At 49.4% G+C, this 70688-nt stretch overlaps 3 protein-coding genes across 4 annotated transcripts; 2 read left to right on the forward strand and 1 right to left on the reverse strand.

Moving 5' to 3' along the window:
- Window positions 1-2591: 2591 nt before the first annotated feature.
- On the forward strand, window positions 2592-15802 carry LOC116882881 (zinc finger protein 556-like). Its single transcript, XM_032883511.1, has 3 exons — window positions 2592-2683; window positions 14990-15116; window positions 15548-15802. The coding sequence occupies exons 1-3, from the start codon at window positions 2597-2599 to the stop codon at window positions 15733-15735; spliced, it is 402 nt and encodes a 133-aa protein (XP_032739402.1). The 5' UTR covers window positions 2592-2596; the 3' UTR covers window positions 15736-15802.
- Window positions 15803-16844: 1042 nt separating this feature from the next.
- LOC116882828 (zinc finger protein 555-like) lies at window positions 16845-18758 on the forward strand. Its single transcript, XM_032883459.1, has one exon. The coding sequence runs from the start codon at window positions 16845-16847 to the stop codon at window positions 17376-17378; it is 534 nt and encodes a 177-aa protein (XP_032739350.1). The 3' UTR covers window positions 17379-18758.
- Window positions 18759-29697: 10939 nt separating this feature from the next.
- Window positions 29698-49707, reverse strand: ZNF77 (zinc finger protein 77). Of its 2 annotated transcripts, XM_032883510.1 has the most exons (4): window positions 49588-49707; window positions 33552-33678; window positions 32352-32532; window positions 29699-31938 (listed from the first exon to the last, which is right to left on the reverse strand). In XM_032883510.1, exons 1-4 carry the CDS (start codon window positions 49588-49590, stop codon window positions 30243-30245), a joined length of 2007 nt encoding a protein of 668 aa, XP_032739401.1. In that variant the 5' UTR covers window positions 49591-49707; the 3' UTR covers window positions 29699-30242. The 2 variants fall into 2 exon arrangements, with proteins under 2 accessions (XP_032739400.1, XP_032739401.1); XM_032883509.1 differs by lacking the exon at window positions 49588-49707 and having other exon boundaries at window positions 29698-31938; window positions 33552-34330.
- Between the last annotated feature and the right edge of the window lie 20981 nt (window positions 49708-70688).

Raw genomic sequence — 70688 nt, forward strand, 5'->3', positions numbered from 1 at the left:
CTATTTGCAGCAAATAAGGAGGTCACAGGGAATAATTTCCAAATCTGTGACTCCCTGAGCAAGGGTGGATGGGTTCCTTTTGTTTAGGGTTCGGGTGGATTTTTTTTTTTAAGATTTTATTAATTTATTTGACAGAGATCACAAGTAGGCAGAGAGGCAGGCGGAGACAAAGAGAGGGGGAAGCAGGCTCTCCACGGAGCAGAGAGCCCGATGTGGGGCTCAATCCCAGGACCCTGGGATCATGACCTGAGCCGAAGGCAGAGGCTTTAACCCACTGAGCCACCCAAGTGCCCCACAGGTGGATTTTTTTTTTAAGATTTTATTTATTTATTTATTTGAGATAGAGCACACAAAGGGGTGGGTGGGAGGCATACAGGGAGAGGGAGAAGCAGGCTTTCCGCTGAGCAGGGAGCCCAGTGTGGGGCTCAGTCCCAGGAGCCTGGGATCACGACCTGAGCTGAAGGCAGATGCTAAACAAACTGAGCCACCCAGGCGCCCTGAGGGTGGATGTTTCAGTAGGAAAATCATACGTAGAAGCAGGCAGGGTGTGTTTGCATCCTAAGGCCACATGCCTATACATACATTGGATGTTATGTAAATGAGGCTGGTGCTCCTCGTCGGGTGGAGATTTTCATATTCTAACGAGGTGAAGGTAATTCTTGGGCACTGCAGAGGTCACACTCTGACCCGTCTGTGCCGGTGTGAGTGGTCTGGCTCAGACTGGTCTGGGCCCACTGGAGGTCTTACCAGGGCAGTCACTACCACTGGAGCAGTAGTTTTGGGTTTCATTTGTCTGAGTGAAGAAATACGCCAAAAAGAACGTAAGGAAGCTAGAGTTCAAGCTGGTGGGCAGTGGAGGTGTCAGGTCTTGGGGTCGCGTTGGTGATAGTATTTGTTTGCAGGGGTATATCTTAGCTTAAGAGAAGGTTTCTATCTGGAATAGCAAACATTAAACAGTAATGTTTCAAACAAGGGTCATAAAAACTGTAATTATCCTTCTCCGTTCTTTCAGTCCCACGTCATTCTGGTTCTGTTTGAATCTGGCTTTCCCGCTAGTCCCAGTAATGCTCACGCAGTTCAGTTCTGTGATCCTAAGGTTATCAGAAACCTGTCTTGTCAAAAGTCCTCTCCATGAATCTCCTTGAAAATGAGGTGCTTTTGCAAAATCAGAGCAAAACGATAGCTGTAAATGACAAAAGAGTCAAAAATGGCCATGGATCTGACCATGGGTCTGACCAGAATTCATTCTAGTGCAGCGGACACAGAGGTTTGGTTATTTCTGTAACACTAAACACTGAAGTAACTAGAATTGCAAGTGGTAACATACCAGGACATACCAGATTTCTAGGAGTTTCACATGCTTTCTACAACATTGATGTATCCACACAAATACAGCCTAAAGAAGGTTTAGTATTCCTTGTTTGACAGTTTCCCGTGTAATTTAATGTATCCAGCAAGCCTAGTTAGTTTAACATAACAAATTCTCTGGAATATTCTAGGGATCTTTCAGGGGATATCCCAAGTTTTCTTTCAGATCAAGAAGCTTCATTTAGAATTTGATTTGGGGAAGTTTGTCAGAAACATCAAAAGGAGTTTTAAAGCACTTGGTCAAATTAGGGCCATAGGTCACGCTGTGAAACAGCACTTCGGTTATGAAACAACGTAACAGTAAAAGATTAAAAAGGCAAACCCAGGGGTGCCTGGGCGGCTCCGTGGGTTAAAGCCTCTGCCTTTGGCTCAGGTCATGATCCCAGGGTCCTGGGATCGAGCCCCACATCGGGCTCTCTGCTCAGCAGGGAGCCTGCCTCTCTGCCTGCTTGTGATCTCTGTCTGTCAAATAGATTAAAAAAAAAAAGGATGGTGTGGTCCGATTTCCCATGAGAACATGAGACACCTCCAGTCACAAACCCCCTAAGCTGTGATGCTGGGCAGGTGCTCACCCACAGAGTGATGAATGAAATGACAAACACCCATGCTGGACTGGGACACTTTATGACATTTCCCCGAGAGCTGGCGTGGCCAAATGAAAAGTGCTGTTTGGAGCCCCAGCCTGTTCGACTGGACCCCAGGGTGCACCCCAGGAAGTGCACCTTCCAGATGGTGGGGACCAGAGTGCATGTTGTTACAGGTCACAAAGCCACGTTCTCAGGATACAGAACAAGTGAGTTCTTACGTGCACAGTAACAGCTTTAGCGAAGCCTTGGGTCTCTCAGAGCCACATGAACACCTTCCTGCTTGTGCCCAATAATTTTGTGGATTCGGCTTCCACCTGTTCCTTAGCAACAGCCTTTACCTCATGTGCATGTTAACGCAAAGCCACGTTTGTCTAAAAAGATACTGGTCTGGGGGGAACTATGAACTCGCGGGTCTGTCACGCTGGCTTGAACAGCAGGCTTGGATGCTGTGTTCTGCCGTATGGTTTCCTTTCTTATGACAGACAACACAACAACGTATGACCATCTCTGAGAGAAAAAGGACCACTAGAGTTGCTCAACTCACGGAACCAATTTCACTAATATTTTCTCCTGCTAATCTAAATTTAGAGAAGAAAAAAGAAGGGGCGGCCTCTCACCACTGCTTCCACAGGACTGTGCAGATGGACATACAAGACTCTAATGTAATTCCGACTTTTTGCCAACTCTTGTCAGACATCCCAGCCTCTTCCTACTGCAACAGCTTTGGGGTGAGAGCCGTGTCTAGCTGGTGAGGCCCCCTGGTGGGCTTGCCAAAGGTGCTGGGGAGGAAAATTTTTTCTGTACCCTTAAAGGTTCTTCTGGTCGGTCTTAGAATTACATTGACATGAGATCAATTAATAAGAGGAAATCAAACTTAATTTTATAACATTGGAACCCAGCATACAAGAGAAGTTCAGAGACAGGTAAAATGAGGTATCTACGCCATCCTGAGCATAGGAATGGGATGGGGACCTGGGGCTTCAAAGGGAGGAGGGCAGTTCACAGGCCCATAAGAAGAACAGATGTTTCTTAATCAGATATTTGCCCTGCCATACAGATGGGTCAATCAGATAAAATTTATCTCTGGTAATAACTCTTATTCCGGGAAAGACCCCCAACTTGGATTTTCCTAGGTAGTTAAGGGAGGGACAAGTTTCTCTTGAACCTGCAGGGTCTCAAGTGCCTTCCTTTCAAAATAGTCCACATGCCAAAGTAACATGTTTTGGGGAGATTTGACCTGAACCCCTTCAGGAGTAAAATATGTTGGGTAAATCTGGGACAGCAAAACAGGGGCCTTGACCTCTGGGATGTCATCTGTCATCTCTGTAACGTTGGGAATGGGAGAATAAATGGCGAGAATCTACAAATCTAAAATTCCATAGTCAGTTGAAGTTCATTCATTGCCACCCGGTTTTAACCTGGCAGATAGGCTACGTCGGAGTGGGGTCGGTGGTAGACTAATGACCCCAGGATTGAGCATATTTCTAACGATCAGTGAAGGCCCTCTGGGCCTTGCCGCAGCTGACACTATGCTGCATTTACTGTTCTCACTGGCCGAGGCAGGTGATACTGCCATTTGGCATCCCCATGGGTGATTAGAAGCATGACCCAATCCAATCTGTCTGTGGTGCCAGCTGTGATACTGTTAATTCGCATTTGTCACGGGGAGCCCTAGGGTTTCTGAAGAGTCCTGGTTCTGCAAAAGTCTGCAGGAGAACTGAAGTAGAATTTATCACCCCCAGTCCTGGAAGTGGTACACGGCGTGCTTGAGGGGCCGGGTGGCAGGTTACTTCAGGTGCAAGGCAGAGTATCACCGGGAGAGAGAATTTAGTTAGGTCACATGTCATGATACACTCTGACCACCTCTGCCTTTCCTTGGGTTGTGTGATCCGTTCACACTGTTAGCATCATTGTGGCTGTCTTGTGCCTTGGTTTTGTTTTTGTTTTTAAATATTTTATTTATTTTTTTAAAGATTTTGTTTATTTATTTGACACAGAGGAGAGATCACAATTAGGCAGAGAGGCACGCAGAGAGAGGGGGGAAGCCACAGAGAGCCCAATGTGGGGCTCGATCCCAGGACCCTGAGATCATGACCCGAGCCGAAGGCAGAGGCTTAACCCACTGAGCCACCCAGGCGCCCTTAAGGATTTTATTTATTTGTCAGAGAGAGGCGGAGAGAGAACACAAGCAGGGTGAGCAGCAGGCAGAGGAAGAAGCAGGCTTCCTTCAGGACTTGAACCCAGGACCCTGGGATTGTGACCTGAGCCGAAGGCAGACGCTTAACGGACTGAGCTACCCAGCTGTCCCTGTCTCGTGCCTTTGTTCCTATATTCCTCTACTACTTTGTTTTGCATTAATATTTTCCAGTAAAGCATTTCAATTTGTTTAATTACATTTTTAAGTATTTTTTTAAGATTTTTTTTATTCATTTGACAGAGATCACAAGTAGGCAGAGAGGCAGGCAGAGAGAGAGGAGGAAGCAGGCTCCCTGCTGAGCAGAGAGCCCAATGTGGGGCTCGATCCCAGGACCCTGAGACCATGACCTGAGCCAAAGGCAGAGGCTTTAACCCACTGAGCCACCCAGGTGCCCCATTTTTAAGTATTTTTTAAAAGATCTTTAAATTGGATGCTTTAGGGTTACAAAATACCCCTAATCAATTAGCTTCAGATTTATGATTGCTTAATCAAAAATTCTGCAGTACAGAAATTGTACCCCAATGTAGTTTTTTTAAGATTTTATTTATTTATTTGACAGAGAGAGATCACAAGTAGGCAGAGAGGCAAACAGAGAGAGAGAGAGAGGAGGAAGCAGGCTCCCTGCCGAGCAGAGAGCCCGATGCGGGACTCGATCCCAGGACCCTGAGATCATGACCTGAGCTGAAGGCAGATGCTTAACGACTGAGCCACCCAGGCGTCCCTCCAATGTAGTTTTATTCCCCCCCTTTATAAGGCATTATTTCCCTGTATATTACAAATTAATGTTGCAAAGCCAACAATGCATGCTTTAATTAATGCTTTATCATCTCGAATCACTTCCATCCCTCTTCCATTACAGTTTTACTCCTACCCATCTCCTTTGTGCTGTTATTTGGGAATTAGTTTACAAATATTTTACGCCCCAAGTTTTATATACCCAACAATGCATTTTAACACTATTTTACATCATTGCCTTTGGAATCAGTTAAGAAAATGAAGCAGAAAAATATGCATTTATGTCATTATCTTTGCCAATTTTCTTTACTTTTTTGTGTGGATTCAACTTTCCTTCTGGAAAAAATTGCAATCAGTTTTTTTTTTAATTAAAATTCCTGTTAACATACAGTGTAATATTAGTTTCAAGTGTATAATTTAGTGATTCATCACTTACAACACCCAGTGCTCATCACAAGTGTCTACTTAATACCCATCATCTGTTTCCCCCACCCCCCACCCTCCCCGTCTTCTGGTAACCATCAGTTTATTCTCTGCACTTAAGAGTCTGCTTCCTGGTTTGTTGCTCTTCCCCCCACCCCCTGTTCACCTGTTTGTTTTTTTCTTTAATTCCACATGAGTGAAATCATACGGTATTTGTTTTTCTTTGACTGATTTATTTTGCTTAGCATAATACACTCTAGCTCCATCCACGTCGTTGCAAATGGCGAGATTTGATTCTTTTTTATTCCTAAGCAATATTCCATTGTGTGTGTGTGTGTGTGTGTGTGTGTGTATCACAGCTTTTTTATCCATTCATCCGCTGATGGACATTTATGTCCTTTCCATAATTTGGATATTGTTGATGATGCTGCTATAAACACTGGAGTGCATGTATCCCTTCAAATCTGTATTTTTGTATCCATTGGGTAAATATCTAGTGGTGCAATTGCTAGGTCATAGGGTAGTTCTATTTTTTTGTTTTTTTTAATAAAAGATTTTATTTATTTGACAGAGAGAGAGATCACAAGTAGTCAGGGAGGCAGGCAGAGAGAGAGGAGGAAGCAGGCTCTCCGTGGAGGAGAGAGCCCGATGTGGGGCTCGATCCCAGGACTCTGGGATCATGAACTGAGCCGAAGGCAGAGGCTTTAACCCACTGAGCCACCCAGGCGCTCCAGGGTAGTTCTATTTTTAATTTTTTAAGGAACCTACATACTGTTTTCCAGAGTGGCTGCAGCAGCTTGCATTCCCACCAACAGTATAAGAGCGTTCCCCACTTCTCCACGTCCGTGCCCACACTTGTTTCCTGTGTTAATTTCACCCATTCTGACAGATGTAAGGTGACATCTCATTATCCTTTGGATTTGCATTTCCTGATGAGTGATGTTGAGCATGTCTTCATGTGTCTGTTAGGCATCTATCTGTATGTCTCTTTTTTGGAAAAATGTCTATTCATGTCTTCTGCCCATTTTTTTAAACTGGATTATTTATTTTCTGGGTGTTGAGTTTGGTAAGTTCTTTATATACTTGGGATACTAACCTTTTCTTCATCAGTTAAATCATTTGCAGGTATCTTCTCCCATTCCAGAGGTTGCCTGTTAGTTTTATTGATTGTTTCCTTTGCTGTGCAGAAGCATTTTATCTTAATGAACTTTCAATAGTTTATTTTTGCTTCCTCAGGAGACATATCTAGAAAAAAGTAGTTGTGGCTGAGGTCAGAGAGGTTGCTGGCTGTGTTCTCTAGGATTTTGATGTTTTCCTATCTCACATTTAGGTCTTTCATCCATTTTGACTTTCCAGTTTTTCCAACACCATTTTTTGAAGAGGCTTTTTTTTCTCCGTTGGATATTCTTTCTTGCTTTGTTGATGATTAGTTAATGAGATAGCTGTGGGTTCATTTCTGGATTTTCTTTTCTGTTCCATTGATCTATGTGTCTATTTTTTTGTAATACAGCTTAAAGTCTGGAATTATGATGCCTCCAGCTTTTCCTTTCATTTTCAGGATTGCTTTGGCTGTTTGGGGTCTTTTGTGGTTCCATACAGATTTTAGCAGTATTTGTTCTAGCTCTGTGAAAAATGCTGGTGACATTTAGATAGGAATTGAATTAAATGTGTAGATTGCTTTGGGTAGTATAGACATTTTAGTAATGTTTGTTCTAATTGATGTTCCATTTCTTTGTGTCATCTTCAATTTCTTTCATCACTGTTTTATAGTTTTCAGAGTACAGATCTTTTACCTCTTTGGTTAGGTTTATTTCTCAGTATCTTATGGTTTTTGTTGCAATTATAAATGGGATATACTCTTGATTTCTCTTTCTGATGCCTCAGTATTGGTGTATAGAAATGCAGTACCTTTCTGTACACTGATTTTGTTTCCTGTGATTTTACTGAATTTTGTGTATCAATTCTAGCAATATTTTGGTGGAGTTTTTTGGATTTTCTGTATAGAGTATCATGTCATCTGCAAATAGTGAAAATTTTACTTTTTTCTTGCCAATTTGGATGCCTTTTATTTCTTTTTGATGTCTGACTGCTGAGGCTAGAGCTTCCACTACTATGTTAAATTACACGGGTGAGAGTAGACATCCCCTGCCTTGTTCCCAACTGTAGAAGAAAAGCGGTGAGACTTTCCCCATTGAGGATGCTATTAGCTGTAGGTTTTTCATATATGGCTTTTATTATGTTGAGGTATCTTCCCTCTGACCCTACTTGGTTGAAGGATTTTATCTTGAATGAATGGTGTATTTTGTCAAGTGCTTTTCTTTTTTTTTTTTTAAGATTTTATTTTTATTTACTTATTTGACAGAGATCACAAGTAGGCAAGAGAGGCAGGCAAAGAGAGGGAGAAGCAGACTCCCCGCTGAGCAGAGAGCCCGATGCGGGGCTCGATCCCAGGACCCTGAGATCATGACCTGAGCCGAAGGCAGAGGCTTTAACCCACTGAGCCACCCAGGCGCCCCTCAAATGCTTTTTCTGCCTCTGTTGAGAGGATCATATTGTTCTTATTCTTTCTTTTATTAATGTCGTGTATCATGTTGACTGAGTTGTGAAAAGTGAACCACTCTTGCAGCCCAGGAACAAATCCCTCTTGATTTCAGTGAATGATTCTTTTAGTAGTGTTAAATTTGATTTGCTAGTATTTTGTTAAGAATTTTTGCATCCGACCCCCCCCAAGAAAAATGTTTGCAACCTTGTTCATCAGGGATATTGGCCTGTAGTTCTCTTTTTTAGTGGAATCTTTGTCTGGTTTTGGAATCAGGGTAATGCTGGCCTTGTAGAACATTTTCTTTCCATTTCTTTCTTTTTCATTTTTCTTTCTTTTTTTTGGGACCAATTTGGGAAGAATGGGTATTAACTCTTCTTTAAATGTTTGGTAGCATTCACCTGGGAGGCCATCTGGCCCTGGACTTTTCTTTGTTGAGAGATTTTTTTTGATTAGTGATTCAATTTCTTTGCTGGTTATGGGTCTTTTCAAGTTTTCTATTTCTTCCTGTTTCAGTTTTGGTAGTTTATATGTTTTTAGGAATTTACCCATTTCTTCCAGATTGTCCAATTTGGTGGCATATAATTTGTCATAATATTTTCATAATTGTTTGTATTTCTGTGTTGTTACTTCTTTTCTCTCATTTGTGATTTTATTTATTTGAGTCCTTTCTCTTTTTTTAAAGGTTTTATTTACTCATTTGACAGAGAGAGACACAGCGAGAGAGGGAGCACAAGCAGGCGGAGTGGCAGCGGGAGAGGGAGAAGCAGGCTTCCTGCTGAGCAGGGAGCCCAATGCAGGGCTTGATCCCAGAACCCTGGGATCATGACCTGAGTGGAAGGCAGATGCTTAATGACTGAGCCACCCAGGTGCTCCTCTCTTTTCTTTATAATATGCCTGACTAGGGGTTTATCAATTTTATTAGTTTTTTCAGAAAACCAGCTCCTGATTTCATTGAACCTTTCCACTGTTTTTGTTTTGTTTCTTGGGTTTTTTGTTTGTTTGTTTGTTTGTTTTTAGTTTCTGTATTATTTATTTCTGCTCTAATCTTTTTTATTTCCCTTTTTCTGCTAGCTTTAGGCTTCATTTGTAGTTCTTTTTCTAGCTCCTTTAGGTGTAAGATTAGGTTGTTTTTCTCTGAGATTTTTCTTGCTTCTTGAAGTAGGGCTATATCGCTACAGACTTTCCTCTTATGACCACTTTTGCTGCATCTCAATTTTGTTTCCATGGATTTTTAAAGTTTTTTCTTTAATTTCCTGGTTCACCCATTCATTCTTTAGTAGGATGTTCTTTAATCTCCATGTATTTGTGGTATTTCCAGTTTTTTTCTTGTGGTTGACATCTAGTTTCATAGTGTTGTGTTCGTAAAATATATGCCTGGCATGATCTCAGTCTTTTTGTAATTGTTGAGGCCTGATATGTGACCCAGTGTGTGACCTGCCTGATGAATATTGCATGTACACTCAAAAGGAATGCATATCCTGCTACTTTAGGTTGAAATGTTCTGAGCATATCTGTTAAGTCCATCTGGTCCACTCTGTCATTCAAAGCCATTGCTTCCTTATTGATTTTCTGCTTAGGTGATCTGTCCATTTCTGTAAAGGGGATGTTAAAGTTGCCCACTATTATTGTACTATTATCAGTGAGTTCTTTTAAGTTTGTTATTAATTGTTTTATATATTTAGGTCCTCCCAAGTTGAGAGCATAAATATTTACAATTGTTAGATCTTCTCATTGGGTACTCCCCTTTATTATGACATAGTGCCCTTCTTTATCTCTTGTTAAGTCTTTGCTTTAAAACCTAGTTTGTCTGATACAGGTATTGCTACTCTGGCTTTCTTTTGATGTTAGCATGACAAATTTTTTCTCCATCCTCTCACTTTCAATTTGTAGGTCTCTTTAGGTCTAAAATTATTCTCTTATTTGACAGAGACACAGTGATATAGGGGAATCAAGCAAGGGGAGTGAGAGAGGGAGTATCAGGCTCCCCACTGAGTAGGGAGCCCGATGTGGGGCTCGATCCCATTACCCCAGGATCATGACCTGAGCTGAAGGCAGACGCTTAATGACTGAGCCACCCAGGCACCCCAGGGTTTTTTTTTAACCATTCTGACACCCTGTCTGTGATTAGAACCATTAGTCCACTTACATTCAGCATAATTTTTGATAGATATACATTTAATGCCATTTAATTACTTGTTTTATCATTGTTTCTGGAGGACTTTATTTATTTTTTTCTAGTCTTTGTTACTTTGGGTCTGTTTTCCCCCCCCCAAATAAGTCCTCTTTAATATTTCTTGCAGGGCTCATTTAGTGGTCATGAACTCCTTTAGTTTTTGTTTTTCTGACAAATTCTTTCTCTCTCCTATTCTGAATGATAGCTTTGCTGCATAGGGTATTCTGGGCTGCATATTTTTCCCATTCAGCACATTGAATATATCTTGCCAGTCCCTTTTGGTTTCCCAAGTTTCTGTGGAGAGATAGCTGCTATCCTTATTTGTTTTCTCTTGTAAGTTAAGGACTTCCTTTCTCTTGCTGCTTTTAGGATTTTTTCTTTATCATTGTATTTTATAAACTTAAATACAATATGTCTTGGTGTTAGCCTACTTTTGTTGATTTTGATGGGAATTCTCTGTACATCCTGGATTTGGATGTCTGTTTCCTTACCCAGCTTAGGGAAGTTTTCAGCTATTATTTCTTCCCATAAATTCTTTTTCTTTTTCTCTCTCTTTTTTTGGGACTCCTATGATATGAATGTTATTTTGTTTGACGGAGTCACTGAGTTCCCTAAGTCTGCTTTCATGATCCATTATTCTTTCTTTATTGTGTACAGCTTCATTATTTTAAATAATTTTATCTTCTAGGGGCACATGGTTGGCTCAGTGGGTTAAAGCCTCTGCCTTCAGCTTGGGTCATGATCGCAGGATCCTGGGATCGAGCCCCACATTGGGCTCTCTCTGCTCAGCGGGAAGCCTGCTTCCCTCTCTCTCTCTGCCTGCCTCTCTGTCTACTCATGATCTCTGTCAAATAAATAGATAAAATCTTTAAAAAAATAAATAATTTTATCTTCTAGGTAAATTATTCATTCCTTAGTTTCTTCCATTTTTGTGGTCATTACATCCACTTGATTTCAAATCTCACATTGTTGGTTTTTTTTTTTTTTTTTAAGATTTTATTTATTTGACAGACACAGCGAGAGAGGGAACACAAGCAGGGGATTGGGAGAGGGAGAATCAGGCTTCCTGCTGAACAGGGAGCCTAATGCAAGACTCAATCCCAAGACTCTGGGATCATGACCTGAGCAGAAGGCAGACGCTCAATGACTGAGCCACCCAGGTGCCCCCAGCCTATTTTTAGCTCTTTTATATTGTGGTGTCTCCCTGATGTCTTCCATGCCTTTCTCAAGCCCAACATATCCTTATGATTGTTGTTTTAAATTCAGCATCAAGCGTATTACTTGTACATGTTTCAATTAGATCCTTACCATGACCTTATCTTGTTCTTTCTTTTGGGGTGAATTTCTCTGTGTTGGCATTTTGTCTAGGTGTCTTCTTCTGTGTATTAGGAAAGCCTCTTATGTTTCCTGCGTCTGAGAGTAATGGCTTTATGAAGAGTCATATAATGTTTAGGGGCTGGTGTTTCAGGAATTGTCTCTGGTATGTGCTGCATGCACTGACTGTTGTGTTTTGGCTGCTCTGTCCCTCAGTTCAGTCATTCACGGAGGCTCTCCTTGCCTGCAGTGGGGCAGTTTGGACCTTGGCCAGAGTTGGGTGAGATTCAACTAGGTATGCTCTGGTCTGCTTGTTAAATGAGACCTGATGCTATTTCCATGAGAACTGGAGCTTTGCAGGAACTATTGTCAGTAGACATAGTGTGTGCATTGGGTAGGGGCCTTATGCTGGTCTTTGGGGAGAGGGGCCCGCTGTGCTGTCCTTAGCTGCACTTGTCAGAAAAGCCATACCTGCAGAGCGCAGGGAGGCAGGACTTGATGTAAGCAGATTAAGTCAGTGTTGGTGCTGTGCCATTTACTGAAGCTGGTTTATGCTGAGGGGCAGAGTAGGAAAATGGCACCAGGCAGTTCCTTTGTCCCAAGAGGGGAGTCCATGCTTGTGCTCTAAGGAAGCCCTCAAAGAAGAGCAAAAAATTCCCCCCATGTATCCTAGGTGTTTTTCAGATTGCTGATTTTTTTTTTAAGATTTTATTCATTTATTTGACAGACAGAGATCACAAGCAGGCAGAGAGGCAGGCAGAGAGAAAGGAAGGGAAGCAGTCTCCCCTCCGAGCAGAGAGCCCAACCCACGGCTCGATCCCAGGACCCCAGGATCATAACCTGAGCTGAAGGCAGAGGCTTTAACCCACTGAGCCACCCAGCTGCCCCAGATTTCTCTTTTCAAACTGTGCCCATGTTGATTGTCTGCATGAAGTAGAGTAACATATTTTGGGCTCTACAACAGCTTTGTTGTCTGATTTTTAAAACTCCAAACTTCAGGGACATGGTGTGGAGGGGATCTGTGGTGGTCCTCTAGGAAAGAATCTCACTGTGCTGGGATTGATGCTGGTGTGATCCAGAAGGACAGTCATACCAGATCACAGGGGTGTGGGATTATGAGCAAGCAGGCTAAACAACCAGTTTCCAGCTTAGGGGCTCTCAGCGGGTGTCTCTGCTTCCATGCTAAGGGGCAGGGGAGGGAAATTGCACCTTCAGGCTCTTTTGTCCCTTGAGAAGCAACTCTGAGAACATCACCTCTCACAGAAGCACTTCAAGAAGAGTGAACAGGGGCGCCTGGGTGGCTCAGAGGGTTAAAGCCTCTGCCTTTGGCTCAGGTCATGATCTCCGGGTCCTGGGATCAAGTCCCGCATCCAGCCTTCAGGAGCCTGCTTCCTTCTCTCTCTCTCTCTCTCTCTGCTTGCCTCTCTGCCTACTTGTGATCTCTCTCTCTCTGTCAAATAAATAAATAAATTCAAAAAAAAAAAAAAAAGAAGAAGAAGAAGAAGCGTGAACAGTCTCCCCCTGTGCCCATTAGATGATCTTCAGATCACACTATCTACCCTGGCATGTTTGCATGCCTTCATTGCGGGAGTAGGGCAGTGCTCTTAGGGCTCTATCCCAGTCAAGCCTGCCAACTTCTTTAACCAGTATTTGAGCTGCACTGGTTGCAAAAACTCAGGAAAACCAGCCTGTCTCATTTTCCCAGCCACTGGCTTTGGGAAAGTTGTTCTCCTTTTGCATTCCCATGTGCTCCCGTCTCACCTTTCTCTGCAACCATGGCTCCCTTCCCTCTGTAGCACCTGCAATCTGTTTCCCCCAAACTATAGCTTCACATGTCCTACCTTCCTCAGTGTGGCCTCTTTTCTCCTTGTACTTGTGCACCTGGTTCTGTCAGCCTGCAAATGGATTTCTTGGGTATTCAGAATGATTTGATACTATCCGGCTGTGCTCTAGGGAGGAGCCAGACTGGAATCCTCCTACTATGTTGTCATCGAAGCTCTCCGCCTCAATTGCTATCAGTTTCAAGATTTTTCTTAGTGTTTTCTTATATTGTGCTTCTCCTGGAAAAAAAAAATTCTCAGATTTTGTTACCTGGGAATGTGTCATTTTGCCTTCACTTTCAAAAGTAGCTTTTGGGATGTAGATTCTTTATTGGCAGTTGCTCATGCTCTCAGCATTCCGAATACATTGTCCCGTTACCCCTGCCCTCTGCTGTCTCTGCGGAGAATCAGCTCTTGTCTTATTGTGGTTCCCTTTTAGGTGACAAGTTTTCCTCTTGCTGCTTTCAGTATTTCTCATCTCTGGCCTCCACAATTTTCACTACCATGTATCTGTTCTTGGACCTCTTTGTGGTTTTATTCTTTGAGGTCCATTGAGCATCTGGACGTGTAGCCGATTTTCAACAAATTTAGGATGTTTTTAATCATGATCTCTTGAGTATTTGTTGTGTTCCCTCCTCTCTCAATCCCATTCTGCCAGCACATGTGTGTTGGTACACCGGACAGTACCCTACATTTCTTCTATTTTCATTTTTGTTCTCTCTGTTCTTCAGATTGCATAACCAGTCTGTCTTCATGTTCCCTGATTCTGTATCTTGGCAGTTTCAATCTGCTGCTAGCCCCTGTAGTGAATTACTTTATATCCGAGGGAGTTGGTGGTGCTCAGTATAAGGGGTCTCCCAGACCAACCTCGGATATGAGGACTCACTACAAGGGTTCACAGAAATGTTTATTCCACAGACGGATTTATTTCAGAAAAACTGTCACACACAGTGCTCCGTTTACTATGGGGAAAGGGTCTGTATTAAAGTTAGTGAATAGAAAAGGAACATGAAGCAGAAACCAGGATCAAGCTCCAAGTCATCTCCTCTTGATGCAGTTGTACAGACAGTGCTTAATGTGTAATTTCTTTTTATTTTTAAAGATTTTATTTATCTGTTTGACAGACAGAGATCACAAGTAGGCAGAGAAGCAGGCAGAGAGAGAGGAGGAAGCAGGCTTCCTGCTGAGCAGAGAGCCCGATGTGGGGCTCGATCCCAGGATCCTGGGATCACGACCTGAGCCGAAGGCAGAGGCTTAACCCTCTGAGCCACCCAGGCGCCCCTTAATGTGTAATTTCTATAAAATATTTCTAGCCAGGGGAGCTCACCCAGGTCTCGGACTCTGGGGTTTTACTGAGGGTTAGTCATGGGCACTCCTGTGTGAGTGGTTTTGGCTTCTCAGCATCCAGCTCCTCTGGAAGTCTGATACTGTATGTCTCATGGCTCAAGGCCCCACCTATATACACAGACACTTGTCAGTGCATGTGTTCTGAGAGCTTGCAGATTTCCTCCCAGGAGCGGGTCAAGGGCTAGTCTTAAATAATATTCAGGGTTTGGACAACTGAGGTCTGTTACCCTTTTACTGCAGACTTTCCAACAGAAGTATTTACTTAATGTGCATGGCATATCTCCCTGGGCTCTGGTGATAGAAAGGAGTAAGATGAGAGCGGTCGTGATCAATGTTGTGTTACGTTGACTCCTTAGTGGTGCAGGTAAGCCTGTTGGAGTCTGAGCACATATTGTGGGTTGGATTTGAACTTCCTATGAACTGATTTTAGTTTCCCGGAGCTTTCGGACTCACCTTCCTCCTGCACGCATTTGTATGTTTCAGGACTTGGTGATCTTTGAGGATGTGGCTGTGGACTTCACCCTGGAGGAGTGGGCTTTGCTGGATTCTATGCAGAAGAACCTCTACAGAGATGTGATGCTGGAAACTTTCCAGAATCTGGTCTCAGTGGGTAAGAATGGCTGCAGGCCCTCACTTAGTCATTTAGTAAACAAGTATCTCTTGTCGGTGCCTTCCGACAATTTGAAATGTGGAAAAGGAATGCACTGGAAAGTAAAACAGACATGGTCACAGCCATCTCGGACCTGCAACACAGTAATGTCTCCATGACCGTGGGAATGTGTGCATTAAACTGAGATTTTATTTTTGTCTTGGTTCAGACTTGAAGCTTCCTTGGCTTATTGGTAGTGGGGGGCTGGCTTCATCTGTTGTTTTGGTTCACAGAGAAGTTTCTTGGAAAACTTGATAGTTAGTAAATTGCCCGCCCTTCTGGCCCACCCTGCCTGCCGCTGTGAAATGCTAAAAGCACTGAAGTCCTCAGAGTCTTTATTTCCTCATAAGTTCCTTCCTCCTTTAATATGTTCATTCACCTTTTTGTTTCAGATTATGAAACGCTGTTTAAAGCCAGTGGATTGGTTTCTCAACAGGATACGCTTGAGAAAAAAAAATCTATTGAACAGAAAATGGCAAAATTCACAAGAAATCATTCTTGTGCCCACATTTTAGAAAAAAATTGGGACGATGACAGCACTAAAGATCACAATGGAAACCATGCAAGACATCAGAGGTGAGTTGTGTTTATAAGGTAAAGCAGTATTAATCCTAGGACAGAGTTTTGGTATGTCATGAAATTTAAAAAACTAAAAACCAAGCTCCAAATCTATTTTGGAGAGAGAGGACAAGTGGAGTGGGAGAGGGACAGAGGGAGAGGACGAAGCATGACACAGGGCTCGATTCCAGGACCCTGAGATCATGACCTGAGCCGACAGCAGACGGTTAACTGACTGAGCCAACCAGGTTCCCCCAAATCTATTTCAAATTCTAGGAAGGTTTTTAAAAACTTGACCGAGACATCGAGTGTTTGAAGCATAACTCAGTTAGACACTCTTTTAGGAAGACCCCATACAAGATAAATAGTATGAACAGTGAACATGATAGAGGTTGCTTCTAGGGCATTTAGTTAACTTTAAGACGATCCACAGAGGGTAGAAAACTTCTGGATACTAAAATGCAGTTAGCCATCTGGTTCTAATACTTACTAGTTGCTAATAACAAATCATTAATAAACATAATATTGATAAAGTGTTTCTGACTTTTAACAGAAATCCTGCAACAGACAGATTCTGTGAAAGTAAAGAAAAAAATCAACACAGAGAAGCTTGCAGCCAGCTTCCTCATTTTAATTTCTGCAAGAATATTTCCACTGGAGTAAAACTCTATGAATGCACCAAGTGTGGGAAAGGTTTCATGCATCTTTCTTCCCTTAAAAGGCACGTCAGATCTCACTGTGGACAAAAACCACACCTGTGTCAGGAACACCAGCAGGCTTGCATTTGTGGCACACACCTGAGAACTCACACTGGAGAGAAGCCCTACGGATGTAAGTTATGTGGGAAAACCTTTCCTTATTTTACTCTCTCACACAACATATCAGGATGCACACTCCAGAGATAAACTATGAATGCAAGCAGTGTGGGAAAACCTTCCAAGAGTTCTCCAGTCTTACTAGACACGTGAAAACACACACTGGGGAACAGCCATATAAGTGTAAGGAATGTGGGAAAGCCTTCATTTATTCCTCAATCTTTCAAAGACACGTGGTAACACACACAGAGGGAGGCCCTATGAATGTAAGTTATGCAGAAAAGCCTTCCACCATTCTTACTCTCTCACTCAACATATGAAGATTCATACTTCAGAGAAAACCTATGAATGCAGGCAGTGTGGGAAAACCTTCCATGAGTTCTCCAGTTTTACTGGGCATGTGCGAACTCACACTGGAAAAAAGCCATACAAGTGTAAGGAATGTGGGAAAGTCTTTATTTATCCCTCCGTCTTTCAAAGGCACATGATAACACACACTGGGGAGAAGCCCTCTGAGTGTAAGTTATGTGGGAAAACTTTTCGACATCTGTTCTCCCTTGTTCAACATAAAAAGAGTCACACAGCAGAGAAAACTTATGAATGCAAGCAGTGCGGCATAGCCTTCCACGGGTTTGCCAGTCTTACTAGACATGCGAGAACCCACACTGGGGAGAAGCCACATAAGTGTAAGGAATGTGGGAAAGCCTTCATTTATCCTTCCACCTTTCAAAGACACATGATAACACACACTGGAGAGAAGCCCTATAAGTGCAGACAGTGTGGGAAAACCTTCAGTTATCCCCAGTCTTTCCAACGACATGAAAAGACACACACTGGAGAGAAGCCCTAGGAGTGTAAGGAATGTGGGAAAGTCTTCAGTTGGCCTGAAACCTTCCAAGTACATGTGAGGGTTCACACTGGGGAGAAGCTGTATAACTGTGAGTTCTGTGGGAAAGCTTTCAGTTCCCCCAAGTCCTTCCAGGGGCACATGAGAACCCACACTGGGGAGAAACCTTATGAGTGTAAACAGTGTGGAAAAGCCTTCAGTTGGCCTTCAACCTTTCGAGAACACGTAAGAAGCCACACTGAGGAGAAACTGTATAAATGTGAGAATTGTGGGAGAGCCTTCACTTCTTTCAGATCCTTCCAAGGCCATGTGCGGACTCACACTGGAGAGAAGCCTTATGAGTGTGCACAATGTGGGAAGGCCTTTAGTTGGTCCTCATCATTACAAAGGCACGTGAGGATGCACACTGGAGAGAAACCCCACAAATATAAACAATGTGGGAAAGCCTTTAAGTGGCCCTCATCCTTTCGAAACCACATGAGGATGCACACTGGGTAGCAGCCCCAGAAATGCACATAATATTGGAAGAATCTCTGTTAGGCCATGCTTTCTAGAGAAAGATTCGGTAACTGTAAGTAATGTTGGAATATCTTGCACTAATTCATGTATTATACTCTGGGAAGGAAATATAGAAGTTATAAACATGGTATTGTGTTTGTCATTACCTCATTTAACACTGGACCCCTAAATAGTGAGTTTCCGGTTCTTTCACAAATAAGTGCTCATGTAAGAACTCTTAAGTCCTCCTTCAGCGAGGGTGTGGAAGTTTGAAAAGTGTTTTGTTTTTTTGCCTGATTTTTCAATTAATACCATTTGCTTTCTTGGTAGTTTATTTGTGCTACAGTAGTGTGAAGTGTGCTTTTATGTGACACAGAGTTTAACTCTTACATAGTGTACTGTAGTGTAAGTGCGTGACAGTGAGCATCAGATTATAACGCAGCACCTGACAGCATTGCACTGCTGCGGCTTCTGTGTCAGAGACCTCCATGTGGACTCAACGTAGTTGGCTGTAGACTGCGGCTACCAGCAGAGCCACCCGGTACAGAAGCAGGCCACTCTCCACCAGTGAAGTTCCTACTAAAGAGTCAACCTGCAAAACCCGGGGCATCCCACCCTTGACCCCAAAATAGGCAGAACACCAGGTCTTCATTTACTCTCTTACAGCCTTGCTGAGTGGCCCCAGGTGTGCTGTGTACTTCCCAGGACTTGCGAGTAATAGACCTTGTCCTTCTGGGTTCCATGATGGCTATTGCTAAGGTGCGTCTTCCAATTATAATAAGAACCACGGGGAGTGGAGGTAGGAACATATTTCACGCTTCATTTCTTGATGGTTAAAAGGTTTAGGCCATGCGGTATGCACTTATGACTCAATGGCCGTCACAGAGCAGGGCTTTCCAGTGCTTTGCACATGGGTGTGGGTGTAGGAACATCCTGGTAGCCGAACTGCAGGCTGCATTCGTGACCAGCTCTGGCTGCAGTGGGCCACTCCACTGGCCTCTCTTGCATTCCAGCCGGGATCTTGATTGGCGGCTGTAATGTTAACACTATAAATGCTGACTTTACTACTAGGGGTCTGAGTAAATGTTCAGTGATTAAGAAAAGTGGGTTTAGCAGTCTTTGTTTATGCCTCTTGCACCAGGATGGATGGAGTAAATGGACATAAATGTTTAATGTTTACAAATATCATAAACAGTACCGCAGTCATCTGATACACACTGTTGTATTGCTGATTGTAATTCCCACCCAAAGCTGTTCATTTGGGGAGAGCACAGCTCAGGCACAGTGGCCTCTCCACCCACTCCTGACATCGGGCTCATGGGGTTGATGCCCTGCGGAGTTGTGCTCTGCTTCCTGGCAGCCTGAGCCGCCTTCCCTCCCCTTTTTCCTGGAGCAGACACTGTAGTAAGGTGATGGCGACATCTCCAGAAACATCTTCATCTCTGGGCCACATCAGGACAAAATGAATGAAAGGTTGTGCAAATCTGTTTTTGAAGACTTAACATTTCATCTTAAATGGGATGTGTCTGGGAAAGTGGTAGGAAAACATTTTTGTGTGGAAATGCTTTTATTCCTCTTCCATACAGCCCTTCCACAGGAAAGGTCTGGATGAGAGTGGGGGCTTGTGTCTTGCTTTCCCAACGTGGGCCCACGGGCCTATTCCTCTTATCCTTTCCCTGTGAGAAATCTTGGCAATGATTGTGACCATGTGCTGAGTCCTGTACTTTGGGAATGCTGTGGCTACAAGACAAAAGACCAGCCAGTCTTCCCAGTGGGACCCTGTTTGGGGCATCCTTATCCTTGGGCACCAGCAGTGTGTTTCTCCAGCGCCCGTCCTGAGATCTCTCCCAGCTCTGAAGTTCCCACCTCAAGAACAGATGTGTCCTCCTCCTGAGAAGCACCACTGGAGATGCACACCTGCTCCCATTAGGGAGCAGGTCTCTAAGGCTGGAAACAATGGCAGGATCCATGTCACAAGCCACAGCAATCCCCAGAGCCATACAGTCAGCTCAACACTTGCACAATCACATACAACAGTGTCAGAACTACCAAAGGTACATCATGTGCCCAGCCACCCAATGTCCCTCAGTCACCCACTACTGGTTCTCTTGCACAGCCCAGTCTGACCACTTTCTTTGTAAAACACCAAAGAGAAACATACGTGGGGAGAACATAAAAACTACTCATTCTCCAGTTTCAACTTAAATACTCTTTGAAACATTATTATTTTCTCATTATTTTAGTATTTCAAGTATTTCAAATTGTTACCACCTTTTTCAAACTCAGAGACGTGCATGGATGGATGTGGTAACTTTTTAACAGCACAGACCTTAACCTTATCATCAACCTTAAGAGCGTATGGTTCCCCTCAGCAGCAGTGCCTTTTCTTGGACAGTAACAGTAATTATCGTACTTTAATCCAGTGCACGAGAAGAGGCATCCCAAGGGGTATTTAAAGGTACTTGAGAGAAATGAAAAGGAAAATAAAACTTACCAAAACATACAGAGTATAGCAACAGCATTGCTAAGGGAGAATTTATAATCTACAGATACTTATATTAAAAAACAAGAAAAAACAAGACTTCAATTCAACAATCTGACTTCACAACCTAAGAAGTGGAGCAAGAAGAAGCAAATCAAAACCTAGGAGAAGGGAGGAAATAATAGAGATTAGAGCAGAGATAAATGAAAAGGAAAATAGAAAAATAATAGAGAAAATTAAAGAGAAAAAAATTAAAACTTGGTTCTTTCAGATCAACAAAACTGACAAACATTTAGGCGGACTAAGAAAGAGAAGACTCAAATTATTAAAATCAGAAAGGCAGTGAGGACATTGCTACTGAGGCTACAGAAGCAGAAAGGATTACAGAAGAACATGAAGAAATGTACAGCAACAAATTGGACAACTGAGATGGAAGAGGCAGATTCCTAGAAACACAAAACCTGCTGAGAGTCAGTCATGAAGCAACAGAAAATCCAAACAGCTATACTAATAAAGAAATTGAATCAGTGATCAAAACCCTCCCAAGGAAAAGTCCTGAACCTGATGGCTTCACTGGTGAATTGTACCAAACAATTTAAAGAAGAATATTAATACTTATCAAATTTTTCCCCGAAAAATTGAAGAGAAAAGAACACCTCTTAAGCTATGAGACCAGCATCATCCTGATAGAAAAGCCAAGGATTCTACAAGGAAACAAAACTACACACCAGTAGCCCATATGAATTTGTGTGTAAAACTCCCCAGCAAAATACTAGCAGATAGAATTCCGCAGCAAACTGAAAGGACTGCACACCCTGATGAAGTGGGATTTACTACTGAAAAGCAAGGATGGTTCAGCGTCAAAAACGAACCCACGCCATGCACATTAACAGAATGAAGGTAAAAAATCAAATTATTACCTTAAACTGATGCAGAAGCAGCACATGATGAAATCCAACACCCTTTTGTAACACTCCATCAGCTAAGTAGAAGGGAACGACCTCAATATTATAAAATCCATATATGAAAAACCCACAGAGAACATCACACTCCATGGTGAGACTGAAAGCCTTTTTTCTCTCAGATCAGGAATAAGAATGACTTTCACCACTCCCATTTAACATGGTACAGAAGTTATACCCAGAGTAATTAGGCAAAGAAAATAAATAAGCATCCAGCTTGGAAAGGAATAAAAATTATATCTGTACATCTTACAGAAAATTCTAAAGAGTCCACTTATGCACACAAAGCCTTTAAAAATAAATGAGTTTAACAAAGTATCAGGATAAAAAGGTAACACACAAATTTGTTTCATTTCTAAATACAATAAATAATAGGAAAAGAAAATTACAAAACCAATTCTAACTAAAATAGCATCAAAATGAATAAAATATTCAGGACTTAACCACTGAGGCAAAAGACTCATACAAGGTAAAACGACAAATCATTGCTGAAAGAAAAGATCTAATAATGGAAAGACATCATATGTTCATGGTTTAAATACAGTTGTGTGGTTTGTTTTTTTCTTTTCTTTTAGATTTTTATTTATTTGTCAGATCCTGTGAACAAGCAGGGGGAGCAACAGGCAGAGAGCGAAGAAGAAGCAGGCTCCCTGCTGAGCAGAGAGCCCGATGTGGGGCTAAATCCCAGGATCCTGGGATCATGATCTGAGCTGAAGGCAGACACTCAACTGACTAAGCCACCCAGGTGCCCCTGGTCAACTGATTTTGGTAAGTGTGCCAGGATTATTCAGTGGGGAAAGGACAGTCTTTCGATAAATGGTGCTGGGAAACTGGACATCCACATGGAAAAGAATGAAGTGGAATCCTCACCTAATAACATATTCAGACATTACTCAAGATGGATCAAGAACCTACACGTAAGCCCTGCAACAATAAAACTCTTAGAAGGAAACAGAAGAAAAGCTTCGTAACACTGGATGTGGCAGTGAGTTCTTAACAATAACAGCAAAGTCACAAGTAACAAAAGATAAAATAGGGGCACCCGGGTAGCTTAGACGGTTAAGCGTCTGCCTTTAGCTCAGGTCATGATCCCAGGGTCCTGAGATCGAGTCCCACATTGGGCTTCCTGCTCAGCGGGGAGCCTGCTGCTCCCCCTGCTTGTGCTCTCTGCCAAATAAATCTTTAAAAAAGAGAAAAAATAGACAAAATTGGGTTCATGAAAATTCTGTACATCTAAGACAGTATCAACATAGTAAAATGTCAACTCACAGAATGAGAGAAAATACCTGAAAAATCCACATATTTGATGAGACTAATACCCAGAATAAGAACATCTAAAATGCAACAACCCAAAAACCCAAACCTAATTAAACATTAACAAAGGACTTCAACAGACATTCTCTAGAGAATATACATACATGTCCAATAAGCACATTAAAAAACACATGACATCAGGGGCGCCTGGGTGGCTCAATGGGTTAAAACCTCTGCCTTCGGCTCGGGTCATGACCCCAGGGTCCTGGGATCGAGCCCCACATCGGGCTCTCTGCTCAGCAGGGAGCCTGCTTCCTCCTCTCTCTCTCTCTGCCTGCCTCTCTGCCTAATTGTGATCTCTGTCAAATAAATAAATAAAATCTTTTTTAAAATGACATCATTAATCATTAGGGAAATGCAAATTAAAACTACAATATGATACCACTTCAAACACCATGGGGTTGCTTCTAAAAGCAAACAAGAAACAAATGTTGATGAGGATGTGGAGAAACTGGAACCCTTATACACTGTTGATAAAATGGGAAAGCCACTGTGCAAAATACTATGGTAGTTGCTGAAAAATGTAAAAAATAATTACCATCTGATCCAGCAATTCCACTTCTGGGTATATACCCAACAGAACTAAGAGCAGAATCTTGAAGAGATGTTGGTACACTCATGTTCATATCAGCGTTATCCACAATACCTAAAATGCAAGCAACTCACATGTCCACTGATGGATGAGCAGATGAGTCAGATGGAGGCCATACATTTAATGGGCTATTTTTCAACCTTAAAAAGGAAGGAAATTGCAATGTGTAGTGAGACGGATGGCTCTTGAGGACATTATCCTAAATGAAATAAACCCATGAGACACAAATACCATATGATTCTACACGTATGACTAAGAGTGTCAAAATCATACAGACATGTAGTAAAAAAGTGGAGGCTGGGGTCTGGGGCAGGGGAGGGAAGGAGAGTGGGGAGTCAGTGTTTAGTGGGAACACTTTCAGTTTTACCTGATGAAGAGTTCTGCGGAAATGGATGGTAGTGATGGTTGCAAAACAGGTGAATGTATTTAATACTTGTGAACTTTACACTTTAAAGTATCATTTTATGTATATTTTACTGCAATACAAAGGGGGGAAGGTCAGCTGAAGGGCATAATAAAACTATAAATCCATGACCTGCTTTTACCTCATTTGTCAGGTTTTATGTCCACCCCCCTCATTTTTCACCAGACAATTCTGAAGAAACTGATACTACTATTTAATCCATGAATATTTTGGAATGTAATTTTTCAGCAAAACCCAAAGGCCATTATCATACCTAAAAATTAGCAGTTTTCCCTTAATATGTTCAAATAAACATGTACAGGAATTTCACTAATCATCTCCATAAGGATTTAAGATCTATACATTATCAATTTACTGAAGTTCTTTTATCTGATAAGGGTCTAGAATTCAGAATAAAAAAGCTTTCAATTCAAGCCAACCCTGTTCAAAAATGTTCAATCCAGTAGGTGATTTATGAAGTGCAAATCAAAACCATGAGCTATCACTTCATACCAACCATGATGGCTACTGTTTAGTAAGAAATGAAAAATAGATTTTGGCAAAGATGCAGAGAGACAGGAACCCTCACACACTGGTGGGAACATAAACGGTGCAGCCACTGTTGAAAACACAGTGGTTTCTCAGAGTTAATCACAAGAGTTACCATATAACCCAAAACTTCACTCCCGGGTGTGTACCTTTGTGAAAATAGAAACCTCCTTTAGCATAAAGTTGGGAAGCCAGCGGGGGCGGGGGGCGGCTCTCACACCCTATCACTTCCCAACGCTACACCAAACTCGGGGAGAGGGACCTTAAGTGCAGACACTCTCCCCCCAGCTGGAGGGAGGAGGTTTTCTTCCGCCCTAGCAACAGCCCAGCCAATGGGAGGCCATAACAGCTCAGCCAATGAAAAGCCACTACAGCGGAACTCCCTTCACTCTCACCAAATTTCCTGCACCTGCCTACGGTGCTTGTCCCTAATTGCAATTCTGTGCTATTTCCAAATAAACCCACTGTTTTGCTGGTAAAGTAGCTAGCACTTTTATATTTTAAGTTTCCATTATTTGGTGATCAGAATTGGGACCAGTAGACCCGAGAGACTCCGAGCCTGGTGAGCAAACAGGTACCAGAACTCACAGAGCCTACTAGGCTCACTGCTTTCTCTCCCAGCCTGGAGACTGGCAGTAAGTTTTCTTCTGGATTTTGAGCTCTGCTCTCCTTGTGTTTCACCTCTGGGGCTTTCTTCGGGACCTTCAGGTTTTACGGCCTTGTCCTTTCGCGGAGTACCTGCAGCCTATGGAGGTTCGTAACAATGTGATTTGTTGCTCGGAGATCCTAGACAAACTATCCTTGACCGCTGCGTTTTGTCACAGGTAAAGTAAGAGTTTCTCAGAAACTAGTGCAAGGGATAATGAGGCCCTGAGCCTCAGAATCTTCTATTATGCTTTGATGCCTTGAAGAGCTGCTTTATTTACAGGGTATTGATTAATTCTGGGAAGAACTTTTTTTAAAGATTTATTTATTTGAGAGAGTACGTTGCGGAAGGGGCAGAGGGAGAGGGAGAGACTCTAAAGCAGACTGTGCTGAGTGCAGAGCCTGACCTGGGGCTCCATCTCACAACCCTGAGATCACGACCTGAGCCAAAACCAAAAGTCCATCACCAAACTGTGCCACCTAAGTGCCCTTTCTAGGGAGAACTTTTGAGGGATCTATTTGAATCTTGATGGGCGACACACTGTGGATTCTATCAATATCAGTTGAAAATTTTGCTCAGAAAGGATGGTAGGGGATCTATCTCATAAGAACAAATGATCACGGGCACCTGGGTGGCTCAGTGGGTTGGGCCTCTGCCTTCTGCTCAGGTCATGATCTCAGAGTCCTGGGATTGAGCCCCAAGTCAGGCTCTCTGCTCCGCAGGGAGCCTGCCTCCCCTCTCTCTCTCTGCCTGCCTCTGCCTACTTGTTATCTCTCTCAAATAAATCAAATTAAAAAAAAAAAAAAGAACAAATGATCAGTGTCCCCATACTGTTAAAGTGTGTCAGATATGGAGCAAATCAAAGATGTTCAAGTGTCGTTTAACCCCCTTTCTTGGTGATTGTGATTACTACTGGCAAACCCTAGAATTCTTTCCTCTTTGAAAAAAAGAAATTGCAGTGTGATACTCTTCTAAGAAATGTCAGGTGCATACATGAATAGAGATGAAGTAAGTAAGGAGAAGGAGGTGAGAGAAAGCACAGGGGAGGGGCAGAGGAAGAGGGAGAAGTGGCCCTGGTTGGGGCTGGATCTCAGGACACCAGGATCATAACCTGAGCCAAAGGCAGACACTTAACTGACTGAGCCACCCAGGCGCCCGAAGAACTTAATAGTTCTTACCTAGACAGCCAGAAGAGTGCAGTGCAACTGAAACCTGGAATAGAGCGGCACCAGGCACATCAGCTAGAGGCAGGGAATATTTGCTGATTTTCAGAGATTGGACTCTCTTTTTTAGCCTCTTCCTGACTGGACCTTGACATGGTCATCACATGCCTTGACTCATCCCTGACAAGGAAGTGCCTCGTCTGAGGACAGGTGGGTGGAACTGGCTCTGCTTAATGACAGGGAGGCACAGCCCAGTAGTGAGCTCCAGGCCACTCCAGGCCAGACGGCTTCCACTGAGGCCATGTTTGCGATCTCACTGACTATGGGTGCGAGGACGTCTTGCTTACTCACGGCCGGCAGTGCGTTAAATGTTCTCCACAAAGGAACTTAGCATAGATGCACCCACTTGCTCCTCAGCAAACTCTTTAAAGCAGATACTGTTTTTATCTCCTTGTGTGAGCTACCTGGGGCCTACAGAGGCAGGTGATTTTTCAAAGGCCACTGAGCAAGAAAGGAACCAAGTCAGGATCATGATTCAAATTGAGCCTTTCTTTCCCAGACCCTATGTTCAGTGTCGGATGCAAGATACTGAGCGTCCCTCGTGGGCTACGCACTCAGCTCAAGGCAATCAGGGACAGTCCACATCGGTGTAGACACTGCAGGCACTTGCCCACATGTCCTCACGCTGTTTCCCACCCTCCCACTCCTGCATGCTCCCTTGGTGCTCCCAAGTCACCCCTTCTTTATAAGCACTGACTGTCCCTCTAGGACCTGAGTTTAATCACCTGCCTCCCTGGACCTTCCTATGTCCCTTGTTTGGCCACATATGACTGGCCAACCACTCAGGGACACAGAACAGGTATGGATTCAGAGCCTACGAAAATCATCACGCGGGCACCCCTGAACTTCGCTCTCAGATTCTGAGAACTGGAAGCGAAAGCAGCATTAAGTCACAAGGAAAACTCCCTCTGGGTACATGGAAAGGTGAACAATTTGTAAAACATTCGAAACAGGATTTCATGGTCCTGCTATGAAAAAGAGATTTCCACGGAAAATGTCACATATGGACTCTTTCCCACCAGTGGTGACGTCAAAACGTGGTGGCGACGCACACCTTCCACGCTCCCCAGCTCAGTGCAGCTGTATCGACCCTGTTAGTGAGCGAGACCCACACGATCACTGCTCATCCTGGTGAACTGAGGACGGTAGAGGAAAGCCCCTTCCGACAGGGGTCGGAAGAACTAGAAGTGCTCGTCCCTGTAAAGCCTGGACGGAATATTTGTCGCGCTCCACAGCGCCGCACCGCCGTGCGTTTCCCTCCCCCAGTCCCAGCAGGGCTGCGCGCGCTGCGCACGCGCCTGGGACCGGAAGCCGGACCAGCTGCGCCGGAAGTGCAACCAGGCTTGCCGCGTGCCCGGGGCGTCGCAGGGCCGTCTGATGGGAGACAGCCACCGACCTGGGTCAGCCGGGCGCAGGTCCCCAGGAACGCTCGTGTTCTGAAGGAAAGAGAAAGGCCCGGCCGGTCCTTCCTCCAGCGCGATTAACACAAGGCAGCTCCACCGAGTGAAGCATGACCACTTTCGCGTCCGCCGCGGGAAGGGGCTTCCTGTTCGGCGCCATTCGCAGCAGGAAGGAATGAGGCGGGGACGGTTCCATTCTAGTACGGACTTTTGGGAAAACGCCTCAGCGCTCTCTGGACAACACACACTGAGAAGCACCGTTTCCAGAAATTAGGAATTTCCTCAAGGCGGTTATGCCTGGAGCACCGAGTCGTAAAGTCATTCCCACAAGGAAGACTCCGGTCACCACAAATGTGGTTTGCTCAGTTGCGGACAAGTACGGAAGATGCACGTGTCTGGCTCCCCCTCCCACGCTCTTGAGCTGCGAGACCGGGACTCCTGGTGGTGTCCGAGACATTACAAAGGCTTCATTAAGGGTTTCACCACTGGAGTAAATAATCTTTTCAAAATACTTACTTGAGAGAGAGAGAGCACATGAAGGGCGGGAGGAGCAGAGGGAAAGGAAGTGATTTTTCAGAGACTCCGTGCTCTGCGTAGAGCCCAACTCAGGGCTTGATCCTACAACCGGAGATCACGACCCTAGCTGAAACCAAGAATCGGAACTGAACAGACTGCAACACCCAGGTGCCCCAGGAGTAAGTAATTTTATTTTATTTTAAAGATTTTATTTACTTGACAGACCAAGATCACAAGTAGGCAGAGAAAGAGGGGGAAGCAGGCTCCGCGCTGAGCAGAGAGCCCCATGCGGGGCTCGATCCCAGGACCCTGCAATCATGACCCCAGCCGAAGGCAGAGGCTTTAACCCACTGAGCCCCCTCCGTCACCCCAGGAGTAAGTCATTGTAACGAGACAGTGATAGCAGCTGCGTGGGTATTGTAGAAACACACACCAAAAGGAAAATGTCAACTGTACTTGTCCTATTCACCCAGAATAGGTATTTAAAAAAAAAAAAAAAATGGACACAATCAGAAGAAAAAGTTAATCCTGTAGAACGGGATATTTTAAAAGAACTCAGTTGTGAGGGGCGGCTGGGCAGCTGAGTCGGTTAAGCCTCTGCCTTCGGCTCAGGTCATGATCTCGGGGTCCTGGGATCGAGCCCCACATCGGGCTCCCTGCTCGTGCTCACTCTCTTTCTTGCTCAAATAAATAAAATCTTAAAAAATAATAGAGGACATAAAACATCCTATCATTTGCAAGTACGCAACAGATTTGAAAACCTCAGTAATGTGGTTTCCATGAAGCAATGCAGAGAAACACATTTTACAAAGCAAAGAAAAAGCCATTGTTTTGAATTACATGTTAAAAAAAAAACAAACAAAAAAACCTGGGAAATTACATGTATCAACAGAAAGGAATTAAGCATACTGGATTTATCTCTTAGATAGCAGTCAGCCAGTTAGCTATAGGTGAGAATTGCCACAAACTGCCATACACTCACAAGTGCTTATTCCAATTACAGAAACATCCAGAAGGAAGAAATACAGGGCTACTGGAGCCTCTCTACAGTGCAACAAGGGAAGGAGGTTTCCCGCATCTGAGGCTGCAGCATTAATCCCGTCAGGGGGAGGCAGGACACAGATCTATCCTGAGAGGGACATGATGCTTACCACAGAAATCATGTGGTAGAAAAAGTATGGGAGAGGAGAGGTGCCAGGATGAGAGAGATCCCTATACACGATGGCCTGAAAGAGGTGGCCTCATGGACACAAGGAGCCACAGGGCAGCGCAAGGAACCATGTGGACCTGAAAACCGAGCTGGTCCATCACAGGAGAGCTCGTGGAAAAGTCTCTGGAGTGTGCTACCGGACAAAAACTGATGTCAAACTTGTGTCAGGTTGCAGGCTGCTCCACACGACAGATCAGTAATTAGGAAGATGCGCCGTGACCCAAGCCCATGTGGGTCCCCACACATCTCTGTCTCCTGCCAGAAAAGCATAGCTTCTTCAAGCAGTTTCTTTCTTCACGGCCTTCATCTCAGAACCACAGAGAGAAGGACTCTGGGACACATGGTCTCCCACCTCACCACGCTCACAACGAAATTCAGTAGAAGCAGCCAGACGCCAGCTTTCATCTTACGCCACAGGGTTTCTCTTCTTAATGCATCATGACTGATGAACAACCAAGATGAAGTGTGATCGGCAGAGGCCAAAATAGGAGCACAACTGGAGGAGACTGTCCTCTTTCAGCATCCCTGCACGCTGACTCATTTCTGTGGGGCGCAGAGGTGTGGTATACAGCGGCAATAAGCAAACGTGAAGATACATCATTCAATCATGAAGATTGGAAGAAGAGTAGAGACAGAGTCGGAATTTCCAGTATCCACAAGAGAGGACGAGCTATAAATACACATCACTGTCACCCCTGGGGCCCAAAGACATTGTCACGGAAATGAGAAATTTTATATAACTATACAATTTTCACGTGTGAAGTAACAAAATATATCTCATACAAAGGGCACAGAGAGGAATATTTTATCTCAGGGGTTCCTCTTGGCAACATGCAGTGGAAATAAATATGACGGGGATCCCTGTTAGGGACGAGGCACTTACAAGGCACAACCATGTTTATAACAAACAGAGACTGCTCTCCAGCCCTGAGTTCTTATGCACAAAATATACGAGGAACTATACCTAAAGGTTTCCCACCAGTCTTTACATTCATAAGACTTCCTGCCAGTGTGTCTGATTGGATTTACAAGATTTTAAGGACAGATGAAGGCTTTCCCACAGTCCTTCCATTCAGAGTTTCTCCCCAGTGTGAGTCCTCACATGGGCTCGCAGGTTTGTCGGGTACCTGAAGGCCTTCCCGCACTGCTGACACTCGTAGGGTCTCTCCCCAGTGTGCGTCCTCACGTGGGCTCGCAGGTTGGCCGGATACCTGAAGGCCTTCCCACACTGCTGACACTCATACGGTCTCTCCCCAGTGTGCGTCCTCACGTGGACCCGCAAGTTTGCGGGGCACCTGTAGGCCTTCCCGCACTCCTTACATTCATAGGGTCTCTCCCCAGTGTGCGTCCTCACGTGTGCCCGCAGGTTCACGGGATACCAGAAGGCCTTCCCACACTCCTTACATTCATAGGGTTTCACCCCGCTGTGCTTTCTCACGTGCACCTGAAGAGAGGAGTGACAGCTGAAGGCCTTCCCACAGTGCGGACACTCGTAGGCTCTCTCCTCAGTGTGTGTCTTCACGTGGGCTCTCAGGTTGGCTGGGTACCAGAAGGCTTTGCCACACTGCTGACATTCATAGGGTTTCTCTTCACTGTGTGTTCTCACGTGTTTTTGTAAGGACGAGGACCAACGGAAGGCCTTCCCGCATTGTGCACACTCGTAACGTTTCTCCAAACTGTGCGCCCGCACGTGTCCTTGAAGGGAGGAGTGACGAGTGAAGGCCTTCCCGCACTGCTGACACTCGAAGGGCCTCTCCCCGGTGTGTGTCCTCACATGTTCCTGCAGCGATGTGGAGCTGCTGTACGCTTTCCCACACTCCTTACACTCGTAGGGTTTCACGCCACTGTGCATCCTCACGTGTCTTTGGAAATATCGAGGATGTCTGAAGGCCTTCCCACACTGCTGACATTCGTAGGGTCTCTCTTCACTGTGAGTTCTGACATGTTCTCGAAGGGATAAGGAACAAGTGTAGGCTTTCCCACATAACGAACATTCATAGGGTTTCAGCCCACTGTGCGTTCTCACGTGTCTCCTGAAGTATTTGGGACAACTGAAGGCTTTCCCACATTGCTGACAGAGATACGGTCTCTCTCCAGTGTGTGTCATCACGTGTCCTTGCAAGGACGCGGGATACTTGAACGTCTTCCCACACTGCTTACATTCATAGGGTTTCTCTCCACTGTGCGTTCTCACATGTTCTCGAAAATATGAGAGGCAACTGTAGGCTTTCCCACACTCCACACATTCATAGGGTCTCTCCCCAGTGTGAGTTCTCACGTGACGTGTAAGGTAGGACTGATACATGAAGGCCTTCCCGCACACGTCACACGCATGGACTCTCTGTCCACAGTGACCCTCCACGTGACCCCGAAAGGACGACATGCAAGTGAAAGTTTTCCCACATTTCTTGCACTCCAAAGATTTTTTACTACCGCGACTCTTCAAGTCTTTCGTCGAAGCTCCCCCAGTGTCCTGAGGTTCATAAGGTTTCTCTACAAGGCCTGTGTCCACGTGAGGGCTGGGGCTCCAGACACAGCTGCAGGCCGGCCCGCATTCCTCACGGGCACTAGGTTTGTGTCCAGGGTGGGATCTTTGTGGATTCTCAGGGAAAGAACCATCTGTGAAGGCTTCTCTACACTTGGCGCAGTGACAGGACTTGTCTCCAGTAGGATGATGCGCACGCACGGTAAGACTTGTCATCTGCCTTCTGATTTCTCCACATCGATTATCTTCGCTGCTTTCACAGACCCGCTCCACCAAACGACTTCTGTTCAAAATGGGAAGGCACACTGTTACGGAATAATGATTTTAACTGATCTCTTTATTAACGATCTATTGATATTAATGATTACTTGATACATAATGGCCACTTCCAAGGAATGGGCATGTTTGTGTCACCGTCTACACTGCTATGATGTAGAAGAAGCCAAATGCTCAGAATAAGGGCCCAGTGACAGCCGTAACTGTCAAACTTTCTTACATGTGGGTTTTCCTGATAAATGTCTGGAGCTGAATTATATATCTGCTGATCAATACTACATCACATTTAGGAAGAACTTGTGTAATTCCAACTACACAACTGTTGAGCTAGGTTTATAACTCCATGCCTTCTTTAATTTCAAGTTATTCTAACAATTTGCCAAGATTCCTCTTTCTCCTATGGGAGAGAGAGGCACTCACCTCAAACACCTCTCCTGGGATTGGGTCTGATCTCCAATGTGATGAAACACCCAGTTTTCTCCAAAAAGAGCCCAGGAATCATTTCTTGTAAATGTTACTATTTTATCTTCACTGGATAGTTCATTCTCCAAAATATTCAGCTGAATCCCTGATCCACAAGGGTTAACTTGAGTGCAACAATCTGCAAGAATTGGAAGCACAATTTAACTTCTTGGGAATGACCTGATGTTTAAAGGTAAGAAAATTCAGAAAACAGACCATTTGGGGATTTCTCTTCATATACTGATCCCAAATGTAAATGAAGTTCATCAGGAAGAATGAACATGTGACCACAGAAAAACTCTAAGGACCTTAGTGCTTTGGGACTTTGGCAATAAGAGGAAAAGCGTATGAAAAGGCAGCCTGTTTATGCGGAAATGCTTTAAAATCAGTGGTGACTAATGAGGAGATAGTATTATCGGAACTGGGCAAAATCCTCACATCCACACCCTACTTCTATAAGAACACAGAAAGGCTTGCCACGTGGGCAAGGATGGATGAAATGTCCGACACGGAGAGCAGGTGAATGACAAAATCAACCTTCTCAAAACAGGGACGGAGTCACGTTTCTAACGGACATGCGCGAATGCCATTCCCTTCTCCCTTCTCCAGAACCTGGTCCGACTGAGGGCTGCTGGACCGTTCTGAAGGCACTGAGGCCATCGGGGGAGCCTGCACTGCCCCAGCTGCCATTGGGGACTGGGAGGTTGGACAGTGGCTGTGGCTACCGCCCAGCTCCCCACAACAGCCCAGCAGGAGGGAGGATTTGAAGGGCCACAAGCAGTCTGGAAGATGGGCTGTTAATTTGGTCTTCAAGGTCATCGAAGAGGACAAAGTGCGAGTTTAACTGCAGCATGATTACCAGGAGAAATGGGTGTGAACCACAGCGCATCTATCGCAGAACTGAAAACCACAAAGGAGCCCATCCTCACACTGATAAAATTAGGGAGTCTCAGACTTTGATAGAAGCAATAGCCAATTTAACACAGGAGACTCTGTTTTCACGCAAAAGGTATGTGACCCTCAGTAGTTTCCATGAAGGCTTGGGCCACGTCTGTCTCTCCTCCAGCATATTCCCATTCCTCGGCCCCAGGAAGATCAGACACTTCTAAGAAACACTCGTTCCCTACAACTCTAGAGACGGGGTAGAACCACGCTTACCCAGGGAGGCCAGGTTCCTGCAGGTCTCCAGCATCACATCCCTGTAGAGCCGCCTCTGACCACGATCCAGCAAAGCCCACTCTTCCGGGGTGAAGTTCACAGCCACATCCGCAAAGACCACTGTGTCCTGCAACATCCACATGTTCTGTTGCAGCAACGCTCCCTCCTCACCCGTGTGTGTGGGAGGATGCGGGGGCAACACGCAGGGAACCAGATTCCATTCTGAGGACCCGAGTCACACCCATGCGGGAAGTGACAACACGCAAACACACCTCCACGGCAGTGCCCTCAGTGACGCGAAGGGCTGGGACCCCGAAGCAGAGGGCGATGACGACAGCTCATCCAGACGTACATACACCCAAATATAGGCTATTTGCCCTGAAAATGAGCAGATCTGAGGACACTTGTATGGTAAAGAATGAAAAATGAAATACTCGTTCAGACCACACTGAAATTGGACGGCACATCTCTGACTTGCTCAGGGACGATTACTGCCTTGTCAGCCCCAAGAACTGGAACCAGATGTCAGGATGCCGTGAACACAGATTCCAGTGCTGCTCTCGCTGGAAGGCAACAAGGTCAAGGAGCCTAGCGCAGTCCCCTCTATCCCGGCAGAGGCACACACCACCCTGTCCCTGGGTTCGGTGGACAGTGAGCAGGGACACAGGCCCCAGGGGCCTGGCACACGTAGTGCATAAGAGGAGCTCCAGCTCCTGAAGAATCACAGAAATCAGCAGGGCCTCGACCATGTACCCCAGTGCCCAGAATGCAAGCAGAAGGGCGCCAGAGGGAGGAGCCCCTGAGGGACTGATGGTAACAGCTGCTGGCGACTTTGTAACAGAGAAAGAAAACAAGGCAAATCCACCCCATCAGAGCAACAAGGGATGACACCGCACTCGTGAAATGCAGAGTTTAAAAATCTTTTTTTTTTTTTTTCAAAAAATCTGAGATCGTCCAAACAAAAACTATGTTCTCAAAACTTAAGGGAAAAACAAAATCTCATATGCCACCCATAACACTTAAGAAGAAGGTCAATTCTACTTCAACTGTGGTTATAACTGGGGTTTGCTTATCACACACCTGGTTAACTCCTGTATTTTAAATATGTTTTAAAAATCCATATGACCCCATGAAAAATAAAAAACAATAATATAAAGAAAAATAATACGATCAAATCATGGGGGATGAATATGAGCAGGTACCTTTCTAAGAAGATACGCCAGCGGCCAACAGGTTCCGGAAAAGATGCTAGATGTCAGTTATCGGGGAAATGGATGTCAAATTATAAGCAGAAACCCCTTCAGACCCACTAGAATGGCTATAAAGAAACAAGTAAGTGCTGGTGAGGACCTGAGAAAGGGGGACTCTCTTCATTTGAGAGAGAGAGCAAAAGCAGGGGGAGCAGCAGGCAGAGCAGGCTCCCTGCCAAGCAGGGAACCCAATGTGGACCTGGATCCCAGAAGCCCAACAGAGGACTCGATCCCAGGACCCCGGGACCACTACCCGAGCCAAAGGCAGATGCTCCACCAACTGAGCCACCCAGGTGCCCTCCTCATGCATTTCTGCTTCTGGGGATGCAAAATGGCACAACCCGGGAGGAGTCCGGCGCGTCCTCAAAATGATGACCGTCCAGTCACCGTGCAATATAGCAATTCCACTCCTACTATCAATCTACCCAAGACAAGTGAAGATGAGCACCACACTATTTCCACACACACTCAGCAGCTTGATTCGTAACGGCCAGCAAGTGAAAACCGCCCGAGAACCCACTGACTCTCTGAAAAGGAATAAAGGAACATGACTCCAGTGAAATTAGAAGACCAAAGGGGGAGCTCTCACCAGCACCTCCACTGCACTCAATAGCAAGAGACAATCTTGGACACATTACTGCCCCAGCAGGACAAAGGAAGGAAAGTTTTCTCCTGCCCTGGCAACAGCCCAGCCAATGAGAGGCAGTCACAGCCTACCCTATGAGAAGACACTAGGGGGTAACCCCAAGTTTGCCCCGGTGGATGTCATGTGGAACAGCCCCTCCCAATATCCCCTTCTCCTCGATGAAACAGAGGTCCTCCCTACATAACAGAACTGCAAATCTCAGGGCGCCTGGTGGCTCAGTCCACTGAGCAACTGCCTTTTGCACAGGTCATGATCCCAGAGTCCTGAGATCAAGTCCCAAATTGGGCACCCTGCCCAGCGGGAGCCTGCCTCTCCCCCCCCACCCCCGACAAATAAATAAAATCTTAAAAAAAAAAGAAAAAGATTTGTAAATCTCTGCTATTACCAAGTAAACCCATTTTTGCTAGTACAATAACTGGCAGGTTACACTTAACCAACTGAGCCACCCAGGTATCCCCGGCAGGTTTACTTTAAAAGTTAACGTTACATGCATATTTACATTACATTACATACATTACATTACATACATAAATCATCAGCCTTTCCATGACGATTACAAACCAACTCCAAATTATCTTTAAAGAAAATTCTGGTCTTCCTGTAGGTGTGGAATCCACCCAGGTAACATTTAAGTTTATGTTTATTAAAGACCAGAACAAGTATCTTTTCCCTTTAGTCATAAGGACCAGGATAGAATGTGAAATATGTCCACTGCAGGTAAATTTGACAAACCATTCACACACATCCTAGATGAGTCAACTAAAAGAAAAACTGCTAAAATTCTCTTTTTTAAAAAATTTACTTTTTTTTTTTTTTTAAAGTAGGCTCTGTGCCCAAGGTGGGGCTCGAACTCACAACTCTGAGATCAATCGCAAGCTCTACTCACTGAGCCAGTCAGGGGCCTCAAGACCACTGGAATTCCTAATTCTCAATTCTGGCAAATGGAGGTTCCTAAACAAAACCAAAACCTGACTCGTTTATCCTATTCTTGCAGAGGACCAGGGCACTGGAAAAAAGATTGTTACCAACTTAAGTGCTCCCACATCTGCTTCCCTGCAGCCAGGCTTTCCAAAGTCCTCCTCCCTCCCAATGATCGAACTGCAGGGAACCACAGGGACCCATCCCAGTCTTCCCTTGTAATCAGCTCGAAGAAACCACTCCCCACACTGGGAATGAATCTCTGTCCTTGTTGACACGTGCCCAGACCCTTGCTGTAAGGACCCCTCACCTAGGAGGACTACAATACAAATAGTAGAGGTCCCTAACGAACCTCAACTGTTCAGTGTCTGAACCCACTCCCTTCTGCTTAGGTCTTTTGAGAGACACCCCATTTTCTACTTAGTTCCAATGCGCACTCATTTCATTGGGCAGATATTTTTTAAATAAGTGTCTCTGTCCCAGAAAAGGGAAATAATTCTAGAATTTGATAACAGTAATCAACACAAAAGCAAAGAAAATAAATGACCCTTCCACATCTTTCACCTGCTCCATCTCGGACACACAATAGTAGAGACTGGAGACACGGATCATTTGTCTTGACTAGATCACCTACATCCTCTTCCTGGGCAAAAACCTCAACCCATATTGGCAGGGTCCACAGTGTGCCTCCCATCAAGATTAAAATAGATCTCTCAGGGATGCCTGGGTGGCTCAGTGGGTTAAGCCTCTGCTTTCAGCTCAGGTCATGATCTCAGGGTCCTGGGATCGAGTCCCACATCGGGCTCTCTGCTCAGTGGGGGAGCCTGCTTCCCCTCTCTCTCTGCCTGCCTCTCTACTTGTGATCTGTCAAATAAATAAAAATAAAAATCTTTAAAAATTAAAATAGATCTCTCAAAGTGTCTGCCCAGAATTAATTAATACCCTATAAATAAATAGACGCCTCCTCTCTCTCTGCCTGCTTCTCTGCCTACTTGTGATCTCTGCCTGTCAAATAAATAAATAAATTAAGTAAGTAAATAAATAAATAAATACATTTTTTAAAAAGTCATACAAGCTAAAAATATATCTTCCTTAATCTTTTGGCAATTTTACTCAAAAACAATAGAATTTAGGCAAGTAAAAAGTATGAAAAAGAAACAAAATTACAATTTCAGAGATTAAGTAGACTTAGAAGATATTATAAACTAGCTGTGGAGAAAGATTTTTAAGATTTTTTTATGTATTTGAGAGAGAGAGAACAAGCAGGGGAGGAGCAGCACAAGAGGGAGAAGCAAACTCCCCGCTGCGTGCAGAGCCCAGTCCCGCAACCCCGATATCACAACCTGAGCCAAAACCGAGTCAGATCCTCAACCGACTGAGCCGCCCAGATGCCCTGATTTTTTTTTAAAGATTTTATTTATTTATTTGACAGTCAGAGAACACAAGTAGGCAGAAAGGGAGGAAGAGAGGGGGAAGCCGACACCCCGCTGAGCTGAGCAGAGAGCCCGATGCGGGGCTCGATCCCAGAACTCCGAGATCATGACCTGAGCCAAAGGCAGAGGCTTAACCCCCTGAGCCACCCAGGTGCCCCACAGGGAAAGATGTCTTAGAATAAGGGAATAAATTTATACAAATTGGTAACACACCTGAGGTGACGCAAGGTAACAGAACATCTAAGGACATCCTTGGTCATTAAAGAAGCGAAATCAGTAGATTCAAATATCCCCACACTCGAAAGGCATCTCAAACAGTGCATAGGACCATGTACCAAGCATTTATCCTTTTTTCTTTTTAAGATTTTTATTTATTTGTTCAACAGAGATCACAAGCAGGCAAAGAGGCAGGCGGGGTGGGGGGAAGCAGGCTTCCCGCTGTGCAGAGAGCCCGACACGGGCCTCGATACCAGAACCCCGAGATCATGACCTGAGCTGAAGGCAGAGACTTTAAACCACTGAGCCACCCACGTGCCCCGGTACCAAGCATTTAAACATCGGTGATTCCCAAATGTAGAAAGGGATCACAAAGCATCAGCAAGACAGGAAAAGGACAATTCACAGTTTTGAAAGGCAACATTCATAAATGTAAAGGCAAATCTTATGTATAAGATTTTCTTCCTGTTTAGAAGGAAATCTTATACGTACGTGTATAGATAACATCAGAAGACAAAACCAAGTCTGTTCTCTTCTAGAAGTGGATTCGATATTGACTCTTCATGAACATAATCTGCGCCTCTAATGGAAACAAGACAAACGAACCACAGGCTTCCAGTCCATACCCGCTGACGACATGCCTATCTCATGTCCCCGTGCGCGGACACAGCTGACTCAGAGACCAGATGGAAACAAGCACCATGAGGAAGAAGCGGTGTCTGAACGGGCACCAAGAGCCGATTCCCTACGTGACCGGTTCCCTCCGAGATCGGGAACAAGCAGCTGAGGAGTCGTGCGCACAATTCCACACCCGTGACGGCCCGGCCGGTGCGGCAACAGAAAACAAGAAAGATTTAAAAACGGAAAGGCAGACTCCATCATCAGCAGGTGTCGGACGCAGAGTTTAGAAATCCCAGAGTCCTACAGACAAATTATGAGAATGTACAGATGAGCCCAGCCACCACCTAAGTAGTGTTTGCATCCGGCAACGACAGTTCCTGGAGAAGCACCGTCCCACGGATCCTGCGACATTCCAAAGCGGGACCATCAGAGCCATCAGGTCAGAAACAAGACGAGAACAACCCACAAAACTGCAGCGCCGTGTGCCAGCAGAGGGGAGGGTCGGCACTGAGAGCCCCTGAGAACGGCGTGTTGATGGGGCGCGGCCTTGCAGAGCGACACCGACACTCGTCTCTCTTCCTGCCGCCCACACCTGTGCCTCCCCGCGTGTTTCTTCCCTCTGTGTCTCTGCCACCTCCCCAGAGAATGCTGTCCTTCCATCATCTCTGTCACCTAGGCCCCCAGAGTCCCGCGTGACGCCAGCCCGAGGCTGTACCTGGACACTCACCCTGAGGCTACCGACCTGGAGTCAGGGTCGCATCCCACAAGTCAGCGCTCGGCCCCCCGAGACTGTCCCCATCCCAAACACACACAGGGTTCAGACACCAGGCACAGGCCCTGCCATCACCCGCACTTCTGACCGACGGGCAGGAGAGCAGGTTCCCGTGCCCCCTCCTTTGTCCCAGTGACTTGCTGGAGGGCCTCACAGAACTCAGGGAAACACTTACTTATGCTTTCCAGTGTAGGGAAGGATGGGTAAAGGGTACAGAGGAGCAGCCAGGAAAACAGAGGCACAGGGGGAGGGACGGGAAAGGAGTGTCCATACATTCTCTGGGTGCCCCACCCTTCCCGCACCCCACGTTTACAAACCCCCTTCTACTGGGATTTCTATGGAGGCTTCACCTCGTTGGCCTGATGGACCATTAACCCCACTTTCAGCCCTTCCCCTCCTCCAGGGAATGTGGCAGGACAGAAGCTCCAGCTTCTAATCACCGCGGGTCTTCCCGGGCACCGGCCCCCGCCGGGAGCCAGCCAGGAGCCCACCCAGCGTCACCTGACGCAACAGAAGATGCTCCCAGCCCCCAGCAAGGACAAGGATTTCAGGGGCCCTGGATCAGGAACCAGGGGCGTCTTCACGTACTTCCCCGTCTCACCAGCCCGTACACACAGCTGGCACTGAAGGCGAGGAATGTCATCGGGCCTGGAGACGAGGAAAGGGAGACCACGAGTAAACCGAGCTCAGCATCTCTCAGGATCCTTTCCTGGCCTGGAGGGGCCTTCCTGCCAAACAGCGTGGGTCATTTCTCAGTCGAGAGCGCACGGTTCGCAAACAGACGTGACTGTACTAGATTACTTGCACAGATCTGCCTTAATACAAGGAGAACATGTCACTCTACTTGCATTTTTTTGCAAAGCCTGCTGAGCTCTGAAAATGTACAAATATGGAGAAGAACAGATAACCAGTATTAACTAACAAGATCTTATTGTAGCGGATGTGGTGAGTTTTCAGAGACCGGTCGCGTCCGTTTCCATCACTCGTCTCAATGGAGCAAACATGAAGTGAACAATCATTCCACTATATTTTCCGAGTCTCGGACTAACGGAGCTCTCGTGTTACGGAAAGCCTCATCTTGTCTTTCTCATCATCCCTGGAGCACAGACTGCTACGGAGAAAGTGAACCAGCAGGTGGGCTTTGCATATAAACCTCCTTGCGGTTCTTTCTGAGTCTTCAACGGTGGACTGCTTCTCCCCAGTGAACAGATACGCGTCTACACTTGTCTCGTTTGGGTCAACACGCACGTGCTCACGAGAGCTTTCCCAGCGTGTGGGACAGCCCAATCGAGAAAACAGTCCGCCGAACACATCTGAGGGGAAGGCCGGGTCCTGTTTCACACGGGTCTCTGCTGCATACAGCAGGATGGGAGCGAAAGACCCCTTCACACGTCACTCTGCATTGTTAGGGATAATGAGTTTAATAACTCCCTCTTTATCTTCTCCTCTGTGTTTTTAAAGATTTTATTTATTTATTTGACAGAGACACAGCAAGAGAGGGAACACAGCAGAGGAGGTGGGAGAGGGAGAAGCAGGCTGCCCGTTGAGCAGGAAGCCAGATGTGGGGCTCCATCCCAGGACCCTGGAATCACGACCTGAGCCAAAAGCAGCTGCTTAACAACTGAGCTACCCAGAAGCCCCTCCTCTGTGTTTTTAGCTGTTAGATTACTTAGCTTTTCTAAATGGATTAACATAAGCCACATTTCAAGTCTTATTTCTTTCAGGTCTTTTCAAGCATCCAAACGTACTTCTCACCCTGAGCAGCAGACATCGCTCTACTGCGGAAATGTAGTACGTGCTTGATTTTTTACAATCACTTGTAGAGAAAACTAATGATGTAGTTTTAGCTGAAGAAATACTGTAACTGAAAAATTTACTCCCAAGTCAAATGATTACGCAGGTCATGTCCAAAAAGACTAGAAAGATAATCATAGAATCAGATTTTTTGTAAGTTTCCAGAATGCAAACTCACAAATCTCAGGGTGCACTTAATCACCAGAAACAAGCAGTTGAAAATTAAATATTAAAAAGAGACTTTTTAAAAGACTTATTTATTTGAGAGAGAGAAGAACACAACTGCGTGGGAAGGGCACAGGGAGAGGGAAAAGCAGATGCTCTGCTGAGTCGGAGCCTGACGTGGGGCTCAATCCCCGGACCCCGAGATCATGACCTGAGCCAAAGGCAGTCCTTTAACTGTCTGAGCCACCCAGGCGCCCCCAAAAAGAGACTTTTTAACATTAAGCTTTTAAACTACTATCTAGCTAATTGTCCTTATGTCTGAAAATATGTCTAATGGAGGATATAAATTGATTTAACGGAAAACCTACAGAAAGTTATTCAATGACACACAGCATAAGGAAATAAATGGACAGACACCAAATTGAGACCATGATGTCAAGTCTCTTAAAAGGTCAAGAGTTTTAAGAAAATTTCACTGAATGTACAACCAGGTTTGTCTGGGGTATTGTTATGGGATTTGTTCATTTCTGTTCTTTTTGAACTTAAAACACAACACTACTTTTTTCACTTTTATTAAAGATTTTAAGTCATCTCTATGCCCAACTCAGCTGCAATTTATAACCCCAAGACCAAGAGTCACATGCCTGACCTTCTGAGCCAGCCAGGCACGACTTCTCTACTGAAATATAAGGAACGTGTCTAAGAATAGCGGAGATGTGTTATAGAACAAGCTGGTGAGATTTTACCTAATGGAAGTCAAGGCTTTTAAAGTATATTAATGTAAGGGCCTGCTTAGCCAGAGCGAGCCATTTTGTTGTTTATGCAGTAAACTTAGATTGACCCCCCCCTCCCCGGGGAGGAACTTACTTAGAAACAAGTCTGGGAAACCAGAAAAAATATGACTGACCAGCCCCTGATAACAGAGCCCATATACCAGGACGTGTCAGGTCAGAGCCCAGAATACAAGGATGAGCCAAGCCAGGTGGAGACATCCGATCAGGAAAATACCACCCAAGAATGTGGGCCCTGCCTTTTGGGCGCCAATTCTGACCTGAGTGATAGGCTAGTTCAAATAACTGCTATAGGATGAGTTGTAATTCAGTTGGCCGCCTGTGTGTGGCCAGGCTCCACCTTTACTCTATAAAAGTTAGTCTGTGAGGCTGGGAGGGGCACCTCTTTGCAAGAGACGGCCCTGGCCCGTCAGTTTGATTCTCGATGCTTGGTGCGAAATAAAGCTTTGCTTGACCTTCGCTTTTTATCAGTCTCGCTCCTTTGACCATGGACCCAACAATTAATATGAAAATACAAGAAAAACTCCTTAGAAGTAAGTGGGGAGGCCGGCAGGGGAAGTTCTCAATCCCTAAACTTCAGACCAGCACCTTGCAAGTCTATATTTTAGGTACGCTGCGGTCCCAGAAGACGACGGAGGAAGGTTTCCTCCTGCCCCAGTAACAGCACAACCAATGAGAGACACAGCCCAGACTGTGAGAGACAGTCACAACTCAGCCAACGAGAAGCCACGACACATGGAACCCAGCTTGCTCCAATGGACACTGTCTTTGGAACGGCCCCGCCCACGTCCCTTCTCTATGAAAGAGTAGTTCTCCCTCCCTCGCTGGACTTGCCTGTGGTTTGGTCGTGGCTTTTGTGTCCCCTATTATGATTCTCTGCTATTCCCAGATGAACCCAGTGTTGCTGAAAAGTAACTGGTGGTTTTATTTTTAGGGTCAAGTTCCCTGGTGATCACGCATGGGCCCCGAGAAGACCCCACGTCCCACCTGCTGGGCAAACAGGTGCGCGTCCCACAGAGCCCGCTGCGCTGGCTGCCTTCTCCCCCACCCTGAGCGGGAGGGTCGGTTTTGTCCTGGGATCAGAGCCCTGCAGCCCATCTGCGCTCTGCAGGGCCTACGGGGACCTGTGTTAGGGGCGTCCCGTCTCTGACGACTTCACTGGCTTTCGTTCCAGCTCCGTTTTAGAACCCGCTGCTCCTCTGGGATCTGTGCCTGCTGGTAGCGCGCCGGCCTCTGCTCTGATTTCTTCTATAAGGAGGCTACTCCCGTAGAAACAGGGATTAGGGGTACCTGGGGGACTCAGTGGGTTAAAGCCTCTGCCTTCGGCTCAGGTCATGACCCCAGGGTCCTGGGATCGAGACTCCCATTGGGCTCTCTGCTCAGCAGGGAGCCTGCTTCCCTTCCTCTCTCTCTCTGCCTGCCTCTCTGCCCACATGTGATCTCTGTCAAATAAATAAAATCTTTCAAAAAAAATCTTTTAAAAAAGACATAAGAAGAAACCAGGGGTTAGAAATTCTTATTTTGGTCTAGAGAAAACCAGCAAAAATGGATTCCAGTCACCACAGCGCTGTGAGAGGGCGTGCAACAGGGACCCTGGCCACTTTCAGGTTCCCAAACCACAGTGGCAGGACACCTGGGTGGCTCAGCTAATCAGCTGACTCCTGACTTTGGCTCAGGTCACGAGACTGAGCCCTGGTGAGGCTCAGTGTGGGGCCTGGAGTCCGCCCGACATTCTTCCTCTCCCTCCGCCCCTCCCCTCCTCCACTAAGGCCAGCCAGCCCCTTCTCCAAAAACAAAACCAAAAACACAGTCTCTCCTCAAATGCACTGCTAACAATTTAACCAAACAAACGGATGTAAGTTAGAACTACCATGGCCTTTATGGGGAACTTCCGATCTCAATCTCCCAAACTTGTCTTACTGGTCATTAAATCTGCAGCTCATGATTGCGAAACACAAGCTGAGACGCATGTTAACGGGTCCCTTGAGACTCCGGAACCTTCAGGAAGCCGAGGGACACTCCTTACCGAAGACCGTTCGGAATGAACTGAGGCAAACGACGAAGGAAGACAGATGGCCTCGGACGCGTCTTCTCGGCGGCTTCGGGGGCCACAGACCCGCGCAGCCCCCCTGCACCGCGGCCCGCCCCCACCACCGGCCTGGAAACGCCGCTGACCTTCGCTGCGCTGACCCGTCCCGGCTCCTGCTGACCCCGGCGCACTGTCACCGCCTGGCCAGAGAGGAGGCTTCTCAAGCTCGAACCCCCAACGCCTCCTGTCCCCTGCACTGAGGGACAGTGTCCCGGAGGACGGAGACCCCCACGAGCCTGCCCAAGCACGTGACACGGCTTTTCGACTCGCCCAGCGGGTCCCCAGACTCACACCAACTCTCCCACGGGCGCGTGGGTGCGGGCCGGGCCATGCGTGGGCGACCCTGACTGGGGAGAGGGACAGACGCCTCACGTCTGCAACGACACCGCGACATGCGCCGCAAACCCCTTCCGATCAGCCACAGCCGCGGCCCTGGCGCTGCGGGACCCGCGGCCGCCCCCCGCCCCCGGGGGAGCCGGGCACCTGCGGGCCGGGCACAAGGGACCACGGCGAGTGCGCGGGACTCGGGGTCTTCCTCCCGCGCGGCCCCCAGCCAGGCGGGGCGGACGGCTGAGTGGGGTCGCCCGGGGACTCAGCGCACGGGGAGGGGACGGGACCCCGCGGCCCGCGCCGGCGGTTCCTCTGGCGTCGAGCTCAACGAGACCCAGGCACCTGGAGATTTTGTCCCCCAAAAAGACACCTCCACCAGGTGCTCTCCAACCTTGCCAAAAGGGCCTCCGCCAGGATCTGCCTCCGACCCTAGAATGGCCACACTGCAGGGAAGGGGTCCTGGATATGGGGGACACATCGGGACCCCCAGCACCTCCGCCCAGTTCCACACACTGCGTGCAGAGGTGACAGTCATGGGGCCAGCAGGGGCGCCCTTGGGTCCCACCGTGCTCCCCACCGGGGGCCCAGCAGGAAGCCCAGCACCCTGCAAGTCCACGCCACTCTCCCTGGGATCCACGGTCCCAGGGAGGAGACCCGCCTCCACCTCCCAGCGCCCCCAGCCCATGAGCCCACGTCCCATACTGGGCTTCCCACTCCCAGTTTCCTCCCAGATCTCTGTGTTTCCACAGCCACCCCCGCCCCCTCTCCTCTGCACAGAGCCCTCCTCCCCTCTGTCCTCCGAGCGGCCTGTGGTTTTGCGACCTTACGTGCTCCCAAGTGCAATTTCCGCAACAGCAGAATAAATCCAGTTTGGGGGTAAAGTAACCGACAGCTTTATTTTTAATGAGTGATCAGACCGTTGGCACTGATGGAGGACGGACACACGGCCTGTCAGAAAACAGCAGAATGTATGCACAGGCCCCTGGTTTGGGGAAGGGAACGGCAGGTGCTGTGGGGGCAGGGCGGCCACGGGGACATGTGGACATGGGGCCTTGAAGACTGTTTACGTGGGGGGGGAACAAGGGATGGTTTCCTTTGACACGTGCACGGACCAGAGCCCAGTCCTGCAGCTTCCACGTCCCCGAAACAAGGGGACTGCATTGGGGGAAGCGCCCGCAGGGGTGCGTGGGACCGCAGCGACCGAAGGGGTTTCTCACGGTGCAGAAGGAGGGTGGTCCGCGCCAGGGGGACGGGGATGCGCAAGTGTACTGAACACAGGGACGTGGAGAGACATGCGAACTCCTGAGCTGGAGAGAACACGAGCAACACATGGAAATGAGACCGCACGGACGTCCACAGAGTGTGAAGAAAGCGGAAGAAACCTGGAGATGTGCGGGTGGCAGGTGACGCTGCCCTAGAAGAGGAACCCCAGAGTGTTCCACCCCAGCGGGCATCAGAGCAACCGACGTGTGGCCCGAAGCGGATCCCAGGTCCTCCCAGAGCTGGACAGAGCCGAGCCGGAGATCTCCTGGGGCCGGGTGACAGGCATCTGCCCGACGGGTGACACACGTCCCGCAAGCAACAGCACCAGCCCCCCCACGTGTCAGTGTTTACTCCGGTTTATGCTTAGTCAGATGACTGCAGCCGCAGTGCCCACACCAGCCGGGGATGAACGTGGGGACCGCCCGCCCCCCAACGCCCCGACTCGCCAACACTCAAGAACGTAAGAGCCGGGGCGCCTGGGTGGCTCAGTTGGTTAAAGCCTCTACCTTCGGCTCAGGTCATGATCTCAGAGTCCTGGGATCGAGCCCCGCATCGGGCTCCCTGCTCAGCAGGGAGCCTGCTTCCTCCTCTCTCTCTGCCTACTTGTGATCTCTGTCTGTCAAATAAATAAATAAAATCTTTTTAAAAAATTAAAAAAAAAAAAAAGAACATAAGAGCCCACTGCACACATGGCAGGAGAGAAGTTGTGTCGCCCACTGGGCAGCAAGAGCCTCCCCAGGACACACTCGGGAGAAGCAGCAACGGTGAGCGGCTCAGAGCAGGGGCTGCTACCCCTATGCAGCACCAGAAACCCCACGGCAGAGGGTCAGGGCCGGTCTGGTGATGGGGACCAGCTCTCCCTGCTGACAGTAGCCCAGGATGGCTGCTGCCAGGGACGTAGGGAGGGGACCCTGAGCCCCAGGGGACAGAATCCCGTAGCTCCACACACCCTGCCCTCCCCCATCCATGTGGAAACGGTCCCTCCTCCAGGGCTCCAATTCTCACCAGGGAGGAAACCCTCAGAGTTTGGTTCTGACCCCTATAGGCTCTGCCTTCATCAACCCTTCCAAAAGCACTTGAACCCTAGGAGCCTTCCCTGTGTCTGCCCTTCACAGACTTCCTCAGTTTCCACAAATCCAACTCCATGGCTGATGCTAAACCGACTCTCGGGGCACAGCCCCTGGGCGCGCCCAGCTCGGCCCACACGGCTGCAGGTGCCTCTCCTGTTCCAAGCTCTGTGGCTCCTCCCAGCATCCTTCTGCAGGGGTCCTGGGGCTGGAGCTTCCTGCAGGGGAGCAAGACCCTACTACCCCTTCCCTACCTCCCACCAGGCCCAGCTTCAGGTGCGGCTTGCCCCAGCCCAAGTGCGGCACCTGCTTCCAGCACCCTGGGTCACTGAAATAAGAAAAAGACCCCAACCCAGAGTGTGAATGACAACGTGCAGAATCCCCCCTTCCACCCCGTGCTCAAGGATAAAATGGGAAGGGACGTTCCTGGGCACGTTTATGGTTTTACAGGAGTGGAACGTGTCACGTTTTTCACAAAACAGTTATTCTTTAATTTTATCCTCATGATAACAAATCGTATGTCAGAACTCGTCGCATCTCAGTTCCCAGAATTTCTCCGCGTCTGTCTGTCAGCTATAAACCAGGAGTGGGTCAGGACCGCACAGTGTCCCCACGCTGGACCCTGCGGGACACTCACTAGCATTTGGATGAATCCTTTAATCCATGCCTCTACCCACCTGGCAAGAAGGTGGGGAACCCCCTGCATCTTCCCCCCAAACCTGATGAACAGGGACACTTCCTGGACTGAGACACTTTCCCCCGACGGGACATTCTCTGGATAAGCCCCAGAATAACACGAGAGTCCGCAGGAAAAGGAAGACGTGACCCACTGACCACCCTCCCCGCTCAAGGGGAAGAAAGGAGGCAGAAAGCATTCAGTTTTTTTCCATCTGCTGCACGTAAGGCTGCCTGAGAGCGAGCTGTCCACGCTGAGCTCGACGGGGACAGCGCCGCCACGGGGCTCAGTGACAGGCAGCCTCTCCCTGAGCCCGGAGCTCCTGGGCAAACATCCTGGAGGTGGGGGCGCCTGGGTGGCTCAGTGGGTTAAAGCCTCTGCCTTCGGCTCAGGTCATGATCCCAGGGTCCTGGGATCGAGCCCCACATCGGGCTCTCTGCTCAGCAAGGTGTCTGTTTCCCTTCCTCTCTCTCTGCCTGCCTCTCTGCCTGCTTGTGATCTCTGTCTGTCAGATAAATAAATAAAATCTTAAAAAAAAAAAAAAAATCCTGGAGGTGAAAGGCACTCCCTCCCCCACCCAGTGGGGGTGTGGAAAACGGCAGGCTGCAAAAGGGCCCCTTCCCCCTTCCACCAAGCCAGGGCTCAGGGGAAGTCCCCCTTGTTCATCCGCCCCAGGGCCGGCCACAGACCCCCCAAATCCACTATGAGCCGGGCCCACGATTCCCTCAGCTGCTGGTCTCCACGGACCCGTGGTCACAAAGTGCTCGCTGTTCCAGGGCGGCTCTGGCTTCTCTCCTTCCTCCGGACCCTGAACGTGGGCCTGCCGCCTGCCTGAGCCACGGACAGCCCCTCCCGTGGACAGGCTGGCCTCAGGGAGCCCCAGGTCGTCACCACACCTGGCCATGCCTGCGCTTCCTTACTCCTCTCTAGAAAAGAAACCCCCTCCTACGCAGCTCTTGAGACGCTGGCCTGGCCGGTCTTATGCTCACAGCGGCGGTCCCACTGAGGTAGCCCCTGGCCCCAGCGCCACAGTGCCCGCCCGCCAGCCTTCACCCTCATTCTTCTCAATACAAGTCTCTCCTCCCTAAATTCGATTGTTTCACTGGACACCGGTGTGACGAGCTGCCCAGCACAGTCTCTTTCCCGCCCACACCTGACCCCTTTACCTCCCCATCCCCACCTGGTCCCAACAGGTTCTGAGAAGCAGAACAAGCCCCGGCCCACCGGGGCGGAGGAAGCCATTCCCCACGAAACCACCTTCCCGCCACTGCTGCTCTTAGAGCAAAGCCCGGTCTCTCTCGGACCGCAGGTGCTGGCGGGTCCCGGAGACCCGTCTCTCCTGCAGCAGTCTTTGGAATGTTAAAAACAAGACAAGAGACCCCAAATGGAGTCCCTCGCACTCAGCTCCTTGTCACCCAGCCAAGAATCAACTGAACGGCAGTTTCGGCCTCTCCCAGCAAAGGAATCTTAAACCCGTCCATCAGGAACGAGCTGGTCAGCAGCCGCCAGGTCCTCCGGCGGCTCGACCCCGGCCACCCCGCCAAGGGCACCTGGTGACCTGCAGACTCCTCCGCTTCCCCGTCACCGCTTCCCGCTCCCACCGGGCCTTGCGCAGCTCTCCAGCCCCGTCCGCCCGCGGGTGGCATGCCGCCCCCGTGCATCACCGAACGGAGCCCACTGCTCCGCAGCGCCCTTAACCGAGCACGGATGTGGTACCTGTCATGGGGGGCCCCGGCCGCCCCCAGCCCTTGCCGTCTGCGCCTCTACCTTCGGCTCAGGTCATGATCCCCTTCGGCTCAGGTCCCCTCACCCCCCCTCGAACCCCCACCCACGGGAGGACACGGCTCGGGGGAGGGGACAGGACGCTGCGGCCCCACCCCCGGCTGAGGGCACCGACTCCGGTCGCGACCCCCAGGCTCGGGGCCGCCCGGCCGGGGCCACCTCCAGCCGGTTGGGTCCGGCTCGCAGCGGCCTCTCCGGGCTCCGCCCGAACCCGCGCACTCACCATCTCGCGCTCCCGCTCGGGGCTCTCCCTGCGTCCAGCCCGCGGCTGCGCGACCGAGGCCTACGAGACCGAGGAGGCCGGGACGCGAGCAGCCGCGCGGGGCAGGTGCGCACGGCCGCCGGTGCCGCAGGGGAGCTGTGGACACGCGACTGGAGTACGCCCTCCTCCGATCTGATTGGACGACGCTCCGGGCCCTGCGCCCTGATTGGGCGGATCCCCGAACCCCTGCACCCTGATTGGCTCATCTTCCTGGCACCGCCCCCGGGAACGGGGGCCTGCGGTTAACCACCCACTGGGCTTCCGCGCGTCGGCACCGCCCCTGCAGCCCCTGACTGGACAATCCTCCCAGACCCTGCCCCGTGCGTCCTGAGTGACAAGCCGTTCGGACACACGTGGCCTCCTAGCGTGGGCTCGGAGCCGAACCCGCTCCCAGCGCTCGGACCTGCCGGCGCCTGCGTCTTCCCCCTGGACCTTGGAGTCCTGACTCCGTGTACCCGCGAGCTCCCCTCGTTGGGAGCCGGGACGGGAGGGGACGGACCGGAGGGGCTGCTGAACCCTAGGGTCAAGGATTGGCCTAGGGGCAAGGTCAGCGTTCAGGTGGGCCTTTTGTTCAAGAACAAAGATCCTCGCCGGTGACGTCACTGCGCGCTGGGCGGGGTCGGCGGGTTGACAGCGGGGGGGGGGGGCCCCGAGCTCGCTCCCGGTCCCCTCCTCTGGGGCCTGAGGTCAGCAAACCGCCCCCTCCTCCGCCCACCCCGGGGAGGTGGGACCCGGGCTCTGCAGCCTGGCACGGGACCCCAGAATTTGGGGTCAGATGTGCCTTTTCCCCTTTACAGCCAGGACCGCAAGACTGGAAGGCACTGAAAGCGTTTTGGGGGTTCTCGGGCCCAGCGGTCTGGGAGACGCGGAGTCTAACTCCGAAGCGCCGGCTGGTGCGGGCGAGACCACGCGGTTACATAAGTTGTTTTGAAAGGATCGTGATTGGCGCTGGCCGAGTCCGCGCCGGCCGTCTGGCCCGCGATTGGCTGCCGGGCGAACAGGCGCTACAATGTCTCTATTTCAGTCCCGGGAGGGAGGCGTGTTCCCGGAGCCCCGCTGTGCCAGTCGGCGAAAGTGAAAAGTTCACGGTGTTCTGAGCGTTGGAACGCTAGGTGTGCGTAGACCCGGCTTCCTCTGTGTCCTTCCGACTTTTTTTTTTTTTTGCGGGACTCTTTTAGGGATGCCCTCGTGATTTTAAATCTTCACACCATACAAGGAAATGTTTTTGGGGTTCGTTTCTGAGTGTATCCCTAGAGAAATCTGCAACATAAAAGGCTGTGATATCTTGAAGGCAATCGAATGCCTATTTCAACAGATTTAAAAGCAGTAAAAGCTAAAATCATTTATGTGGGACCGGAAACTCTCAATTGACCACCAGCAGCATTTAACAGGGACAGCCCGTTTCAAAATAGATCCCCCAGTTTTGGACAGAGAAGGTATCAACTCCGGTGTCCTTGACCGTTCTACCTACAAATGCAATTATAAAAATTCATTTTCTCTGTTTTGCAGAAAGCTGTCATTCGCTTCCATAAAAATGAGTGTTCTGAGCGTTGAAAACAAAATTCATCTGAGAACATTTGAATATGTAATTGGCTTTATTTAATGATTCACGAATCAGGCGACCTCCCGTCTTAGCAGATGGAAAGGAGATCCAAGGAGCTATGTACTAGAAAGCTTTTATAGGCAGAAGGGGTTGGGAAAAAGAAGTTTCTAGCAACAGCTGGATTGTTTCCAGCAAGGCCACCTTCCTTTGGGGGGAAAGGGGGTCTCTCCGGCAGATTATCTCACTGGTGCTGACCAGGCAATCACGGTGACTGGGGGAAGCCAAACCTGCAGTTTGATTAGGTGTTAAGTCTCAGTGTGCTGAGAGGGGACTTGGCACCAGTGACTCCATTTGGGTCCTGTTGTTTCTTTTGTAAAAAGAGGAACATATTTGAGAATGATTTCCCATACAGAAAAGGGACTTCCAGTTAAAAATAAATCACGTTTGAATTATAAACTATTTATAGTGTCCCATAGATTTAGAAACCTAAGACTTGCCGGGAGTATCAGCAATTGGGTTTCTTGTACATCTGCTCAGTGTTTATGTGAAAAGTAACAACTTCACTTACCAGTTTTGTTTTCCCTGTTATAAAAAAGTAACACCATAAACACATTGCAATAGGCTTTGCTCCTTTGACTCAATTAAAAGTAAATCCTACAGCTTCTCATCTCAGTTGGTGACTTTTGTGATCTTCCTAAAGGGGTGGAAATGGGTAGAAAATGGTCAACCAGTTCTCTCCAAATATATGCTGGGCTTATTTCCAAACTCTGGCTACTCAAATATTGCTCTCTGTTGGGGAAATATAATTGAATACAGAACCTCCTGCCAACCTGGAAAATCCCTCACAAAGCTAGGAGAGAAAGGAAAAAGTTTTATTTCTGAATCAGCACTAAACCAGAACATGACCTGTGTCCTAGGCAATCCTCTAAGAGATTGCAAAGAAGAAACCTCTCCCACTTACATAGCAAGCAGAGGCAAGTCATGACATACATGGTCTCAAGTTGAGCGTCACGGGTCTTAACGGGACAGAAACCAACAGCCTTGGTCATACAATCGTGCCTCCTTGAGCCCCCTGGGAAATGTGTGACCCTCTGTATTAATCAGCTTTATGCAAAGGGAAAAAAAACAAACTTCTGGGGCACCTGGGTGACTCAGTGGGTTAAGCCTCTGCCTTCAGCTCAGGTCATGATCTCAGGGTCCTGGGATCGAGCCCTGCATCGGGCTCTCTGCTCAGCGGGGAGCCTGCTTCCTCCTCTCTGCCTGCCTCTCTGCCTACTTATGATCTCTCTGTCAAATAAATAAGTAAATGAAATCTTTAAAAAACAACAACAACAACAAACTTCTCCTATCTTTATGACAGGTAGTTTTGCAACTGAGAGAGGGGTCCCCACAGCCGGTTAGGCTCCCACCCTCCCTACAAACTGGAGGAAACCCCCACCTTGATGATTGCATTTCGAAGTGATAGCTATCAGCAAAGACTCCTGGGTTTTCCCAAGGTTTACTTACATTTCAAAGGACAGAGAAAGGGTTTATAAACACAAGTTCTCTAAAGAAAATGCTAAAACAACAACAACAAAAAACGGGAGGAGAGGGGGAGGGAGAAATCCGTTTCCTTACTTTCAGAAGAGAGAATGAAAAGTCTCCCTCTGGATGTGATTTGCCCTTACACCTATAAACAAAGCAAATGCCAAGGGACCCGCGCAGGCTTGAGAACCTCTTCCAGACTAAGTGTGAAATCAAAACTGGGAGATGGGGCCACCCGGGTGGCTTAGTTAAGCAGCTGCCTCCAGCTCAGGCCATGATCCCAGGGTCCTGGGATCAAGTCCCACAGGGGGCTCCCTGCTCATTGGAGAGCTTGCTTCTCCCTCATCCTCTGCCACTCCCCCGCTTGTGCTTTCTGGCTCACTCTCTTTCTGTCAAGTTAAAAAAAAAAATACTAAAAAAAACTACATAGACAACACTTCATTATCATCATTAAGAAAATAATCATTTCTTTATATCTAGTCTAAATCTATATTTACTTTAATTATCCCCAAAATATTCTCTAGGGATGGTCGTCCTAACCAAGATTGAACACAAGCCATGCATTGTCTGGCTTCTTATTCTGTAAATATTAGACTCTACAATTGATTTTAATTTTGGGGTGTGCACTTCTATAAGTCTTAGCATTAGTATAGTGTTATGGGAATGAATTGTGTCCCACCTTCTACTTATATGTGGAAGTCCTGACCTCCAGGACCTCAAAAACGTGACAATTACTTGGGGACAGGGTCTTCAAAGAGGTAATCCATGGGGCTGCTGGGGGGCTCAGTAGGTTGAGCATCTGCCTTCGGCTCAGGTCATGATCCCGGGATTCTGGGGTTAAGCCTGGCATCGGGCTCCTTGCTGATCGAGGAGCCTGCTTCTCCCTCTCCCTCTGCTACTCCCCATGCTTGTGCTCTCTCTCTGTCAAATAAGTAAATAAAATCTTTTTAAAAAATTAAAAGAAAAAGAGGTAATTAAGGTACAATGAGGTCATAGGGTGGGCCCTTCGCCCATCTGACTGGTGATTTTACAAGGAGAGATTAGAGGGGCTCCTGGGTGGCTCAGTCAGTTGAGCAGCTGCCTTCGGGTCTGGTCGTGATCCTGGGGTCCTGGGATCAAGTCCCACCTCCAGCTTCCTGCTCAGGGGGAAGTCTGCTCCTCTGTTGACACAGAATGTGGCATCACTGTCAGGTGCGGGACCTATGACTCAACAGCATATGGCCTGAGAAACCATCGCCGCCCCGATTGGCTCACCGGCCATTGCCACACAAACTTACCAAGAGAAGGTCATCTGTCCCTCGCGGCTGCTGGCTACACATGGCCACGCAGGGGGAGCACCTGTGGCCATTGGGAGGACAGGGACAAAGGGGGGAAGTGCGGGCAAGAGCGTTTACTGTGGTTCCCTTGGGAAGAGAGAGGCAAGGCAGGGGTGCAGGCTGAGGGCGGGCTAGCATGCGTAAGGGCAGCCAGTCTGGGCTGTGGCAGCGGGGGACAGTGGCGGTGGTGAAAGCCCCAGAGAGGAGGGGGAGGGGCGCGGGCTTGATTGGCTAGTTTGCATGTAAGAGGTGTACTGTGGACAAGCTGTCCCGGTGTGTCACTGGTGACCCCTGAAGGGCCCCAGATGTGGCAGCATCAGAATCCGGGAAATCAAGGGCCGGGAGCGCATGTCGGTGAGGGTGTGGAGAGACCGGAATGGTCACCCCGGGGCTGGCGGAGCGGAAAGGGGCGCAGCGCTGCGGAAACGTGCGGTGGCTCCTCCAGCGCTTGGACCTAAAATGACCCTGTGACCCCACGATCCCAGGGGTAGGTGCACACCCACAGCAGCTGGAAACGCGGTTTCAATAGATGCTTGCTCGTCATTGTCCGCTGCGGTGGGATTCACAAGCTGAAGGTCAATGAAGGAAGGTACACAGCACGGCCACCACCCGCGGGACTGTCACTCAGCTGCGAGCAGCAGCCCAGGCCCCAACTCTGCTCCCACCACCAAGTCCCCCAGCCCAAAGCCCCCTCCCCAGGGGTGGGTCACACCTCCTGCTTCTCCCCCTGCAGCCTCGGAATCATTCTGAGAGCCAAATTCATCCTCCCCAAGAACAGGGCCACCACTGCCATGTCCCTGCGAAGCCCACCTTCCACAGCCCCTGTGGTCACTCTGTCCCCAAGTGCATCCCCTGCATGGCCCAAGGGGCCTGTGCGGTCTTGCTCGCAGGCTCTGAGTCCACGTGACGAATAAATGACTTCGGGTCTCATCTGCCCAGTGCTGGGTGCTGCATGTTGGTTGTCCCCGAGACCTTGGGGTCGGGGGTCCCTCGCTCACCAGTGAGTCAGAGGGAGACAATGAAGACAGATGGTGTCTCACAATGCCTGTGTATTCCTTTGGACCAGCGACTCTGCGCACAACAATGGATGAGACCACGACGGGACAGCCTTGTGCCCTCAGCGCAGGGAGAGTGGGGTCAATGCAGGATGCGGCACTAAAAGTGGAAAACGGGGCTGCCTGGTGGCTCAGTCCCCTGAGCACGTTTGTGCCAAGGGGTGTGTGGTGACCAGCTCTCAAGAGATCTGTGCTCCTTCCGGGGGCTCCCCGTGCCACACGTGACCCCGCTGCACCTGCTGACAAGGGAAGAATGGTGGTTGCGGGGTCCCCATCCAGCTGCTGCTGGGGCACCGGGGCCTGAACCCTGCCTGTGCCCTGGGGCAAAGGTCCCCAGCCCCAGGTGTGTGGGTCGTTCACCAGGAGGAATCGTCACAGTCATGACTATCCCAGGGCTTGGCTTTTGGGTCACTGTTTACTCCTGATCTCTCTTCCAAAGATTCATTCAGTCCAAGGAATGTTGTGGAACTGTTCGCTTGTGGTGAACTCAGAAAAAGACCTCTGAGTTAGGTCAAAGGCCGGCCTGCAGGCCAGATCCGACCCACAGCCTGCTTTGGTCGAAGTTGTGTTGGAACACAGCCAGGTCTGTCCGCGTGGACGGTCTGCGGCTGATCTCAGGGTGCGGGGCACAGCCGAGTAGCTGTCCCAGAAAACGTGCAGTGGCAAGCCAGAAGGAGTTGCCGGCTTGCCTCCGACAGGAAAGGTTTGTGTTGTTTCCTCCCAATTCATGCTTTTCACAGACTCTCTCCTGAGGTACAATGCCTCTCGAACGAAAGCCGCGTCTCTCACACGTCTCCCCTGCTCCTTTGCTTCTCTCCTAACTTCTGGCACTGACTTCTCTGACAGCAAAGGACAAGGACCCGACCCACGGTGAATCTGCCATTCGCGCGCCACTGAACATCCTTTGTCCACGAATATCCTGTTTAGAAGTTGGCCCCTTGACTTTTTTTTTCCTAAGCAACCTCTACACCCAACATGGGTCTCAAACTCATGACCCTGAGATCGAGAGTCCCTTGCTCTACTGCCTGAGCCAGCCAGGCGCCCCTGCCTCCTTGATTTTAAGTTGTTTCTTCCACTCGAAAATAAAATGGACCCAAAAAAATATACTTACAGTCTTAGAAAAAAGTAACAACACTTAACAATAAAAAGACCCAAACAGGGGTGCATGAATGGTCCGGTCAATTGGGTGTCCAACTCTTGGTTTCGGCTCAGGTCATGATCTCAGGTCGTGGGGTCCAGCCCTGCGTCTGGCTCCACGCTCAGCGGGGCGTCTGCCTGAGATTCTCTCCCTCTGCCCCTCCCTCAGCTCATGTGCTTTCTCTCTCTCTCTCTCTCAAATGAATCTTCAAAAACTTTTTAAAAATAAAAAGACCAAAACAAATGAAAAATAGGCACTAGATGTAAATAGATATGTCTCCTAAGAAGACATACAAATTGCTAATAAGCAGATGAAGAAACGCTCACCATCATTATTCATTAGAGAAATGCAAAATTATAACACACTGCTTCACACCCCCTGGGAAGGGTATTATCAAAAAGACTGATGATAACAAGTGCTGACCAGGACACGGAGAAGCTGGAGCACATTGCACACGGCTGGTGTGAGTGTATTAATGGTGCGACCCTTCGGGAAACAGTTCTTTCTGTATAGGAAGTCAGAAACGGAGTGACGACAGGACCCAGCAATTCCGCTCCCGACATTCCCTTATTCAAGTCCCGACCCCAGCATGGCTGTATTTGCAGATGGGCTTCTAGGGAGGTGACAAAGGGAGGTCAGAGGGGTGAGCCCTGATCCAACAGGACAGGTGTCCTCCTAAGTGGGGACAGCAGAGAGCCTGCTGGGTGCGTGCAGTCCAGGAATGCTCACCTGCCCGGGTGCCACAGACAGTTCCTCCCCCATGTCCTCTGCTCTTCTCAGAGACCCTGGGAGGTCAGAGGCACTGATGCCCCGATCCTGTGGGAAGATGTGGAATATGGGAGGCCATGGCAAGAAATCCCACATCCTTCCCCAACCCGGGGATGAAACCCTGGACTCCAGGGACCAGGTAAGGGCAAGTCTGACTTTGGAGAAGCAGGGAGGGGCCACACCCATATGGACACAACTCATGGTTCACACGGGGACCCGGCATCAGGAGGACGCTGTGCCCTGTGCTTCCCTAAGGACAGGACCCTGGGCTATTGCCCCTGAGCTCCTCACCCTGGCCCATGCTTGTGAGAATCATGACAGCTATTCTCATGGGGTAAGCCTGCCCCCAGGAGACACTTGTGGTCATCACTCCTGGGGGGCTGCTGGCATCCACGTGGGCAGTGCCAGCATGGAGAGACCCTGGTCTGGGTGACATGGGGTGAGGATGGCCTTACGAGGCGGTGCTGGGTTCCTATGGATCTCCTACGCACCCCTACAGAGAGATTGTCTGGAAAGAGGCCAGCAACTCCACCGGAGGGAGGGGCGTCCTGGGAAGGACACCCAGTCCTGCCACACTCCATGGGCCTCAGAGCCTTCCCTGCGTGGTCTCTCCAGGCTCTGGGTGCCTGGGTGGCTCAGTGGGTTAAGCATCTGGCTCTTGATCTCAGCTCAGATCATGGTCTCAGGGACATGAGATCGAGCCCCGTGTGGGGCACGGAGTCTGCTGGGGATTCTCTCTCCCTCTGCCCCTTCTCCGCAGCCCATGTGTGTGCTCTCTCTGATAATAAATAAAATATTTTTTAAAATAAAATGAATAAAGGTTGCTCCGACACCTGCTAGGAAACTGAGCTCGACCAGCTGCACCCAGACCTGTCTGGGTCCCCCAGGGGCTGAGGACACTGTGGGCCTGGAGGCAACGCTCCAGCCATGGAGGGCCCTGGGCCGCCGTCCGGGCTCCCCACCAGGACGTGGCACAGCACGTGGTCAGGGACAAGTCTGAGCGAGACCCTCCATATGCGGGCAGAGCAGTCCTTCCACCGCCGTGCGGCTCCAAGACGAGAGGGAAGTGGAGCCCAGCCCTGCCTGGCTGCCCATCTCCAGGCCTCGGAAGGAGGCACCTGCATCTTTGGAGGAAAAGAAGGTCCTTTTGAGGAAGGAGGGGTTGATTTTGCCCTCACCTGTGACCAGCTCCGGAGAAACCAGCAACCGTCCATCTCCTGCGTTCCCCCCGTGAAGAAGCACAAGGCGCTGGGCAGGTAGGGCCTGGGGGTGGGCAGGGAGAGGGGGTCCCAGGCCCCCCCAGCCCTCAAGGCCACCACACTCAGGGCATGCACCGCCCATGGAGGGGCCACAATGTCCCCATTTGGCAAATTAGCTCAGAGTGAAATGGCTGCTGACTAGGCCAGGAAGGCCAATGAGCTCAGAAATGGGGCTCCGGGATTGCCCCCCACCGAAAAATAACTCCCTCCGCATCTCAGACAGCAGCCAGCGGGGCGCTGGAGCTTTCGTCCAGCCAACCTGACATGACCACGAAGCACCCCCCACCCCGTGATGGGACGATGCCTACATGCCCACCCCTCCAAGCCCAGGGACCTGCTCTGGGCACCCATCTGGGGACGTCAGCAGCCGGATCGCTGCAGGGCTGGACAGTGGCAACGCCGGGATGCCCCATCTGTCCTGCGGCCCCTCTGGGGAGTGTGCTTTCTGGAGTTCTGTGTGTGACACTGATCCACCAGCCGCCAACCAGACCCAACCTCAGAGCTGTCCCCATCCTGGGGAAGTAGGTTTAATGTGAAAATGGAGCACAGGCTTGTTAATGAGGCACCCCGCTGAGAGGCCATGAGGCCACAGGGTGGCAAGCCAGCACAGACAGGCTCATTAAACTTCTGTAATAAGCCAGTGCAAGCGATCAGCCTGGACCACCAACACAGAATCCCATGGACAGAACAACTTCAACAGCAGACACTTGTCATGGTTCTGGAGGCCCAGAGTCCGAGGTGTGGACGGGGCTGGTTTTCTGGAGGCCCCCACTGGCTGGCAGACGGCCCCTCCCATGCCTCTGTGCACCCCTTCCCTGGGAGTCAAGGTGTACCCTAACCTCTTTTTCTTCTAAGGACACCGGTCGGATCAGATGAGAGCCCACACGAACTACCTCATTTTACTGTAATCACTCTTTAAAGACCCCTTCTCCAAGTAAGGCCACACTCCGAGGTCCTGGGGGGTGACTGCTTCCACAGAGGAATTGTGGGGGACACAACTGAGCCTGTACGCCCTGCAAAGGGGAGACTAGGATTTGGGTTCAAGAGCGAGCGGCACAGCCCAGGTGGGAGGCGCAAATCCAGGTCCGTCCGGCCACCGGGCTCGGCTCTGCCTCGTGCAGCAGCTCCACGTGGGGCAGACGGGCACGCGGACTTTCCCCGTCTGAGAGGTGGGTCCTGTCTCAGTCCTCTCCGGCCACTATCACAGAACGCTGCAGACTGGGGGCTTACAGACAGACTGTTGGGAGGTTGGGAGTCCAAGATCAAGGCACGGGTGGCCTCATGTCTGGTGAGGGTCCACTTCCTAGTCGATGCCCATCGCCGTGCGGTGGCCAGTGTGAGGGAGCTCTCTGGGATCGCTCACCAGGTGTTAATGCCCTTCCTGGGGCTCCACCCTCCCCACACCGTCCCCCCGGGGGTCACAATTCAACACGGGGACCTGGGGGGACATAGACCTTCGGGCCACAGCAGTTACTAAGTGTCGGTATGACAGGATCAAAGCGATGAGAACTTCAGGTTGCAAAAGGCCAGAGAGAAGAATAAATCCCATCGGGACCACACACGGGGTCAACGCAGCACGGCCAATCAGGGAGCCCACACACACAGATGGGATCCTGATTCGTAAGAAACAGGCGTTGTGGGGCGCCTGGGTGGCTCAGTGGGTGAAGCGTCTGCCTTCAGCTCAGGTCATGGTCCCGGGGTCCTGAGTTCAAGCCCCACGACGGGTATAGAGAGAACGTAAATGAAATAAATACACTTAAAAATACATATATATGCATTTTATTCGTCAGGGACATACCCCTCATATATATGTGGTCTTGTCCGTGGCTGGTGGCCCACAGCTCCTAAAGCCCTTGGAATTTCCTAGGTTGACAGTGTTGTCTTGTTACGCTATTGAGCTGATTTTTTGGAAAGCCCTTCTGTCACCTGAGGATGGGGCTGGCTGCCAGGAGAACTTTCAGTCCCCCACCAGCCCCCCTCAACCTGGGGGGGCCGGGGCGGGAGTCGTGAGGCCACCAAAGCCCTGAGACTTAGTCAATCAGGACTATGCAACGAAGCCTCCAAGAAAAGCCGAGATGACAGGTTTTTGGCATTTCTATTAGGACAGCTTTCCCCCATGGGAGCCAGGATGCTCCCCCTGCCGCCAAGCCACCTCCGCAGGGACAGAAGCGTCATTGTGTGGGACCTCGCCCTACGCAGCTCATCTCGTCACGCGGCTGCTGATTCACAGCCTTGAGCTGACGGGGAAACGTGCTTCTCTGAGTTCTGTATAAATTAATGGAAGCTGGGGAAGAGGTCACGGACCCCGTGCGGGCTGGGCTGCTCGCCTCAAACATGGGAATTGGGCCCAGGAACCCTAAGTGACTGTGGGAGAGTGTCCAGATGGGAGGACAAAGGGAGGAGACCCAGGAGGGGCTTCGAAGCCACCCCCCACCTCCAGCCTCCATTCCACGGACCTTCACGTGCCTTAGGTCTGCCAGGAGCACAAGGCCACCACCCCACCCCCTCGGGGCTCAGGAGACCTGGTCCTGACCCATCGGCAAAGTCTCCCCCCACCCTGCTTCTGCTGCTCTCCTGGGGCAGCCCCTCCCGGCTGCCTGACCGGCTTCCTGTCTGGCCTCTGTCACATACCCTTCCCCATCCCATACCCTTCCCCATCCCACTCCACTCCTCCCTCTGGCCCGGACTCCCACCCCCAAACCTGCAACATCCACGGTCCACCGTCCCCGACAGGGAGGGCCCCGTGCTCCATCCTCCATTCCTGCCCACCTTGTCATCACCTGCAAGGGTCTCCCCTCCGCGGTGTGAAAGGGGAGGTGCACCTGCTAAGCTTCTGCTGTGTGAGCCCGTGAACTTCCCCGGAACCAGAGTCTCTGCAGAGGTCACCAGTTAGGAGGACATCACACTGGAGAGGGCGGGTCTCTATCTGGTGCCCGGTGTCCTTATCAGACCCAGGACGGCCATCAGCCGGCTGAAGCAAGGAGGGGCAGGAAGGACCCCCCTTGGAGCCTTCAGAGGGAGCATGGCCCTGTGAGCCCTGGATCCGAGGGAGGGCTGAGCTCCCCTTGCTGCACGCCATCCCGGTCCGTGGGCCTTCCCATGCTCAGACCCTGCGTCTGCCGACCCAGAACCCCCAGCTGACTCCCTTGTCCCTCCAGCCTGCCCTGCCTTCCCCACGTACACAGACCCCCTGAAAAGCCGACTGCCAGCTGCGCCCCAAGTGCGATCCAAGCCCTGTCCCCCGCCCCAGCAGACCGGGCCCGGCCTCCTGCACCTGCCCCCGACCCCACGGTCCAGGAGAGACAGAACTGATGGCCAGAATCCAGGTCTGTGGGATGGGCACTGGGGGAGAGAGGAAAGGCAGGCCGGAGGCTGGAGGGAATGCACGACAGATGTACGTATTGATAAGGGACATGGACTAAAAACACACGGAGAATCCTTAAGGGTTAGCAACAGGAAAACGAAGGACTCCATCAGCAGGCAGAGGATCCAAACAGACTCCTTCCCCGAGATGCAGGAAGGCGAAAGACACACAGAGAGATGCTCCCCCTCCCACGCCGTCAGGGACGGGGATGAAAGCAACAAGGAGCCACCAGCCCCCCGCGGCTGGAATGCCCCACATCCAGACGCCAGTGTCCCCAAGCGCCAGCAAGGAGGCGGAGGAGACGCAGCCTCGAAGCTGGTCAGCCACTCTGCAGTCACTCCGATGACTTCCGACACGACCAGACAGGCTCTTCCCCCGCGACCCCGCCGTCGTGCTCCTCGGTATTCACCAAAGGAGCAGAGCACGTGTCCACACAGGGCCGCAGACAGCAGCTTTATGCCTCACTGCCAAACCCTGGAACAGTCGAGATGCCCCTTGCTAGGTGCATGGATAAATGAACTGTGGGACGGGCGGGTAGTGGAATATTATTCAGCCCTGAAAAGGAACAAACTACCAAGCCATGAAAAGACACGCGGGAATCTGAAGCACATGCGACTAAGAAAGGCGAATCCTACGATTCCAACTCTGCCACATTCTGGAAAAGGCGAAAGTAGGGAGACAGCACGAAGACAGGGAAGGAAGGGACGCGTGGACAGGTGGAGAGCGGGGACGTGGAGGGCGGAGAACTACTCGGATACAGCAGTGGTGGAGACACGTCACACATCTGTCCGAACCCAAACGTCGCCAGGACTTCGGTTAATAACCTATAAGTATCGGCTCAGCACCCCTGGGAACGAGTTACCAGGAGTGAAGATGTTCACAACAGAGGGAAGACAGGGTGGGGCGTGTGGGAAAGCAGTACTTTCTGCTCGAATTTTCTATAAATCTAAAGCCACTCTAAAAAATAAAGTCTACTGAGGTGCCTGGCTGGCTCAGTCGGATCAGCATCTGCCTTCTCCCAGGGTCCCCGGATCGAGTCCCGCATGAGGCTCCCTGCCTAACGGAGAGCCTGCTTCTCCCTCTGCCTGCTGCTCCCCCTGCTTGCGCTCTCTCTCACAAATAAAATCCTTAAAAAAATAAAGTCTACTAATTTAAACAAAAATTTAAACACAATTAAATTACATTAGAGGCTCAGTCAGGTAAGCGTCCAACTCTTTATTTCAGCTCAGGTCAGGACCTCAGGGTGGTGAGATCGAGCCCCGTGCTGGGCTGTGAGGTGAGCGTGGAGCTGGCTTGGGATTCTCTCTCCCGCTCCACTCCTCCCCCACCCATTTGCACTTGCACACACTCCCTCTTAAAAAATAATAAGATATTATACATACTGCTTTGTAACATTTTTCTTTAACAGATTTTCGGGGCACCTGGCTGCCTCAGTCAGTGGAACATGAAACCTGACCTCAGGGTTATGAGTTCGAGCCACATGTCGGGTGTGGAGATTACTTAAAAATACAATCTTTAAACGATACAACATTTCCCTGTGTTGTAATGTAATCTACAATTTTAATGACGAGTTCATAGTTGTAAAAGAGAACAGCTATATGAAGGCCAATACCATTTGCATTTTAGGTAAGCTCTCCAAAACCACTCAAAAGCTCTATACCGGGGGCACCGGGACCCTCAGTGGGTTAAGCTTCTGCCTTCAACTCAGGTCATGATCTCAGTGTCCTGGGATCCAGCCCGCATGGGGCTCTCTGCTCCGCGGGGAGCCTGCTTCCCCCCACCCACCCCGCCTGCCTCTCTGCCTACTTGTGATCTCTGTCAAGTAAATAAAATTAAAAAAAAAAGGAACGCCTCGGTTAGATTTTATTAATCTGGGCGGCAAATATAGGGAATCTGTTGTATTAGCCTCCGAACTTTCCTTTGCTTGAACTACTTCCCGTTAAAGAACGTACCGACGAGTATTCCAAACGCCCTGAACACGGATTCAAGAACGAAACCGGCGTCTGCGAACCTCGCTGCGTCCACATGCACCGCTGACAACAACGAGGCTTCGCCAATTGGGGGTTCGCTGCGCACCTTCCGCAGGTGCCGGGGGCTGCGGAAACCCAGCCGCTCCGGTACAAGGACGACCCCGCGGCAACGGCCTAGCCCTTCCGCACCAGCCCGGGCCCCGCGTGCCCGGGCAGAGGCCGCAGGAACGCCCCGCGCGAGCACAGCCGCGGGTCCCTCGGGCGGCCAGAGCGCGCACGACCTCGCAGACAGCGGGGCCCGGCGGGAAGAGGGAGCGAGGGAAGCCTCGTCCCGGGCTGTGGGCTGAGGCTCGCGGACGCGGAGGGAGGCTTGGGCGGGCCCGGCCTTGCCCGGGTCGGTGCTGGACGCCGGCGGGCCTGTGAGCGGCCCGTCTTCTGCGCAGGACGCGGCAGCCGCGACGCGCGAAGCAGCGGCCCTCGCCGCGCGGGCCGGGACTCCCGTGTGGCCCCCTACTGAGTGCGTCCGGGCCGCTCCGTCTGTCCGGTCCGCACGGGTGCGACGGCGGCGGATCCAGACGCGGACAGCCGGTCCGAGCGCGTCGCCTCAGGGGGAGCGCGCGTCCGCGTCCCTTTCGGCTCCTCCCCCGCCCGGTCCCCCCGCGAGCCGAGGGGCCGTGCCGCAGCCGAGACACGGCGGACAGCACGCACCACAGCCGCCCTGCTCAAGCCCCGCCGCCGACGGGCGGCAGCCGCGGCGCATTCCCGCCGACCCAGCGCGCAGCCACCGCCGCGCGGCCCGGCCCTCAGCCTCCACGCCGGGGTCGCACGGCGCGCCCCGCTGGCTCCGCGCTATGCCTCGTCTCCCCGACAGCGTTCGGGCTCGGTCAGGCCCACAGGACACGGAGCCCCGAGCGCGTCCCCAACCCCGGACCCTCGCCCCGCACCGGCCTCCGCTGAGCACGCCCCGGAAACGGCCCCACTCCCGCTGCCCCCCTCCCGTCTGAAGCGCTTTCCGGTTCCGGCGGAGGCGCCTGCGGGTGGCCAGGACTTCGGAGGCCGCCGCGGCTCCTCCGCGGTCCCCTGCGCCCGGACCCGTACGCGGACGCGCAAGGGACGCACCTGCCCGGGCCGAGAGCCCCCGGCCTCCCGCGCCTCGTCCGCGGGGTTGCGCCGGGCACGCCGCCTAAAGACCCGTCCCGCTGCCCTGAAAGCCCGCCCCAGCCTCCGACCGGGCTCTGCCGGTACCGCCCACGGGCCGAGCCCAGGGCCGCGGACACCAGAGCCACGAGCGGCCGCCCTCACTTCCGGCTCCGGGGTCCAAAGGGGTGAGGCTTCCGGGGATCGGGATAGGCCGAACCGCGGGGCGGGGCGGGGCGGGCCGCGTCCTCCAATCACCGCGGAAACACTCTACTCCCCGCGCACCAGGAACACTGACGGGCTCAGGACCCAATCCCGACCTCTAGGTCTGGGTAAACAAAACAGCCCGGGGGAGAGGCTAGAACACGCTGTGGGCGTCGCTTGTGGCCTGGCTCCTCCCCCAGGCGTGGTTATGGGCGTGTCTCAGGAATAGGTGACTGGTCTTGAGAACTTTTCCCGTGGCCTTTTTTTGTTTTTTTTTTTTTTAAAGATTTTATTTATTTATTTGACAGAGATCACAAGTAGGCAGAGAGGTAGGCTCCCTGCCGAGCAGAGAGCCCAATGCGGACTCGATCCCAGGATCCCGGGATCATGACCTGAGCCGAAGGCAGAGGCTTTAACCCACTGAGCCACCCAGGCGCCCCTCCCGTGGCCTTTTAATTGCTTTTAAATGCAAGTGAAATTATTTCATACACACTATTTCTGCAATTAACTTTTCTTTTTTTTTTTACTTTAAAAAAAAGATTTTATTCATTTGATAGAGAAAGAGAGATCACAAGTAGTCAGAGAGGCAGGCAGAGAGAGGGGGGAGGCTGAGCAGAGAGCCCAATGCGGGGCTCAATCCCAGAACCCTAAGATCATAACCTGAGCTGAAGGCAGACGTTTAACCCACTGAGCCACCCAGGCGCCCCTGCAATTAACTTTTCTTAATAAATAGTACAATACGATAATCTGCCCAAGCCACCACGGAGGTATCCTTTTAGAGTTAATGGATTTTGGGGTGGCAATCCATTGCCAATAAAAGTCCCTCTCGATCTGAATACCCCCAGAACCCTTCCTAACGATGCTGTTACTCAAAATGTTACTCAAAAATGAGTACACAGGGGCACCTGGGTGGCTCAGTGGGTTAAGCCTTTGCCTTCAGCTCAGGTCATGATCTCAGGGTCCTGGGATGGAGCCCTGCATCGGGCTTTCTGCTCAGCAGGGAGCCTGCTTCCCTCTCTCTCTCTGCCTGCCTCACTGCCTTTGTGATATGTTTGTCAAATAAATAAATAAAATCTTTAAAAAAATGAGTATACATATTCCTTTAGTAAATACACTTGACCCTTGAGCAACATGGGGGTTAGGGGCTCTGATGTCCTGCCCAGTTGAAAATGCGTCACTTTTGACTTCCCCAAAATTCAACTAATAATGGCCTGCTGTTGACCAGAAACCTTACTGATAACAGAAATGGCCAATTAACACGTATTTAGTATGCTATATGATTATAAACCGTATTCTTACAATAAAGCTAAAGAAAAAATATATCATAAGGAAAATACATTAAAAATCTTCATATAAGCGGACCTACACAGTTCAAACCCAGGTTGTTCAAGGGACAACTGTTCTCATTAAGCATCTTCTATGACCCAGACTATTCTCTGCACTGGGGGATAGAGTAAATGGCCACAAAAATCCTTGCCTTCATCCTTCTTAGAGTCCAGTGGGGAGCAACAACAACCAAAAAACCATATTAATAAATAACATATGTAATAAATAATATATCCCAATGTGAACAGGGAGGGACTGTGAGGGCCCATCCCTTCTGCGGCCTCCCCCAGGTCTCACACAGCTGTGAGTCCCATCACTCCCAGGGAAGCCCCTACCATAGCCTCCTGCCCCCTACACACTCCACACTTCCCCGTCTGAGGACCAGCCCCAGCCTCTTCCTGGTTCTAGGCAGGATGCGTCTGGTGCCTGGCGGGCTGGCGTGCTGGAGGAGAGGCTGGGGGCAGGCCTGGAGATGTGTTTACGTATTCAAGAAAGTGAAAAGACAATCCACAGACCAGAAGCAAATATTTGCAAATTATATACCTGACAAGGGAATTATATCTAATATACATAAAGAACTCCCACAATTAGTAATAGAAGGATAAGTCATCCAATCAGAAGAGGCAAAGGGTGTGAATGACATTTCTCCCAGGGTATACAGAGGGCCCTTCAGCACATGAAAAGATGCTGTGCATCATCAGCCACCAGGAAAACCACAAAGAGGGGGCGCCTGGGTGGCTCAGACGGTTGGTCCTCTGCCCTCAGCTCAGCTCATGATCTCAGGGTCCTGGGATCGAGCCCCACAACGCGCTCCCTGCTCAGCGGGGAGTTGGCTTCTCCCTCTCCCTCTGTGATCTCTCTCTTCTCTCTCAAGTAAGTAAATAAAATCTTTAAAAAAGAAAACCACACGTAGATATCACTTTGCCATCCATTAGGATGGTTAGAATAAAAAAGATAGTAACAAGTGTCTACAATGATATGGAAAATCAGAATCTTCACTCACTGTTAGTGCGAATGAGAAACAGTACAGCTGCTCTGGGAAACAGGGACCTGCGGCTCCTCATACAAAGAAACATAGTTTCCATATGACCCAGACATTCCACTCCTAGGTATTGTTGAAAAACACAGTTATCTGAGTAAGTTTTAAAGCTCTTATTGGCCTTATTTAATGACTCATGAATGAGGCAACCTGTCATCTTAGCAAATAGAAAGGAGCTCTGGAGAGCTGTACAAAATGGAAGGTTTTCATGGAAAGGGGGAGAGACACAAGGAAGTTACTAGCAGAGTGGACCTGGTTTCAGGTAAGGTCGCCTTTCAGGGACATAAGGGGCCTATCAGAAAGACCACCCAGCCAGGAGACTCCCAGCTGCCTGGTGGAGCTTACGTTCCTGGGAGAGGCTGAACCGTAGTTCCGTCAACTATTACGCCTGTTTGATGACATGGGCTTGGCACAAATGACTCCATTCCGGTCCTGCTGTCTCTTCAACAGCATCTAACAAAGGAACTGAAAACTCAAAAGGATACTTGTACACAAATGTTCGCAGTAGCATTGCTCACAACAGCCAAAAGGTAGAAGCAATCAGCATGTCCACCGGCAGGTGAGGGCATGAAAAAAATATGGCCCAACCATGCCCTGGAATATCATCTAGTCTTTTTTTTTTTTTTATACTTTATTTATTTATTTGAGAGAGACAGCAAGAGAGAGCAAGAGCAGGGAGGGGAGCACAAGCAGGGAGGGCAGAGGGAAAGGAAGCAGCAGACTTCCCGCTGAGCAGGGAGCCTGGTGCAGGACTCGATCCCAGGACCTGAGCCAAAGGCAGATGCTTCACCGACTGAGCCACCCAGGCGCCCTGTCATTCATTCTAAAAAAGAAAAAAAAACACTGATCCATGCTACAGTGTGGATAAACCTTGAAAAGTTTATGAAAGAAGCCCATCACAGAAGACCACATATTGTATGACTCTTCACACAAAATATCCCAAAGAGGGAAATCTCTGGACAGAAAATAGATGAGTAGTCGCTTAGGGCTGGGGCTGGGGAATAGGGAGAGAGGGTGGTAGTAGCTAAAGGGTACAGAGCTTCTTCTGGAAGTGATGAAAACATTCTAAAGTTGTGGCCATGGTTGTGGAATTCTGTGGATGCTAAAAGCCACTGAATTTTACACTTCATATTTCAGTAAAGCCGTTAAAAAAAAATACACTGAACTCTTGAAATAAAAATACCATTTTTTGAAACGGCCTTCTGTGGCTACCACGTGGGACAGCACACACTGCTGAAAGAAAACACCACAAAAATCACAGCTTGCGGGGAACACAGAGAATCGCAAGAATGAATTCTGAGAAATCACTGGAAAAAATAAGCGTGCCTAAAAATGACAGAAGCAGCAAATCTTGACAAGTGAGTTCTGCAAAACCCGGCCAGGGAATCTTGCCATAGAAGGCAGCTTCCAAAGAGACAGGGGCTTCAGTGAATAATTTGAACAGCCACCCCTGTGACAACTGGGTCAACCCTTCCAGGTGACCAAGAACTCGAGAGTGATGGTACTTCCAAGTCTTGGCCAACGTTGGGTAAAAACAGCTCTTCTCAGGCCCTGCAGGCCGCTCCAAGGACAGTCTGGCAGTTTACACTGAATGTACAATGTACACACTAACTGTCTCCTAGGGCATAAAGAACACGGAGTCGTGTGTGCCGAGCTGTGAAAACCCACACAAGCAACTGGGGGTTTGGGTGGCTTTGCAGGGGCCCGACTAAGCGACTAGGGACTGGTGGGGAAGGAGACCTGGTTTTCACAGGACACCATGTGGGGCTGCACTTTGCCCCACTGTTCTCAAGGGGAATATTCTTGCACCACTGCTCAAGTCACGTGAGTGTTCCAGAAAAATCGAGACTTGTAAGCATGCAGCTTCTGAATTACAGTCGCCAAACTGTGCAGTTCCTCGCCTGGACCCCTCCCGCAGGATTCCGGAGCAAGGACGGGCAGTTATGTGCAAAAGTAAAGCCCTGAAAAAACAGACTGAAACACCACCACCAAAACAGCAGTTAAATCAGTCATGTCGTGCATAGGGCAGGGGTAAGGACCTGACCACACCTCCGTGTACGGCTGGGACTCGACCTCATGTGAGTTTGCCCTCCAGGGACATTGGCAACAGCTGGAGACAATTCTGGTTGTCACCAGTGGGACTGCTACTGGTATCTGGAGGGCGGGGGCCAGGGAGGCAGTGAGTTTGAGAAACCCCGATGTGTTATCAACACTAAATCGGATGGATACTAAGGAGGGCTCACTGGGTACTGTAGGAGACAGATGAATCACTGACCTCCACCTCTGAAACTAGTCATACACTATATGTTAACTAACTGAATTTAAACTAAAAAACAAAAAAACACTAAATCCGAAAAATCACGTTGAAGGAAAAGAAAAAAAGCTGATGATGGATATAGGATTCCATTATAGTAATTAAGAAAAATACAACAAAATTACCCTGTATAGGGGCACATACACACACGCAGGAAAAAAAAAAAAAATGGCCCTACACAAACATGGACTAGAAGAGGGGTTACGTGTCAAATTAGAAATGGCTCCCTCCAGGGGCACCTGTTTGGCTCAGAGGGTTAAGCTTCTGCCTTCGGCTCAGGTCACGCGGGATTGAGCCCCGCGTCCGGCTCTCCGCTCAGCGCTGAGCCTGCTTCCCCCCCCTCCCCCGCCCACTTGTGACCTCTCTTTCAAATAAATAAATAAAATATAAAAAAGAAAAAAAAAAAAAAACAGAACTGGTTCCCGGCAGGGAGGCCGGGGAACACCAGTACTGTTTCTAGTTTGTTTTCTATGCACTGTTTATCTGTACAAACATCTGTAGCAAACACAGTACCTGCTAAAATCACTTATCACCTCCGCACTTTTGTTTGAAAATTATTTCGTGGAAAAGCGACTCCACTAACAGTCTGGCTGCCTCCTTGAGATCCAGGAAACAAGCCGGATCTGGACAACCCTTTCTCCAGGAGAACTCATCAATGACACAGTACCCCTACTAACAGGACGCGCCTGGTGACGCGGACCCCGCGCGCACACAGCGTCTCCGGGGGGCAGATTCAGCGCGCGGGGCGCCGCCCTGCTCGCCGGAGGGTGCTGAGCCCCAGCGCCAGCCCGCACCCCCCACGCGAGCAGCACCCCTGAGAGCCAGGTGTCAGCCCCGCAATGTGTTCCCACGCTGTCAAACGTCGTCCGGGGGTGACGTCGTCTTCGGGTGGGAGCCCTTGGCTCGTCCGACCTTCACTTGGTCGAAGCCCCGGTCACGAGCGCGCGTTCCCCCGCTACCGAAGTCAGGGCTCCAGGACTGGAAAACGAGGATGCCCGCGATCGTGCGCGGACGTACCGACAGCAACCTGCGCCTGACGCAGCACTCGTCAGCCTGCCCGACGCAGGGACCGTGCGGCCCCGCCCCGCTGCGAGCCCACCGAAGC

This window comes from Lontra canadensis, unplaced genomic scaffold (genome assembly GCF_010015895.1).
Source record: "Lontra canadensis isolate GAN:19392208 unplaced genomic scaffold, GSC_riverotter_1.0 scaffold88, whole genome shotgun sequence".
Taxonomy (NCBI): Eukaryota; Metazoa; Chordata; class Mammalia; order Carnivora; family Mustelidae; genus Lontra; species Lontra canadensis.

Coding starts and splice junctions, on each gene's coding strand:
- ZNF77 (XM_032883509.1), bottom strand. CDS start 33,693: ATGTGGATGTTGCAGGACACAGTGGTCTTTGCGGATGTGGCTGTGAAC. Junction 32,533..33,551: donor CAGGAACCTGGCCTCCCTGG/GTAAGCGTGGTT, acceptor CAATTCTTGCAG/ATTGTTGCACTCAAGTTAAC. Junction 31,939..32,351: donor TCCCAGGAGAGGTGTTTGAG/GTGAGTGCCTCT, acceptor CATTTTGAACAG/AAGTCGTTTGGTGGAGCGGG.
- LOC116882828 (XM_032883459.1), top strand. CDS start 16,845: ATGAAGATTCATACTTCAGAGAAAACCTATGAATGCAGGCAGTGTGGG.
- LOC116882881 (XM_032883511.1), top strand. CDS start 2,597: ATGGACATACAAGACTCTAATGTAATTCCGACTTTTTGCCAACTCTTG. Junction 2,684..14,989: donor CCTACTGCAACAGCTTTGGG/GTGAGAGCCGTG, acceptor TGTATGTTTCAG/GACTTGGTGATCTTTGAGGA. Junction 15,117..15,547: donor CCAGAATCTGGTCTCAGTGG/GTAAGAATGGCT, acceptor TTTTTGTTTCAG/ATTATGAAACGCTGTTTAAA.